The sequence below is a fragment of the Podarcis vaucheri genome, assembly GCF_965113315.1.
Source record: "Podarcis vaucheri genome assembly, chromosome: 14".
NCBI lineage: Eukaryota > Metazoa > Chordata > Lepidosauria > Squamata > Lacertidae > Podarcis > Podarcis vaucheri.
Window position 1 is genome coordinate 49,668,314 of NC_138752.1, and position 66,952 is coordinate 49,735,265.

The 66,952-nt window shown below is 48.3% G+C and overlaps 2 protein-coding genes across 3 annotated transcripts; one reads left to right on the forward strand and one right to left on the reverse strand.

Annotated features, from left to right (window-relative positions):
- The first annotated feature begins 11,741 nt into the window (after positions 1–11,741).
- On the forward strand, positions 11,742–14,694 carry RASD1 (ras related dexamethasone induced 1). Of its 2 annotated transcripts, none has more exons than XM_082198985.1 (2): positions 11,742–12,152; positions 13,387–13,715. In XM_082198985.1, exons 1-2 carry the CDS (start codon positions 11,867–11,869, stop codon positions 13,569–13,571), a joined length of 471 nt encoding a protein of 156 aa, XP_082055111.1. In that variant the 5' UTR covers positions 11,742–11,866; the 3' UTR covers positions 13,572–13,715. The 2 variants fall into 2 exon arrangements, with proteins under 2 accessions (XP_082055111.1, XP_082055110.1); XM_082198984.1 differs by having other exon boundaries at positions 11,743–12,152; positions 13,313–14,694.
- Positions 14,695–21,527: 6,833 nt separating this feature from the next.
- MED9 (mediator complex subunit 9) lies at positions 21,528–25,808 on the reverse strand. Its single transcript, XM_082199955.1, has 2 exons — positions 25,096–25,808; positions 21,528–22,912 (listed from the first exon to the last, which is right to left on the reverse strand). The coding sequence occupies exons 1-2, from the start codon at positions 25,380–25,382 to the stop codon at positions 22,696–22,698; spliced, it is 504 nt and encodes a 167-aa protein (XP_082056081.1). The 5' UTR covers positions 25,383–25,808; the 3' UTR covers positions 21,528–22,695.
- Between the last annotated feature and the right edge of the window lie 41,144 nt (positions 25,809–66,952).

Here is a 66,952-nt window from a genome sequence, read left to right on the forward strand (position 1 = left end):
AAATTTAAGGAAGCGTAGAAAGAGGGGGAAAGAAGTCAAGTTTTGAAAAGTCAACATGATTGTGAAATTTGTGAAATGTATAAAATTAGTGAAATGTATAAACTTGAAAAGTATAAATAAAGTTTTTTATTTATTTATTTTTTAAAGATGGCTGTTGTACTCTCGCAATAAAAAACAGGAAGATGGCTTCCTGGATTTTAGCTTCAAAATGTTCAAGGGTTTGAGATTCAGCCCCTCGCATCTGCCCCCTGGAGACTTCAGGTGGGGCAGGGGGTTGTGGAAAGCAATAACACCAGCCTCCCAGGGGAAAAGATCAATAGAAAAGTCAGAGAGTACTACAAGCTCAAAAGACTGCCATTGCTCCACAAAGCCATGTCCTAAATAGGAAGCCTTTCGAGCCCTTCGAGGAGAGCTGGCAGTTTGCCTGAGTGTGTGGAGGAGCCATTTCAATCAGTGGCGTAGCGTGGGGGGTGCAGGGGGGGCCGGCCGCAACATCTGGGGGTTAGGGTTAGGGGGCGCAAATCCACGGGTTAGGGGGCGCAAATTACTTGCCTTGCCCCGGGTGCTGACAACCCACGCTACGCCACTGATTTCAATAACCGTAGACCACATCCCTCCCCTACTCTCAGGAGCACTAACTATGGACAGGTGTTTAATACTAATAATAATAATAATAATAATAATTTATTATTTATACCCCCGCCCATCTGGCTGGGTTTCCCCAGCCACTCTGGGCGGCTTCCAACAGAATATTAAAAACATGATAAAACATCAAACATTAAAAGCTTCCCTAAACAGGGCTGCCTTCAGATGTCTTCTGAATGTCAGGTAGTTGTTGATCGCTTTGACATCTGATGGGAGGACGTTCCACAGGGATGGTGCCACTACCGAGAAGGCCCTCTGCCTGGTTCCCTGTAGCTTTGCTTCTTGCAATGAGGGAACCGCCAGAAGGCCCTCGGCGCTGGACAGTGTACGGGCGGAATGATGGGGACGGAGACGCTCCTTCAGGTATACTGGGCTGAGGCCGTTTAGGGCTTTAAAGGTCAGCACCAACACTTTGAATTGTGCTCAGAAACGTACTGGGAGCCAGTGTAGATGTATCCCACACCCACTGTGTTATGCTAGGGGGCTGGCCTCGAAAATACCATAGAATCATAGAGTTGGAAGAGACCACACGGGCCATCGAGTCCAACCCCCCTGCCAAGCAGGAAACACCATCAGAGCACTCCTGACATATGGTTGTCAAGCCTCTGCTTAAAGACCTCCAAAGGAGGAGACTCCACCACACTCCTTGGCAGCAAATTCCACTGTCAAACAGCTCTTACTGTCAGGAAGTTCTTCCTAATGTTTAGGTGGAATCTTCTTTCTTGTAGTTTGGATCCATTGCTCCGTGTCCACTTCTCTGGAGCAGCAGAAAACAACCTTTCTCCCCCATCCGGCACAGCGCGTGTTCATTGGCCACTGTGAGCATTCTTCTTAGCGCGGTGCTCGCCAGCCCGCCTGCTGCGGCCACCGTGGGAGCCGGATCTGGCCTCCGCTGTGGCCGTGCAGGGCTTCGCTCGACTCGCAAGCACCATGAAGTACCTGCCGCATTTCTGCTGCGGCAAGGTGGTGCGCGGCTTTTGCCGGGGCTCCAAGGATCTGGGCATCCCCACAGGTGAGGGTGGCGGAGGCCGAGGCAGGAGGGAGGAAGGGAAGGAGGGAGCCGGGTTTCATTCTGCCCACCAAACGCCTCACCTCGGGCTGCTGCCACGGCAAAGGCAGCGGAGGGGTACGCGCTCTGCCCCTGGCGGCGCTTGGCGGGTGGCCAAACTCTATAATTTAACAGGAAAAGTTGGGGGTCGTCTTATACGCCCAGTCGTCTAATACGCCGGAATATACAGTATATGATGGGGCCTGGCCCTACCATAAGGCAGAGTGAAAGGGCTGCCTTAGGCGGCAGGTGAGTGGGAGCAGCTGCCGAGACCATATAACACCGGTCTTGAAAGACCTACATTGGCTCCCAGTACGTTTCCGAGCACAATTCAAAGTGTTGGTGCTGACCTTTATAGCCCTAAACGGCCTTGGTCCAGTATACCTGAAGGAGCGTCTCCACCTCCATCGTCCAGCCCGGACACTGAGGTCCAGCGCCAAGGGCCTTCTGGCGGTTCCCTCACTGCGAGAAGCAAAGCTACAGGGAACCAGGCAGAGGGCCTTCTCGGTGGTGGCACCCGCCCTGTGGAACGCCCTCCCACCAGATGTCAAAGCGATCAACCAACTACCTGACATTCAGAAGACATCTGAAGGCAGCCCTGTTCAGGGAAGTTTTTAATATGTGACATTTTAGTGTATTTTTCATCTTTGTCGGAAGCCGCCCTGAGTGGCTGGGGAAACCCAGCCAGATGGGCGGGGTACAAATAAGAAATTATTATTATTATTATTATTATTATGCCGAGGAAGCGGGGATCAAAGGCGAGGGCAGAGCTGCGAAAGGACAGAAGGATCTCAGAAGAGGCCCCCCCGAGGCTCATGGGAGGCCCACAGACACCACTCCTAGTCTGTAGTTCTCTTGCTCCATGGAGGACACAGGATGGCCCTGGTGGTTCCCGCGGTCTTGTGTTTTCCTCCCGGCTGATTTATGCTTATTCAGCCTCCTTACACAGTGTCCACCTGCCTTCGCTGCCAAGTCAACAGAGCGGGCCTCACCCAGGAGCACAAGCGAGGGTTTTGTTGCTCAGAGAAGCTGGCTATTTTTAACGCACACCCGCACACCCCCAGCTATTAATAGTCTGCGTCATTAGTGATAGACGCTAATCAATATCCAATTTGTCTGTTCCCAAAGGAACAGTCGTTCTCCAGATCTCTTGTTGCCAGTTAACCGCATGAACGAAGATTGCGGATCGGGCCGAGGGGGGTGGTGGGACGCATTGTCGGGATGCTTGTGCGAGATGTGTCTGGCTAATAAACCTCCTGTCAGAGTCACTCAGGCAGGAAAAACATTGCGGTCTAGGTAATTAGATTTCATTTCCTTGGCTTCAAGGGCCAACTGGAGAGGTGCTTTCCTCTCAGTCCCCACCCAACGCCAGGTTTCTGCTTTTGAACAGATGCTTTTGAGCAAGGCCCTGAGGAGCGAAGGGGCAGCTGTTTCTTGGGACTGGTAGGCTGGAAGGCGGGGAGGTCAACAGTAGGGGGCGCCAGAGCCAACGACAGGTGGAGGCAAGGAATTATGACTTGATTGTCGCTGCTGCTGCTGCTGTTGCTATTGCTGTTGCATGGGGTTGCATGGGGTGTTGGGGATGAGGTAAAACCTCTGGTGGGGGACACATCATGCTCCTTCTGCGGTAGTTTGTCCACTCTTGGTCCCCACAAGGGGCGTCTTGCCCATAGAAGCAAGTGGCACTCGGCGCCGGGGCCCCAAGTTACATATCCACATGACCACTGCTCCTTGTGCATTTTTCTAATCTGTGGGTTGTGCTGAAGAAGATTCCAGCGAAACAGTCAGATTATCTGGGATCACTGTCCTACATTGTTATTCACCTACTACTTCGGCACCATGAACGCCTAAAAAATGTTTTACCGCTTAGCTCACAGGATAAGATCTATTGCTTTGTTTCAGCCATAGACTTATTATACTTCTACGAACTTTCAAAGGTTGCCAGAGTGTGTTCAATTGATTTCAAATATATTAGCAAATTTACAAGTGCACACGTTTTGTTTTTGTTACCAAGTCATGTATATTATGCCATAAGAATTACAGTGCTATCTAGTATACTGGTCTGTGTGTTGCTCGTATTGTTTGTTGTGTTTTGTTAAGTTCTGGAGGGCGCCAGGGAAGAGGCGGAGGCTGGGCGCAGCGCCTCCCGGCGTCAGCTCACTGCCCTCGCCCACCTCGCTTACGCAACGCCACGCCCTCCAGCCGCTGCCCACCTCCTCCAGCCCTGCAAAGCTGCCAAAAAGGTCAGCAACTCTGGAAAACGGGGGGGGGGGGGGAGAGACCACTAGAGGGATCTTTGCACCATGGTGCCGGATGTACTTTTTATAGTGTGTGTATATATATATATTATTAGTTGAATATAAGAACAACATATAATCAAATACAAGCAATAAAATACAGTTTCCCCTAACACCCCCCTCCCCCCAAAAAACCAGCCCCAACTACATCCAGGTAATTACATTAGTAATATAATCAAATGAAAAATTATTTCTACAGTTGCTGGTTTAAAAAATATCATTCCACATGCTCCCATGTGTCTAAGGTGGTTTAAATGCATGTTCTTTCTTTGATGCATATGTAATAAAGGAGGACCACGTTATGTAAAAGTTATGTAGTTTCTCACGTTGGTTTCTTTCACGTACCCTTTCTGTTAACTTTTCCATCAAAATTAACTCCCAGACATAAACATACCAACCTTCACATAGGTTCACATTTAATGTCCTCCGGTGTCCAGCAACAGCAAGACATGCTGCAGTTATAAGATGCACAGTTAAGTCTTTGTCTCTAAGATTTTGTGCTTCATCTGCAAATATAGAAAGCAATGCTATTTTGGGATCTAAATTGATCGACTGAGATGGAATTTATTCCATTTGCCGGATGTACTTAAGACAGCCCTGGTCCCCATCCTGCACTCAGCTCTCACCTGCGGCTCATAGAAACTGTCGGCATGAGACAGAAGCCACATCCTGCAAACAGCTTTGACTGGTCAGCTAAACCAGGTAGCTGATGGACCTCAATCCCTTGGTGAGTTGGGGACTTTCCCTGCATATGAAGACAGGCTCTGGAAGATTGAGTGGACAAGACCAAGAGTGGGTCCAACAGTCAAGAAGGCGGTTTTCGCACGTTCTGTAGAAGGAAGGGCTGGACACATGGGGCTCGTCCACTTGGGAAGGTAGCCAGGGCCAGATTGAGGTTTGATGAGGCCCTAAGCTACTGAAGGCAATGGGGCCCTTTCTATGTCCAGCTGTCCTTTGTCAACAACAAATAGCCGCTGTTTTTTGTGTTGAATGTATGCTATACGGTAATTTACGGACCTAATAGGTATCTTAGGGACGCGGGTGGTGCTGTGGGTTAAACCACAGAGCCTAGGACCTTCCAATCAGAAGGTCGGCGGTTTGAATCCCCATGATGGGGTGAGCTCCCGTTGCTAAGTCACTGCTCCTGCCAACCTAGCAGTTCAAAAGCACATCAAAGTGCAAGTAAATAGGTACCGCTCTGGCGGGAAGGTAAACGGCGTTTCCGTGCGCTGCTCTAGTTCACCAGAAGCGGCTTAGTCATGCTGGCCACATGACCCGGAAGCTGTACGCCGGCTCCCTTGGCCAATAAAGCGAGATGAGCGCCGCAACCCCAGAGTCGGCCACGACTGGACCTAATGGTCAGGGGTCCCTTTACCTTCACCTTTAATAGGTATCTTAAGCCATTTGCACATAACAAAATATCAAAATAATAGTTCAACTGAATTGTTGAATTGGGGGGCAAGAGAGTGGGGCCCTAAGCTATAGCTCAGGGGTCCCCAAACTAAGGTCCGCAGCTGGATAAGGCCCAAGGGACTTGTTTATCTGGCCCGCAGCGATCCCCACTGCCGCCGTCCACTCTTACCGGTGCTGCGCTGCGCGGCTGCCCACTTCTGGGTCGGAGGAGCACCAGAAATAGCTTGTGCACATACACAAGCGTTATTTCCAGTGCACATCCAGGTCGGAGGAGGCACATGCACATGCGCAAAAGCTATTTCTGGTGCTCCTCCGACCCAGAGGTGTGCTGGAAATAGCATGTGCACACACGTATGAGCACATGCCCCCCCACCCTCTAGCCCACTGTGCGATCGGCACTAGAGACGCCAGCCCAAGGCACGGTCAGTTTGCTGACCCCTGCTATAGCTTGTTTAGCTTATACGTAAATCTGGCACTGATAGCCCATCTAGGGGAAGGAAAACTCTGAGCCTAAACCTCCATTGCCTTGTGGGTATCTTTGGGAGAAGAACAGGCTACGGAGTAAACCCAAGGTGGGGTCCATAAAACAGTTGGGTGGCGCCTTGCACGCCTTAAGGGGTGATATGATAGCCATGTTCAAATATATAAAAGGATGTCACATAGAGGAGGGAGAAAGGTTGTTTTCTGCTGCTCCAGAGAAGCGGACACGGAGCAATGGATCCAAACTACAAGAAAGAAGATTCCACCTAAACATTAGGAAGAACTTCCTGACAGTGAGAGCTGTTCGACAGTGGAATTTGCTGCCAAGGAGTGTGGTGGAGTCTCCTGCTTTGGAGGTCTTTAAGCAGAGGCTTGACAACCATATGTCAGGAGTGCTCTGATGGTGTTTCCTGCTTGGCAGGGGGTTGGACTCGATGGCCCTTGTGGTCTCTTCCAACTCTATGATTCTATGATTCTATGATTCTGGCAACTCCTGCTGCCCAGCTGGTGCCAAAGGTCTTTCTCTGCTTTTCTTTGAACCAGTGAGGCCAAGAGGCTGGGGGGTCTTGTTGTCTGGGTAGCCCAAGCCCCCCAGACACGCTGCCCAGGATTGTGCCCCGAGGAAGTCACCTGAGTGATGCTAATGCAGAGTTTTGACTTCACCCCTGGAGGCTGACTCCATTGTCTCTTAGGGCAAACGGATGCCAACAGCAGCACAATTATATGCTCCTGTTTGCTTGTCTGGCTATTTAAAAGGATAAGTTTTCCTTCTTGTGCCCTGGGGCTCAGCGTTGGCTCCAGGGACATCTGGGTCTTCCTGCTTAATTCTCTTTCCTTGTCTATTTTGGCAACTGTGCCACCCAAACCAACTGTTCCCCGGCTCCCACGTGCGCTTTACCATGTGCTTTAGTAAATCTGCACTCCCCACCCCCCAATTCTCCCCACTCCAATGAACAGAAACGTTTTTGTTTGGTTGGTTTTCCAAACATTTCAGGAGAGAAATAAAAGTTTCTCCGGCCTCAGAAAGCTGAGCAGCAACAGCGCAAGACTGTGCCCTTTATCTCCCTGCGGTGGACAAACTAGGTATTGCAGCGCATGGACCAAGCCAAGCTTTTGCCAACCTGGCAATGTTGTGAGTTGTAATCCAAGACGTCTGCAGGCTGCCAGGTTGGATAAAGCCTGTCCTGAATGACATCTCTTCTCAGGATATAGTCACGATCATCATCTTTCCTTAGCACGCACCAGACACTGTGGGGATAAATTTCTCAAACCGTACGGACATCATCCTCTCTGCCTTGCCATTTTCTTTCAGCAAGCTGTAAAAAATTATACCTGAAGAAAAGCAGCGCTTTACCTTGGGGCTAAAAATAATAATAAGTAACATTGCCATTAACGTAAGCATTCTTTTAAAATGTGCTGAAGTGCATTTTTAGTATTGTTATTATTAATTGCATTTTTATCTTTTCTTCCTCCAAAAGAAGTACAACAACCCTGTGAGGTAGGTCAGGCAGAGAGGCACTGTCTGGCCTGAGATTGGTGAAGCAGTGGGTGATTTGAACTCAGCTCTCTTTGCCGATCAGAAGGTCGGTGGTTCGAATCCCCGCGATGGGGTGAGCTCCTGTTGCTTGGTCCCTGCTCCTGCCAACCTAGCAGTTCAAAAGCACCTCAAAGTGCAAGTAGATAAACAGGTACCACTCTGGCGGGAAGGTAAACGGCGTATCCGTGCGCTGCTCTGGTTCACCAGAAGCGGCTTAGTCATTCTGGCCACGTGACCTGGAAGCTGTACGCCGGCTCCCTCGGCCAGTAAAGCGAGATGAGCGCTGCAACCCCAGAGTTGTCCACGACTGGACCTAATGGTCAGGGGTCCCTTTACCTTTACCTCCCCACTTCAGCACATTGCCTTGGTTTCTTCCTTACAAAGACATTTTCATGAAATGAGGGAGGGAGGAGGCAGGAAAACACCCTCCAACCTTTCTGTTCACACATACATTTTCAGGTGGCTGCTAAGGGGGTGACCTTGGTTTGCGAATGGCCCCATAACAAATAAAGTGGCATGCCCTGAAACTTTCAGCACCGCTTCCTGCAATGTCTCACCAGGGGTAGGCGCTGCTCCTAATTCTAGATTACAACTGTCAAGGAGAATATGGATGGAGAGGAGCCTTTCTGAAAGGTAGCCCTGTACAGAGAGGCTTTTAATATCTGATATTTTATTATGCTTTTCTATTTGTTGGAAGCCATCCAGAGTGATTGGCGTAATCCAATCAGATGGGTAGGGTACATTTGTTTGTTTGTTTGTTTGTTTGTTTGTTTATTCTCCCATGCTAGGACTTAGTGGGGCCCTGCAAGGGAACCAAAAAGTGGGAGGTTCAGAACAGATTTTCTGCACTTAGCTGACCCCTACTGGTGCAAAAGATGCAGAGATGGCCATTAACTTAGAAGGCTGATTTATTGTCCAAGGTTGTTCCAAAGGATCAACACTGCACCTATGTACAGAAACTGGGTTTGTACTAGTTACAGATAGGTAGCCGTGTTGGTCTGCCATAGTCAAAATAAAAAAAAAATCCTTCCAGTAGCACCTTAAAGACCAACTAAGTTAGTTCTTGGTATGAGCTTTCGTGTGCATGCACACTTCTTGGGTTTGTACTGAGATTGTACTGACACACTGCCCAGTGGTGTTCACAGAAAGGGGGAGGATATTAGTTTCTATGTGTTGCCACTGTGCAGTGCTCTGGAGTCACAAGACTCTGTTTTGCATTCCAGAGATTCCTGACTGTTGGAAATCTCACGGAAGACAGGAGAAGGATGTGACGTTACTAGTTTCCTGTTCCTTTGGTTATTTTCAGTTGCTCTCTGCTTTCACAGAGAGAGCATGCATTTTTTCTTTTCTGTCTGTGTAGCTAGAAAACAAAACCTTGTGATGTAGCTCATAAATCTCATCACTTCTGCTGCTTTGAAACTCTGCTGAATGGGAACGTGCTTGGAGCCTTATCAGAGGCTCAGGTCGTTAATTATCGTTGGAGGATTCACCGGAGGAGTCGCTCGGTCATAGCGGAGATTCTGGCAGCAGGGAGTGGAGGAGCTATCAATGGCTACTAGCCATGAGGGCCGTAGTGCCCATGGGGTCAGAAGTGGCATATCTCTGGGTGCCGGTTGCTGCGAGTCACGAGTGGGGATGGGGCTATTTGCACTCACATCCAGCCTTCCCAAAGGTCCCTGGTTGACTAGAGGATGTTGCCTTTGGCCTGATTCGGCCTCCAGGCTCTCCTGATGTTCTTAAGCAAAGTGGTGTACGCAGGAGCAGGAATGGTTTGCTCCCAGAGGGAGTTTGAAAGGAGTGTGTTTAAGCCAAGCGTAGGCAAACAAAGGCCCGGGGGCCGGATCTGGCCCAATCGCCTTCTCAATCCGGCCCGCAGACGGTTCAGGAACCAGCGTGTTTTTACATGAGTAGAATGTGTCCTTTTATTTAAAATGCATCTCTGGGTTATTTGTGGGGCATAGGAATTCATTCATATTTTTTTTCCAAAATATAGTCCAGCCCCCACAAGGTCTGAGGGACAGCGGACTGGCCCCCTGCTGAAAAGGTTTGCTGACCCCTGATTTAAGAGGTGGAACTGGAATTGATTCTAACCAGCAACAATGCTGATTATGACAGCGGTTTCTTCATCCCCGTCCGCCCCACTCATTCCAACACACACACTTATATCCTAATCCTGATCAAGACTTTTTTTTCTCTCCACTCCGTCAAGTGCTTTGGAACAGCACCTCTTATTTTGCAAATGAGAAGTAGAGAGTCTTATTTATTACTGCAGAGAGCAAGAGTCAGCCAGCTGGCAGCCAATGAGCGAGTTGATGACTTAGAAGATGCCCTTCTGGAATTTGCCAGCTTTATAACAGCCTCTTAGCTGCTTTTAGACCACCTGTTACCTGCAATTTTTAAAAAAAATCCACAGGGACTTGTAGGATGCAGTGCACCCCCTGAAAAAGACTTCTTTAAAGTTGTTATTCTTTTCTTTCACCAGGAATGTAACATCAGCAATAAAAAGTCAACTTCTACTCCCATTTTTCAGACAGGAAAACTGAGTTCAAGAGATAGTGTTTTGCCCATAGTCATCCAGGACTAGGGTGAGATTTAAACCCTGAACTCGCAAAGCCATCTAAACCTATCGTTGCAGATTTACAGCTGTGGTTATCCAGCGGCAACACACTCTGCACATGCTCAATGGATGCTTTTCACTTGTTCTGGGGCTGCTTCTAAAATTCATGGGTTTTTTTTAAAAAAAAACACACCCTTTGAGCAAACATCCACACTATACATTTAAAACACTACTGTGCCTCTTTAACCATCATAGAGAACTTCCTAGAGACTGTAGCTTTTATAGAGTGCTAGGAATTGTATCTCTGTGAGGTCAGCACCCTCAACAAACTATAGTCCCCAGGATTCTCCATGTGTGTTTGGCTGTGCACACATGACCGGCTTAAAACACACATAAGTCATTCTTTTTCTCAATCTAGATGGAAGCTGTGCTTTTTTTAAAGCCACCTAGCCCAGCGTCCAGCCCGTGGGAAGACTGCAGTTCCCAGCGGAGGCAAAGCATGGCACATATCGTGGTTAGTAGCCATTGACAGCTCTATCAATCATGTGTTTGTCCAATCCTGTTTTAAAGCCGTCCAAACTTGCGTCCATCCCTGCCTCCAGTGGAAGTGAGTTCCATAGTTTAACTCAACTCTGCATGAAGAAATACTTCGGAATCTGCCAGTGTTCGGATTCCTTGGATGTGTCTCCACAGCCTTCCAGAGCTTTAAATGTATGGTGTGGATGCGCCAGGGCTGTTTTATCCCTTGCAGAGAGGGGGGCGGGAAGCCCCCCCTGGAAGTACCCCCTGCTGGGGAGGTTTGCCAAGGCCTGCAGCTTTTGAGAAGTCAAGGAAGGAAAATGTAGATGCCAAGCTTGGAGAGTTTGCAGGCTTGCAAACAGTGCAGGAAAAAATGACGCTGTCTCTCTCCAACTGAAAAACAGCCGAAATTAGGCTGCCCCCCTGTGGATGCTTACTTGAGAGGAAACCTCGCTGTCCCCAGCAGGGCTTACATCTGAGTAAAGGCGCTCTGCGTTAGGCGTAAATGGCATTTGTTCGCTCTTGCGCCTAAGCGTGTTGTGGACCCTCGCCTCTCCCTTCCTCCTTAGGTGCGTGCCCCGGTTTGAGACTGGAAGCTCCTCAGGGCGAAGACTCTCCCCGACCCTCTTCTTCCTCCTCCTCCTCCTGCCTGTCTGGCTCTTTCAATTATGTAGCCAGCTCGCTGGCAAACCAACGACCTCGCTCCCCCATATATCAAACGCCCGAGCTCAGGGGGAGAGCCTCTGCCTGGCACGGCGTGCGCTCCAGGATCAACCCCCGGGACAGACCCCCGCCTGATACCCTACAGAGCTCCTGCCAGCCCGTGTCTGCCATAGATGGACCCACTGGTCCGACTCCGCAGAAGCTACCTTCCGATGCTTCCCCTGAGCAAACCTATCTGAATTCCTGGAGAGCCGTTGCCAGCCAGTGTCGACAATATTGAGCAGGATGGACCTAGCAGGTCACTTTCCTATGTTCCCCGGAGCAATCCTATCTGAAACCCCGGGGAGCCTCTGCCAGCCAGTGTCGACAACACTGGGTTCGACGAGCCCAGTGTTCTGACTCAGCAGAAGCCACCGTCCTCTGCCTCTGCCCAGAGCCGTCCAAAACCGGTCCCGACTTCTCCCTGCGGAGCCGCTTTGCGCACCCGGGCGAAGCCCAGCCCCTCTCTCGGCGCGCCCTCCCTTCTCTCCCCCGAAGGGGCGGGCCGGCCGCGCTCCGCGGCTATATAAGCAGGCGCGGCGCTTGAGTTTACTCCAACTGATCCCAGCATCTCCGTGCGCTTCTTGCTGGACCCGGGAAGCCGCTGCCAGCCTGCCGTCTCCGCAGCCTCTCGCCTCTCCGCCGCGGCTCCTGCTCCTCGCCTCCCGATGCGCCTGGCCGAGATGATCAAGAAAATGGGTCCCAGCGATTCGGAGCTCAATATCCCGGCCAAGAACTGCTACCGGATGGTCATTCTGGGCTCGTCCAAAGTGGGCAAGACGGCCATCGTCTCCCGCTTCCTCACCGGCCGCTTCGACGACCAATACACGCCCACCATCGAGGACTTCCACCGCAAGTTCTACAGCATCCGCGGGGAAGTTTACCAGCTCGACATCCTCGACACGTCGGGGAACCACCCGTTCCCGGCCATGAGACGCCTCTCCATTCTCACAGGTGAGAGGCAGGACGGGGAACACGCGCGCCGAAGGGTTTGGGGTTGGCTGCAATAGGCGAAGCGCATCAGCGCATCTCAGAAAAACCAATACCCCCCGTTGTTATTACTATTAATCTTAGAATTAGTAATAGTATTAATAGCTCCTCTCTCGGTTTGCCGGCTGTTTTCCAAATTCTGCAGATGTTTTAGCTGACGGCATTGCCTTGCGAGCCATCCATCCCCAAAATACGACGCTGCTCATGTTTTGGAAATGGTTTGAGAATTTGCCGCTCCTGATCTGTAAACTCATGTACCAGGCTCAGCGGATTTGCTGGTGTTTCAAACACCTGTTGATAGAGGCTGAAGTGCGGAGAGAAAGAGCGAGAGAGAGAAGAAACTAGCGTGGGAAGCAAAAGCGTCCCTCAGGCAGGGTTGTCTTACTGACTTTTGCAGTCAGAATGGCATTTCAGTGCTGCCGATGCCCTTTGGAATCAATGTGCATGCAGCCGAAAGGCTTCCTCGGAAGTAAAAGTCGCAGTGTGTTCAGTGGGGTTTACTCCTGGGTAAATGTGCATGAAGATTGCAGCCACCCAAGTGCTTTTAGTCCTGTCATCGCTGCTTATTTAATGAACGGGGCAGTTTGCAAAACCAAAATCCAAAACCTTTGCAATTTTGCAACAACAGTATCCAAAAACCTTTGCAACTCCCGAGTTCCTTAAAAATTGAGCAATGCAAGTTTGAGCTCTTAGCTTTTATTATCTGCACAGGTTACATTGCAACTTACTTCTGGCTTTTGCAATCAATGCCAGAGCAATCTTTTGAAAGAGAGCAAAGGGGAAACGGGAAGGGAATTTATCTGCCAAAAGGAAGGTTACTGGTGAGATTTTGCTCTCTCCTGTACCATTTGAAAATCCTTGCAGGTTTCCCGCAAGAATGTAGATTGGCTTGCCACCTTTCCAGCGAAAGGCACACTTTCAAAATAAACACACTTGCATAGGTAGATGGAAAAACATAAGGCTTAGAGGGCTTCCAGGCAGAAAGCAGATCTTCCCAAACACCCAGCTACTCCACCTGCTGGCTTGCTTTGGTTTCTCTGGGGCTAAATGGGTGCGCACAGGGAATGCTTTCAGAAACCTACCGAGATCCTAACCTTGTTTCCCATCTTCTTCCTTTTCTGCAGGAGACGTCTTTATTCTGGTGTTCAGCCTGGACAACCGAGACTCCTTCGAGGAGGTGCAACGCCTAAAGCACCAGATCCTGGAGACCAAGTCTTGCCTGAAGAACAAAACCAAGGAGAACATCGATGTTCCCCTGGTCATCTGCGGGAACAAAGGCGACCGCGACTTCTACCGCGAGGTTGGCCCCCGAGAGATCGATCAGCTGGTGGGGCAGGACCCCAAAAAATGTGCCTACTTCGAGATCTCTGCCAAGAAGAATAGCAGCTTGGACCAGATGTTCCAGGCGCTTTTCACCATGGCCAAACTGCCCAGCGAAATGAGCCCAGATCTCCACCGGAAAGTGTCCATTCAGTACTGTGACCTCTTGCACAAGAAAACTCTCAAAAGCAAAAAGTTCTTGAAGGAAGGGTCGGGAGACAGTGCCGGAGACGCCTATGGCATCGTGGCTCCCTTTGCCCGCCGGCCAAGCGTCCACAGCGACCTCATGTACATTCGCGAGAAGACCACCCGGGGAGGGCAGTCGAAGGACAAAGAGCGCTGTGTGATCAGCTAAGCCCCTCTTGCCTTAAAGACCTTCCCAGCGGAGATGGGAAGCCTCGTTTACTACCAAAAAACTCTTGCCAGCGCTTGTGGCAGAAGCATCAGCATGCGCCTTCTCTGCCAAGGGCGGCGACGCAGCTCCCATGCCAAAGGCCACAATTCCTCCAAGCTCATTTCAGGGGACTCTTTTTCCAACAGCTCCCCGCGATTTCGTTTTTTTTAGATTTTGGAGGTGAGCTGCCTTGGGATTCGCCAGCGGGAGTTCCCTGGCCAACAGATGGACTTAAGAACTTGAACGTGGAGAAGATAGAGACATTTGCAAGAAAGGGAAAGAAAGAAAAACTTTGTGGGAAGGAGAAATGTTTCCCTTCCTGTCTCTCTGCATTGTATTTTGTCTTTAAAGTACTTGGGGGGGGGGAGGGTTCGAGGGGGGGAGGGGAAAAACAGCCATTATTGAACTGTGAAGTTACACTCAAGGCTGTCTCTTTGTGATGTTTTCTGTGGAGCAACTCCAGAAGAATTTAACCATTGTTGCTGCTGAAAATAACCTGCCAAAACTCTCTATTGTGCCCCTCAGCCCCAATGTTTGGGACTATGAGGGGCTTGTTTTGGGGAGGGGGGAGTCGGCTGTTGAAAAGCCGCTCCTTGTTTACATTCGCCTTTCTCTGTCTTGATTTTTTCTCTCTCAGAACGAGAAAATTGCATTCAAGCAAACAGGCACTTTATATGTCGAGCTTTTTCTGGTCCATGGACTTGAACAAAGTCGCAGCTCAGTGTTTCTTGCGACGAGCTTTGTTAATAATTTTTTTTCTACAAAAATAAAACTTTTGAAAATAATGAGAAATCGCTTTGTCCGGCTTTTGGTGTTTCCGAAAAGGGAGGTTGCAGCAGGTGGACTAGTTAAACAAAGGGTGGGAGGGGGGAGCCAGGGTGGGGGGTCGGGGCATCCCCACAATCTCTCGTCTCCAATCCAGAAGTCTGGGTTTTTATGCATCCCCCAAGAGTGTAGCTTGGTGGATTTAACGGCATGGGGGGGGCGGTGAGAAGCTGATGAATCCAGCTATAACATGGGGAGGGGTGCGGGAGCTTTGATGAATTCAGACTTGGGAAATACAAAAGGACCACATAAACAGAAAAGATCAGAAACTGTCTCCTGAGCAACATGTCACCATGCTGTGAAAACAAAAGAAGTTTCCTACAAGCAAACGACTGCCGACTGCTGTTATGTCACAGTTTCCTCTCACCTTTGGCACAATCCCAAAGTTTCTTTTACGAGGTAGGGTGGGTTCTAAGACTGCAGGTGAATCTCCGCAACCCAAACAGCCTTCCCAACCCAATTGTCAAACAAGATCATTTCCCCTAAAGAGCGACATCTATTGACGACTTATGGCAAAAAAAAATCCCTGCTCTGTTAATATCAGTTTTTAGCAATCCTGTTAATAGGAAACTGGGAGTTTATACTTCTCTAGGAAATGTAAACCCACCCGCCACCCACCCCACATCCACCCTCCAATGCCCTGCTGGGTTTTGCGTCTTGCACAAAATGGTGGCTGGAAGGTACTACACGTTTTGAGCATTTTGACACTTAAGAGCTACACTTCTGAACATTGCGGATCCATTTAACTATCCTGGCTAATGACTAACCCACTGCCCTCCATAAATCCTTTCACAGATATCTCAAATAGTGATAGACACCGGGCAGCAATCCTAATCACACTAACTTAAGAGCGTGTAAGCTCCATTGAACACACAAGGATTTACTTCTGAGTAAACATAGATAAGCTCCATCAGCAAGATAGCTGACACTTTTTGTGGGGGGGATGGACCTTAGCTGGATTCGTACAACTGATCATTCAGGGATGCTTACACTAAAGTAGACACACTGCATTCCAGGTTTAAGCTATCTATAAAAAGGACGCCAAACATTACAGGGGATAGTTGCAGATTTCAGAAATAGACTGGAAAGAGAAGCTGCTGAATTGCAACTCATTACCAAACTTAAAACCATGGAGAGACCTGGTCTGAACAAAGACATTGGATTCTTATCTCATTATACATGACTAAGCCATTTCTCACCTTCTCACCCCTTGCCTTTTCCTGTAAGACCTATTACAGTCGTTAAGAGTCGTCAACAGGCTCATCTCAGCTATCTGCCAATCTCCCATTCCCACCACCCTTCTGAGTAATACCCCTCCCCACCTTCTCACTATATAGAAGGATCTGGCAACTTCTGTTTCAGTGTGTCTGAAGAAGTGTGCATGCACACGAAAGCTCATACCAAGAACTAACTTAGTTGGTCTTTAAGGTGCTACTGGAAGGAATTTTTTTTATTTTGATTACAGGGGATAGTTGGGGGTGGGGGGGAATTGGATGGTTTACAAACGGGAATGCAGGTGGAAAACTCAATGAACAGGAAGCCAAAAGGTTGCCTTATTAAAATACATATTCCCTTCTCCCCACACTGCCCCAATTTATGAAATATGATATCAAGATATAGGTACTGGCAAAAGCGACTGAAGTGGAATACCCACACTGGACCATCCACAGTCGTGTCAATGGTTAAGAATGTTGAACAAGGAATAGGGAGACCCCGGTGCAAATTCTCCCTTGGCCATGGAAAAGAATATCTTGGCCAATCGCTCTCTCTCAGCCAGCCTACTTCACAGAGTCGTTAGGAGGAGAAAGCAGCTGGTCCAGGGAGGGAGGTGAGGGAAGGAGAATAAGAAAATGCAAGGCTTAGGAAAAAAACACCACCACCACCCCTTCATTGATTGGGACGAGTCAAAGAGTTCATGTCACAGAAAATCTTCCATCTGACGAGATGTTAAACATTAAGAGATGTTTCTGAATGCAGATGCCTCTCGCACATTCTGTTCCCACTCCCTGTTTTATATACGGAAAAAGTCAAAGTGAGCGGGACGGTTTGGTTTGGTCCTCAGCCAGAACAAAAGCCAGCCAGATTTATGAGCCCAATTCTTCTTCACACCTGGTCCAACCCCTTTATACTTTAGTCTACTTTAACCCCAGAGGCCACCTTATGCTGAAGTACTTCAGTACTGTCTACACCGCACAGAGGTCCCACGCCACCTAAGTGCGTATAAACACAGAGCCCTTTCTTGTGTATTTTCTGCTAAGATTTCTAGGCCACCTTTTGGGGGCACAGCAGCCCTCACAGAGTCCAGAATCAGCATAACATAGGAAATTGGTGGCTGAAAAATCTTTAGCCCTTAAGAATAAACAGTACACCTTGTCTCCAAACACTGCCAGTTAACAAAATGCAGGTTACAATAGAGGCACACAATTGTCTGGAGGCTGTTGGGAGAACCTGGGTTTAGGGTTGCCAGACCTCCAGGTTTGCTCCCTCCAGGTGGAGAATTTGAATCTCCAGGTGGGGGAGAATGCCTTTAATTAAACAAAAATTAAGAAGGCTGTTGGTGCAGCTTGCAAGCTTCAGCAGGAGCTGGCTGCAAATTATAGCACAGACACTGGGGGTGGGGTCTGCCTTCCGCCATTCCCAATTAACCTCCGTCTCCAAGATCCACCTCTTGGTCTCAGGTTTGGGCCCTGAAATCTCACGTTCTGTGATGCTCCTGACCTGACAACTCTAGTGTGGCCAAATGCAGCCTCGAGGGCTTCTCTTTCTGACCCTTAGGACTTTCACTACAAAATGCCCCTCCCCAAGCCATGCCCCCCCCTCTCTGTGTCCTCTTTTGAGTGTTTCCACTTGGCTTGGAATGGGTCTTGTTTGCCTGGAGAGGTTAGCTGGAAAGAAAAGCATTGCACCTGCCAACTTTTGCCTCTGACCAGTGCCCTGCCTGCCACTGCCATGTGGCCTCTGGAAGGTTCTCCAGGAGGTAACGGTGGCCCTCAGACTGAAAATGGTTTCACACTACTGGGGGGGGGAGTTTCACTGGCGCACTGAATGCATGGACATGTCGGGGGACGACCATGGAGGGACTAGGCCAGGGAACCGTGCTGTCAGGAGCTGGAGTCAGGGACTGGCCACCAATCAAACATCTGGTGTCAGTGAAGTTATCTGTTCATAGAACCCAAAAGAGCTCATTCCTTCTTTTTCCAGGGAAGAAGGCTCAGAGATGGGGAGCGTTGGTGAGACAACGATCAATGGTCCAAGGGAGAAGAGGAAGGGTGGGAGGGTGCCGGAAACTGAAGAGGTAACAGGACTTAGTGAGCGGGGGGAGTCTGTGGAAGAGAAGTCAAGACTCAGAGGAAGAAGCTGATGCAGGAAAGGAGGGAGGCCAAGAGGCAGAGATGCGTCCAGCTGGTGAAGAATCACAGGTGCCCCCCCCCCGCCTTGCTGCCGCAACAAGCTCCCCTTCCCCCCGGTCTCCCAGAACCAGAAGAGGCATGAAAAGGGCGGAGCAAAGACATGCACAGGCACAGTCTCCAAGTGCTTGGAAGAAGCCTTGGAGAGGAGGAGACCTAGATGGCTGTGGGGAGGCAGAGATTTTCAGTCTCAATAAAAATGATTTATTAAAAAGAGAGAGAGGCTTTCAATCTCAGCACTTGATTTCATGGAGCAGAACCTACAGGGCACGAGCTGCTGTGCTCAATAGACAACACGTACCCGGCATCCATCCTGATTTAGCACCTCAACATCTAGAAATGTGCAAGAATTAGTACTATGATGTCCTGAAAAAAATAAAGCCGGGTGTATTGAATTAATGGAAGTGGAGAACTGTAGAAAACCATATTCATTACTAAACAGAAAACGTAAATCATCAATGTACCTGTAGTAGTAGAGACGCAGAGTATGGATTATTGTTCAAGATGTGAGCATTTATTTGATTCCATGCACATATCAAATGTCTTCTGTTTATGTATTTTAAAACTGTATAGGGTTATAAAAATAGTCAGTATATTATTAGCCAACCTGTTGCTTTTGTTGTTCTGAGTGTTCTGTTTTGCGGCACAGGATTTTCTTTGCTGTGCTCAATAGGCCTGACACTCAGGCAGGTCTGTGAAGAACTGTGTTTTTGCTAATAGTTAACTCCGGTTCAGAACTGTGTGATTTTCTGACCGGCTCACTGTGACACTAGTAGACTGGAAGCGGGTCTTTCAGGAAGAAGCTACTCCCATCCCTACCTGGAAATGTCAGGAATTGAATCTGGAACCTTCTGCGTGCACAGGCTATGGCAATTCTCCTAAGAACCCAAGAGGAATGGGGCTGGATTTTATTTTATTTCTGCACCAGGGGAAACATTCACATGCAAATATCCCTTGAAAACTATTTAACATGGGTGCGCTCCAACACCTCACCCCCTCTTGCATGTGCCAAATGTGTCTGCAGAGAGGAGACCCATAGCATCGCAGGAAGCAATTTAATAACAAGTCTACCGTTCACATCCGGATAATTACACACACACACACACCCCAAGGGAGCATTAATGCTCCCAGCCTGAAAAGGGAGAAAGAGGGAAATGGGAATTAAGACTGCATATTTCCATTTCCTTGTTGGCCTCCCTTCCTGGCATTTACAAGACGCGAGGGGCAAAGATTCTGAAAAGCTCTTTGTATCACTTTTTCTTCTGCAAAATTAGTTGGGTTTTTTTTTACTCTGTGTGTGTGTGTGTGTGTGTGTCTGTGTGTGTGTGTGTGTGTGTGTGAGAGAGAGAGAGAGAGAGAGAGAGAGAGAGAGAGAGAGAGAGAGAGAATATAATGGAATAATAGAATTGTAGAGTCATCTAGTTCAACCCCATGCATCGCAGGAGAGGAAGCACTGGAGCATTGAAGAACAGTCCTTCCATTGGAAATAAATAAGGTTCCAGACCTCATGACTCTGAGTAAAGGGCTGAATTAAACAGGGACGTCAGAAGCTGCCTTCCATCACACCAGTCCATTGGCACACCTAGTTCAGCCTTGGCTATAACGGCTGGCAGTGGCTCTCCAGCAAATCAGTTTTCCCCAGCCTTGCCTACAGAGGTCAAAAGCTGCTGTACGGAGATCAAATCTTCTACCCGAGCTATAGCCCCTTCCCCTGTCCGAGGATTCCCTCCTCTGAGGGTGGGTTAAAGGTAAAGGAACCCCTGACCAGCGGTGACTGACTCTGGGGTTGTGGCGCTCATCTCGCTTTACTGGCCGAGGGAGCCAGCATGCAGCTTCCGGGTCACGTGGCCAGCATGACTAAGCCGCTTTTGGCGAACCAGAGGGGCGCATGGAAACGCTGTTTACCTTCCTGCCAGAGCAGTACCTATTTATCGACATGCTTTCGAACGGCTAGGTTGGCAGGAGCAGGGACCGAGAAATGGGAGCTCACCTCGTCACGGGGATTCGAACCGCCGACCTTCTGATCAGCAAGCCCTAGGCTCTGTGGTTTAACCCACAGCGCCACCCGCGTCCCCTGAGGGTAGCTTACACATTTCGGTGAAAAGACGGTGCACCTGTCGAGTGCAGGGAGCGAGGTTCGAACCAGCTAGGTTGGAAGCAGTGAGATGGAAACCTATTTCTGATTGGAAACCTAAGAAGCTGGATCAGGCCAGCACTCCCATGGGTCCATCCAGCACCTTGTTTTCGGATGCCCACGGAAAGCCTGCAAGCAGCCCCTGACGTCAAGTTCTTTAATCTCTCTGCATTTTTCTCCCTGTGCATCAATACTCGGCTCTGAATAAGTCCTCAGCTATGTGCCTTACATCTTGCCCCCGCCTGAATCAGAAGGGAAGTTTGCAGGTCTCTCAAAAGTCAACAGTGGGCAGGGCAATTTTCCTTAAATGTACCAAGGGTGAGCTGCGGGAAGGCAGACCTCAATGACCCCATTAGCGGCCTCCTCGAACACACCCTCTGTAATGTACCCGCATTGTCCTCTGCAGCTTGAGTACAAAACAACAATGGGAACTCTCCCCGCGTGACTTTGGGTGGGGGCCAATGTACTGTACTCGCGCACCTGAAACGGCACAAACAGCAGCTCCGGCGACGCAACGCCCCCATCTCCCCCCGGCGAGCCGACAATGCCTTTTGCCTCTGTAAATGACAGGTCAGAGGATTCAGACATCTGCCATGGCCCCCTTCCTCTTCATTGCGGCAGCCTGCCTGTTTTTCAGGACTCTGATTGGACGCGAGAACCAGCGCCGGTAGGAGTAAATAATCCTGACCCACGCTTGCCGATGCTGAAATTGCAGAGTTCCCATGGATTCAGAGGCTGGGTAGTGTTATTTCGAGTTGGCAAGCAGGAAAGAGATCAGATAGCTCAGGTCGTATTGCCCCACGCACGTCCTGCGTTTCAGAAGCTTTGTCCTGACACTTTTAGCAAAGGCGCCTTGTCCCAATGCCCTACTGCAAATATTACAATTAAGACTAAGTGTGTGCATGGAAAAGGACTCCATATTCTCGCCGTCTGCCCCCACCTCCATTTTTGTTCTTCCGTAGTCGTCATAAACGGATTCATTTTTCTAGTGGTGTAGCGGTTAGGGAGCTAGACTAAGACCTGGAAGACCAGGGTTCAAATCATGATCCTCACAGCCACAAATCTCTCTGGGGCAGCAGAGGAAGACGTTTTCGTCCTCATTTATGAAACAGCCCTTTGGGTATTTGGAGCACTGTGCTCCCTTTCCTTCTCCTGGCAAAACACTGCAATGCAAAGTTGAGATTCCGGCATCACAGGGGGTTGGACTAGATGTCCCTCGGGGTCCCCTTCTACGATTCTGAGAAGACATACGCCAAACGTTCAGTTTGCACCTGTATTGGAATTATTTTTAAATGTCTGGTTGCTTGTGCATTTGCCATATAAATTTAGCAAGTAAGTAGACAGAAAACAGACAAGCAATACCTCTCTCGATTGGGGAAAAGGCTATAGACTCTCTGCTGGCACAGCAGGCCAGCAAGGTTTTAGAAGTCAGAATAGTTCTGCAATGGAATCTCCCATGACTATCGCTGGATTATTGCTGCACCAAATGTGACTATCAGTTTCTTAAACAAAAGAACAATTGCACGAGCAAACTGGGAAGAACCACACAAATAATATCATTATTCCATGCAAGGAATCTAGTTACAGGTTGGCTTAGCTAAGAGGCAGTATCTGCAGCACAGTCCCAGATTTATTTTTCAGGGTTTCCCCCCAAAACAGAGGTATAAGCAAATTATTAAAAGTATCATTTTTCTAAAGAAGGCTTAACCCACCAAAAAGAATCTATGAACAAATATACACAAATTTGTAAACGGAGGCTGCCCTGCCAACCTGTTTCCTTCCCCAAGAAACAGGAGCAGACTTCACCCGCTCTTAAGTCTCCAGGAATACTAAAGGAGTCATGCTTTTGTCATTTTGTCCATCTCTCCTGCTGCTTCCTGATGTCCTCTGCGAAAGAAAGCAGGTAATTGCCTTCTTAGGTGCTGGGTGATGAAGGGAAATAGCAACAGCCTGCCCTAGCATCCTCTTGGACCCAGTTTATACATTTCAATCAACGGGTGGAGGAGGCTACTGGTGGAAAGGTGTTGCTTGCATTGCATGTACATCCACTGAAGAGGAAAAGCAAACAAAGCACCAGCTCCTTGCTTCTAGAAAAGCAGCATGTCAGGGAATCTTTCTCCCTGTCATCCTAGTTTTCCATGTGCAGGGTTGTTGTTTTTTTTAGTTTTAGTTATTTTTAAGACTGAGGAGCATACAAAATGTGCAACTCCCACCCGCCTGCAAAATGCAGTAGGCGCATTCCGCCGTCCTGCTGCAACCGGGCCTCTAAACCGAAACACCAATGTGCACACCAGAACGGTGCGTTACAGCTTATGAGCTGCTGCAAGAAAATTGTGTTTCCCTTTGGTGTCAAAAGCCGCTGCACTTCCCTCGGACCGCTTCCAGAACCAGCGGAGTCTCTTTGCAGAGCCTCGGGTCTCTTCCTGCCTAATCCTTGGGGATCTCAAACATGCAGAGGGTTTTGTACTTCTGAAGCAATTCACTCTTGGTCTTGACTTGCTCCCGGAGGCTTTGAAGCTGCAGCTGCTGCTGCTCAGGACTGACGGAGATCCCCTGCATAGTCTGGACCACCTTCCGCACCTCCACAAATTTGGTCCTCAGCTCGTTCAAAACCTGGTGGACATCTTGGCTGTCTTTATCCATGCTGAAGGGAGAGAGAAAGAAAGTAAGAGAGCAGCTAAGATGACATTCACATGCCATTTATGGTAGGAGGGCACCACGGGTTCAGGAATGGGAATTCGACAGGGAATTGGGAGGAAGCAGGCACCCACAGAAGCATCGCGAGCCACAATGTTCCCGGGACAGCATGCAGAACACAGAGGCCTTTAATTCTCGGAAACGTTCATGACCTTCTTTGTAGCAACTTTAAAAAATGTTTAAAGAACTTTAAAGCCCTAAACGGCCTCGGTCCTGTATACCTGAAGGAGCGTCCCCACCCCCATCGTCCAGCCCGGACACTGAGGTCCAGCTCCAAGGGCCTTCTGGCGGTTCCCTCACTGCGAGAAGTGAAGGTACAGGGAACCAAGCAGAGGGCCTTCTTGATGGTGGCACCTGCCCTGTGGAACACTCTCCCACCAGATGTCAAGGAGATAAAACTATCTGACTTTAAGAAGACAACTGAAGGTTTTTAATGTCTGATGCTGTATTGCTTTTAATATTCGGTTGGAAGCCACGCAGAGTGGCTGGGGAAACCCAGCCAGATGGGTGGGGTATAAATAATAACTTACTATTATTATTTAAGAACATAAGAGTGCAGTACGAGGACTGCCTGCACGACCAATGGCCCATTTAGTCCAGCATCCAGTTCTCACCTGTAGGGAGTGAGCAAGCAGGAGCTGAGTGCGAATGTACTTTTGCTTCCTGTGTTTTCCAGCTCCCATCTTCCCTAGCTAACAGGACCAGTGGTCAGGGATGATGGGAGTTGTAGTCCCAAAACATCTGGAGGGCCTAGTTTGCCTATGCCTGGAGTAAACGATCCTTGGGTTCTCTTCCAACTCTACAATTTTATTATTCTAATATTCTCTCTGTGGTGCAAGACTGGGCAGGGTGTATGGGCTGCCCAGGTGAAAAGACCCCGTTCTTGGCCTCGCTGATGCGGTCCAAAGGAAAGCAGAGCAAAACGTTTGGCACCAGCTTGGCCGAAGGAGTTGCTGGAAGAAGGCGTTCAAGGCGCCATCTTAGGGACTCCAATCCGGATTTGTGGATGGTTTATTCCTTAGGCTTTTCTTCCCCCGAAGATACCCCACAAGGCAGCGGAAATTTTGGATCACAGCTTCTGCCTTTCGATGTGGACAAGCTCCATCCATCCCTCTCTTTCCTCTACAGCAGCGGTTCTCAACCTATGGGTCCCCAGATGTTGCTGGACTACAACTCCCATGATCCTTAAGCTCTGGCCTTGCTAGCTAGGGGTGATGGGAGTTGTAGTTCAACAACATCTGGGGACCCACAGGTTGAGATGGGCTGCTCTACAGCATGTGCAGAAACCACCTCCTTGACCACTGGTCCCACTCTTGGTTTCACCCAGAGCTCATTCGGCAGAGCATGAGACTCTCAATCTCAGGGCTGTGGGTCTGAGCCCCACATTGGGCAATGATTCCTGCGTTGCAGGGGGTTGGAATAGAGGACCTTTCGTGGTCCCTTCCAACTGCACAAGTCTCTGATTCTATGAGTCTTTGCATGCTGGAGGAGTCCTTAATCCCCTCACCAGGTTTAGCCAGCCAGTCGAAGCCATTCTCGGGTTGTGGCCACTGTTATAATATAATAATGACTGAAAGCTTCTAGGAGCCACAGGTGAGAGCTGAGTGCAAGGTAGGGAACCAAAGGTTTGCAAGCTACCCCAGAAGGAGAATGGTGTGTCCGCCACCAGAGGAACGACCTCTCCCCCTAACGCCCCATACACCCCTATTACAATACAATTACAATACAAACAGCACCGCTCCAGAAGTCTGTTCCCAAAGGCCTGTTGGAATAAGACAATCTTCACCTGCCCATGGGAAGGAGCCAGCCTACCTTCTTGAGGCAGGGAGTTCCAAAGTTGCCTGAAGGAAGGCCACCACTGAGGAGGCCCTGTCCCTAAACCCTACCAAGAGTGCCCATGAGGCTGGCAGGAGAAACGGCCTCTCCAGAAAGGGACTCAAGAGCCCGGGGCAGGTTGGTGCAGTCTATTTCGGGTAGCCTGGACCTAAGAGCTTTCTAAGGCCATAACCAGCCCAGATGAGTTGTTTCCCGAAAATTGTTTCCCACTAGCCCCCCATTCAGCGGTAGACTGCCCCTGTCCCCGGAGGCTCTCCGCCCTCGACCCACCCGCCTCCCTCGGGGGCCATTTACCATTTGATGATGTCGTGCACCAGGGGGAGGAAAGAGTAGTCCTCCTGGCCCGGGTGGGCGCCGGGCGCCTGCGGGGGTCCCGGCTGCTGCTGCCCCGGGGGCGGAGGCGCCTGCCCGGCGGGAGACTGGAACTTCTGCTCGGCCGGCGAGGGCTGCTGCTGGGGCGGAGGCGGCGGCGCCTGCTGCTCCCCCGCCGGGGCCGCGGCCTGGGGGGCTCCGGGGGGCGCCGAGGGCTGCTCGTCGGGGCGAGAACCCCCGACGGCCGAGGCTCCTCCAGGCGTCGCCATGGCCTCGGGATGCCTCCTCTGCGCTTGCTTGCTCCTGTTTCCTTATTTATTTGATTGCATGCGTATATTTTAATTTTTCCCCTTCCTCTCCTCTTTGCTCGCTCGCTCCTGTTTCCTTTTTTATTTAATTAATTGCATGCATATATTTTTTAAAAAATTCCTTCCTCTCCTCTTTGCTTGCTTGCTCCTGTTTCCTTATTTACTGAAATGCATGCATATATTTTTTAAAAAGAATTCTTCCTCTCCTGCTAGCTTGCTCCTGCTTCCTTATTCATTTAATTGCATGCATTATTTTAAAAAGAAATATTCCTCTCCTTTTATTTAGTGCTTTCCCTTATTTATTTTGCACGCTGCTATTTTTAAGCTTTGCACTCGTGCACTCTCTCTCTTTCCTCTTCCTCCTCCCCCACTTTTCCGGGCGTCGCGACAAAAGTACGAAAAGCCTCTCGCCCTTGCAAAACTGGTCTCAGAGTTTGCGCGTCAGCTTGGCTGCTCCTCCTCCTTTGCGCTTGAGATGCTGCCGCCGCCGCCGCCGCGTTAGCTGCCCGGGAGGCATCTTAGCTTACAGCCCGGTGCAAACTTACCTAGGTGAAAATTGCCATTGCAATCCCCTACATAAACTCCTATTGGGAATGAGGTTCTGCTGGGATGCAAGGTTCTTACGCGCGAGTAAGCCTGCAGACACACATGCTTGGACCGCAGAAAGCACTGGACGTTATTTTTTTAATACCATTATTACTGCAAGTTAATTTAACACTGTTTTATTTTTTTATTATCACCACTAGTGCTGCTGTTCTCCAGCTTTCTACCAAATAAAACAAGCAAGCTAATAATCCCTTAATCATAAAAGACAATACTCGTGCATCACAGAAAACAATCAAAGTCAAATTGATTTGCAGCTATGTTTACTCAAAAATAAACCTAAATTGTTGCTATTAATTAAATTTGTATACTGCCCTATACCCATAGATCTCAGCGTGGTTCACAACAAAAAATTGCAACAAAAAATGACAAAATACTTAATAAAATCAAAAAGGCCCATTTATTCATTTTTACATTTATAACCTCCAAGGACCTTAAGGCAGTACATACAGTTCTCCCCATTTTATCCTCACAACAGCCCTGAGAGGTAGACTAGACTGAGAGAGGGGGGCTGGCTTCCAATACTTTGCAATGAGTATTCTTGCTGCTGTTGTGGCATACATAAAAATAGTTCTGTCCTTCTTTAGCACCAATTGGCCGACCATGCCCAGGAGAAAGGCCTCTGGTTTCTTCAGGAAGGTATATTTAAATACCTTTTTCATTTCGTTATAAATCATCTCCCAGAATGTCTTAATCCTTGGGCATGGGGATTTGAACCCTGTGCAAACCTGTTAACAAGTCCTGAAATATTGCTCTAATTGACTGCTCACCAGTCTTGATGTGATCGGCTTTTGCAACCCGCCGCGGCTTTCCCTGGCTCCTGGGGTCACAACATCCCTGGCTGGCCATTGTGTCCCCCATAATTCCTGTCTTCCCTGCTCTGCCTCAGTCCTCAATCGGGGGCTGAGAGGAATATATGCACAATGCCTAAGCCATCTGAAATTTAATAAAGTTGTGGCCTAATTTTAATACCATAACTATGCTGTGTTGTGTCTAATTCAAGTGGGCCTGAGTTCCTGGGGCACGGGATCTGCGACTGGGCTTGCAAATGCATTTTGGAATTTTGCTTTGACTTTTTATAGAAGTAACAATTACCATGCGAGTTAACAGACTACGAGTCTCAGGTTGCTTCCAGACAAGTTTTTAATTCAGCAGTCATCAGGCATGGAGTTTTACAGGGAGGTTGTACAACGTTTGCTGTTTTACCAAGGATTAATAGTCATTCAGGGAAGGTTATACACCATCATTGTTTATTCCACACTTTCCACTGTTTTTTCCTGGTATCTGCCCTGCAATTCCCCCATGAAGACAGATGCAAAAAAATAATTTTGCATCTCTTCAATCTCTGTACCCTCCTTTAGTCGACCTTAGACTCGCTTGTCCTCCAGGGTCCAGCCTCTTTTATCAGGTCTCCTGCTACTAAAGCAAGCATTTTTTTATTGTTAGTATTTCTGGTTTTTATCAATGGGGTCTTCCAATTCCTTCGTAGCGTCCCTTGCAGTCTCCTCACGTTTCCTTTGAATTCCACCTGCAAAACTGTGAAAAGTCTGGAAGGAGACAATGTCATTGCAAGGATAAAAACTGGCGGATGTGAATAATGTAATGACTACAGATGCTTTCGTCATTTTTAAAGATAGAAAGCACATTGCTTTGGGAAGGGGAAACGAATAGGTCAACCACACAATTCCATTGCCCTCCCTTCTTGTCCACTTTGTGATTTAATCCCAGTCAGACCCTTGTGATGGCCAATTAATGGCAATTGACCAGCAGCGTCAGGAAATCTGCTCCTCGTTTTGTATAAATAAATATTAACAAGTGCTATTTATACCCTGAAAGGCTACGATGAGTGTTGTGAGTTTGGTGTATTGGGCAGTGAAATGCTAGAAATAGCCAATGTAATCAGCGACAGATTTCCCTCGGGTGGAAAAAGAAGCTAGCAGAAGCCGTGGATGAACACATTGTTGATAAATGGGGCCTTGGATATTAAAGTAAGCGCAGCAATTCCACAGGAGAAGAACATTTGTTGAAGAAGAAAAAACACTGTTAATTCTTTTGAATTAATAGCTAATGCTGTTCTAGGCTGCATCAACAGAAGTATAATATCCAGATCAAGGGACTGTCTAACATCAAGTTCTAAAATATCTACCCTGTATGTTTCTGGGCACAATTCAAAGTGTTGGTGCTGACCTTTAAAGCCCTAAACGGCCTTAGTCCAGAATACCTGAAGGAGCGTCTCCACCCCCATTGTTCTGCCTGGACACTGAGGTCCAGCGCCGAGGGCCTTCTGGTGGTTCCCTCCCTGCGAGAAGCCAAGTTACAGGGAACCAGGCAGAGGGCCTTCTTGGTAGTGGCACTCGCCCTGTGGAACGCCCTCCCACCAGATGTCAAGGAAATAAACAACTATCTGACTTTTAGAAATCATCTGAAGGCAGCCCTCTTTAGGGAGGTTGTTAATGTTTGATGCCTTACTGTGGTTTTATATTGCTTGGAATCATAAGAGCAAACTTCATGGGGCCGAGGGGGCTTTGCCTCCCCAATAAAATATTTGAGGAGCCTGGGCCCCAAAGTTGATAGGCATTGCAATGTAAATAGTGTCCATGGACCGTGTCATGTGATCGATTATTCAGGGCAGGGCTTACTTGCCCCCTCCACAATATTTTATTTAAGTTGGCACCCCTGTTTGGAAACTGCTCAGAATAGCTGGGGCATCCCATTGAGAGGCGCAACGTATAAATAATAAATTGTTGTTGTTGTTCCTCTTAGATTGCATTTCATTGTATTACAACTTGAGTTCCATGGAGTTCAAGACATAGCATGATGGAATACAAGCTTGAAGAGGCAGAAAGCCTCTGAGTTATTATCGGCTGGGGAGCAACGAGGGAAAAGGGACATTGCTTTTCCTGTCCTCTTCGTGGGATTCCCAGTGCTGATCTCTGTGAGAAACAGGATGTTAGACATGATGGACCTTTGGCCTGAGGCAGCACCCAGGCTCTCCTTAAATCTTCACAGGACAAAGTGGGCTCTTCATGCCCATTCATGAACTTGCCAAAACATATCTCGGCAGTGCCACCAATTTCTTAGCCCCCCCCCCCCAACATGTGCCTCCCTCTCTTCTCTGAAATTTAGCGTGGCTTTGTTCTGCCTTAGCCGCGAAGCAATCCTGAGTGTGCTCACATCCACACCTTGCATTTAAAAGCAGTATTTTGCCACTTCAGCAGGAACGGAGGGTCCTGGGAAACTCTCATTGTTAAGATTTACGATCCCTGGCGCTCTTAACAAATGACAGCTCCCAGAATTCTTAGCGGGAAGCCATGACAGTTCGAAGCAGCGGTTTAAAGGAGCAGTTTTCAGCCTCTTTGGGTCCACGGCTTCCTTCACCCTTCTTTCTGCAGCACCCCTGTGGGGCTCAGGAGACCAGTTGTGTCACCCCTTGTCTGCAGAGCTGGCAGCCCCCCACCCCTTTTTGAACCCCCTCCCTTGTGGAGTGTTCCCTCAGCCTCCTCTCCTCTCCCCTCTCCTTGGGAGTCCTCTGGGCAGCCGCAGCTGCTGCCCCTGGTCTCTGAGCTGCCCTTCTGCCGCAAAGAGAGAGTCCTCCTCACACTGCCCCACAGGGGCCTGGGAAGCACCCTCTGGCCAGCGCCAGTGGCACCATTCGCCAGCGGAGCTTGTAGCCAGGGCTGCTGCGACAAACAGCTGTGCAAGCCCTTGGGAGGCAAAGACGTGAGAAGGCAAAGAGAGGGAGAGAAGGAAAGAGGGACAGAGGCCAGTGTTGCCTGTGGCACCCCTGACCATCCTTCAAGGCACCCCAGAGTGTCACAGTACACTGGTTTAACACCACTGCTTTAAAGGAATGGTGTGAATGTAGCCTAAGTCTCTCCCCCTCCTCTGGAGGTTTGCTGGGTTAAAAATTCTCTTGGAAAGCTAGTTTGCTTTCAGGTGTGCTACCTGCAGACTGTCTCGCTCTTTGCATCTCTCAGTCCCAAGAGGCATGGAAGATCACTTCAGTCCAAGCCCCAAGATGGAAAAAAAAAATTCACGAGGATCATCAGGAGCTTAGTATGGGGGCGGGCAGGGGGGGGGAGGAAGCATTGAATCAGGCAGACAGAAAATACCTCTGTCAGGCCAATTGGTGCTCTAAATTGTATTCCTATTTATTGTAAAAGAAGGTATAGAGACGCCTGACCATTAGGTCCTGTCGTGGCCGACTCTGGGGTTGCAGCGCTCATCTCGCTTTACTGGCCAAGGGAGCCGACGTACAGCTTCCGGGTAATGTGGCCAGCGGGACTAAGCCGCTTCTGGCGAACCAGAGCAGCACATGGAAACGCCATTTACCTTCCCGCCAGAGCGGTACCTATTTATCGACTTGCACTTTGAGGTGCTTTCGAACTGCTAGGTTGGCAGGAGCAAGGACTGAACAACAGGAGCTCACCCTGTCACGGGGATTTGAACCGCCGACCTTCTGATCGGCAAGTCCTAGGCTCAGTAGTTTAGACCACTGCCCCACCCACGTCCCATCCTATTTATTTATGGAAGCAATTATTAGGTTATGGTGGCTACATGGAAACTGGCAATGCTTCTGTCATGTGCTGGAAGCATGTAGATTCTTCTAGTTATGGGAGAGTCTTGTTTAGCTGCTACCCTGAATACCTTTCAAATTAGGGTGACCTGTGTGGTGAATGACTGTGCAACAGCTTCAGTGTGGCAGCCGTAACCTAAGAGCTGATCTTAGGTCTGCTACGAGGGGGAGAGAGAATGGCATTGGCTATAAGGAGAGGTTCCAGCTGTGGAGAGGTAGCAGCTGCAGGGCCGGTCAAAACATTGGATTGGAAAAAAGGTATGAGCTAAGAGTGCATAAAAACATCCCTTCTGTGAATGAAAAACTGAAAGTGATTAAACATCTAAGCATAAAACCATTAAAGCTACCCCATGGAATTCCATCTGAAGAAGAAATGTCTGACACCTTTATTAACTGTGCAGGTGAACTAATAATTCGCCGTCGTTTAAAAGAACCGGAACAGAAAAAGATTGATGCTTTGTAATGTGTAGTGCCATTCTGTACAATAAATGTAATTTTAAACTGGGGGGGGGGGATTCCTTGTACATAGAGGGGATCATGAGGGAAGCTGCTGAAAGTCCTGTAGCCTATTTTTCTGATCCCAAACATATATGTGTAAATGCTCAGATGAAGGACAAACTATACAGCTTTATACCGGAAGTTTTTTTCTCAAAATTCTGCACGATGGTTGAGTGTTTGGGCAGCAGTCCTATTATGCATTTGAAACTGGGATATTTTCCATGTTTTCATAAAGAAGATGTGGGTTTGTTAAATAAATAACTACTATTTTTTTTTTTAAAAAAAGCTCATTTTCAGCTCATAATTGCCATCTCTGGCTTGCTGTAGCCTCTGTGCGGGTGCTGGTCATGGTCAGGTGAGGAGAGAAGAGAAGGACTGAAGACTGGGACACAGTCCTTCCTGTTATTTGCAGCTCACTGGTTCCCAAAAGCAAACAGTCTTGTTGTGAAGTCTCTGCCTGAATGTATATCATTCAGCAGCATGTTACCAACGTCCAAAGTTTTGACACTTCTGCTTTATTTAGTACATTGGTCCCTCTGAGGATAAGGAATGTCATGCAGAACTTTCTGGGTGTAACCTGGACACAGGGGCCAATTGGGCCTTAAGGGACAGACAATAAGTGCACATTGTTCAGAAAATGTTCGATTTGTTCAGTGTTTTGTTGGGAAGTTTTAGGCATGATGTCCAGGCAGTAGCTGCCCGTCTGGTGAGTGCTGGGAGGCTTGGGGCTAGCTACATTTCCCGCCATTAATGGTCTTTTAAAAAGTTTGAGGAAAAAGCAGTTGTGGGAGCACTGTCCGCAATATCCTGCCACTTTCCTCTTGAAAATCTCCTGTTCCCTGGCTACTATTTGCCCCGAAGGCAGGAGGAGGGAGAGAGGGAAGGGAGGAGAGAGAAAGACTTTTTTTCTCTTTCTCTCTCTCTACCCCTGCCACACACACACACTGTACAGTGGTACCTTGGTTCCCAAACGGCTTATTTGTCGAACGGCGCAAACCTGGAAGTAAGTGTTCTGGTTTGTGAACGTTTTTTGGAAGCCGAACGTCTGACGCGGCTTCCGCTTGAAGCTCCTAAGCCGCACCTTGGTTTTTGAATGGTTTCGGGAGTTGAACAGACTCCCGGATGGATTAAGTTCAAGAACCAAGGTAGAAGAAGAAAAGTTTGGATTTGATATCCCGCTTTATCGCTACCCGAAGGAGTCTCAAAGCGGCTAACATTCTCCTTTCCCTTCCTCCCCCACAACAAACACTCTGTGAGGTGAGTGGGGCTGAGAGACTTCAGAGAAGTGTGACTGGCCCAAGGTCACCCAGCAGCTGCATGTGGAGGAGCAGGGAAGCAAACCCAGTTCCCCAGATTACGAGTCCACTGCTCTTAACCACTACACCACACTGGCTCTACCACTGTAGACAGAGAAAGGGGGGGGGAGAGATGGCAGGAAGGGATAGGAAAGCAAATGGCCCCACCCATTTGACTTTGGCCCTGCCCATACGGACTTTGGCCCCGCCCACAGCTGACAAGTGGCCCTTAAGTCAGTGTAGGGGATTCTGAGCTAGGTGGATCCAAGGACTGACTCTGTGCTAAAAGGCAGCTCCCCACATTCCTAATCTGGGAGCTGGCAATGGGCCTTTCCCCACACCTGAGGGGAGCAGGGCAGGCTGTATGGGATGTTTATTCACACTTCACCGCCATACTCCACAAGGGATGTGAGGATCTGCCAATGTTCGATTTTCTCGGTTTCTCATCTTGAAATTCCATTCTCCGCATTTCGCTGTGGGTGCTTTACTTTTAATCCTCATGAAAATCCACCAGCATATTGGTAAAACCTATTTGGTGTTTCGCAGCCTTCCGATTAGTTGCAGGACCTTAGCCAGACCTAGCAGAGTACACGCAGAATCCACGGAAGCAATTGGTGACTTGGCTGCAGACAGGATAGATGAAGCAGGAACCAGGAACTTGTAGCTAGGTGTTTATTATATACAGTGGACTATTTACAGGAACAGAACACGGATCTTGTGCTAGCTCTCTCTGACACGACTCACAACTCCAACACTTACACACTGAACCACTCAACTCAGAACACGAACACCGAACTAACAGTTAGTAGGCCATTAATTATCACTCCCTTGAGAGAGCTTGACCAATCAGGGAGCAGCCTCCATGCCTCTGTTATCACCAGACAGACTTACTCCTTCAGATTGCCTTCTGGCTGGCTGCCAGAGCTTAACTGCACGTACACAATCTCCCAACATTTTGGTGCAAATAAACAAATTCTAAATGCACGTTTTCGCAAAGCAATCTCCCCTCACGCATTGCGTTCTGCCCACTAATATTTCCACACTTGGCTCTAGCGCGCACATTTTTGCACGCGTTGCTCAGCAAAGAAACGCATTGCGAAATTCAGAGAAGAGCAAATTTCAAAGGGTAGCTGCGCTTTGCTTCAGAAAGTGCAAATTTGAAAGATGGGGCTTTCAGAGTGAATGGGCTCAAATTTCTCCTTCATCCCTACCCTCTCCAAAGCACATCCATCTCTGCTGCCTGAGCCAGCTGCTTCTCTCTGCCTAATGGTAGGGCCAGGCCAGCAAAGGACAAGGTGATGCTACTAAGCATGATGTTCTGCCTGACATGAAAAAGGCCCACTATGGGTCTGGTTATCTGGTTATATGGTTCTGTAGGAGTTCGAAGGGATGTGGGTGGCGCTGTGGGTTAAACCACAGAGCCTAGGACTTGCCGATCAGAAGGTCGGCGGTTCGAATCCCCATGACGGGGTGAGATCCTGTTGCTCGGTCCCTGCTCCGGCCAACTTAGCAGTTGGAAAGCACATCAAAGTGCAAGTAGATAAATAGGTACCGCTCCGGCGGGAAGGTAAACGGCATTTCCATGTGCTGCTCTGGTTCGCCAGAAGCGGCTTAGTCATGCTGGCCACATGACCCGGAAGCTGCACGCCGGCTCCCTCGGCCAGTAAAGCAAGATGAGCGTCGCAACCCCAGAGTCAGCCACAACTGGACCTAATGGTCAGGGGTCCCTTTACCTTTTACTAGGAGTTCGAAATGTGGTGATGAGGGCTGGACTTTGACCGGACTCCGGCCACTGTAGCATACTTAACCATACTGCTAAACCTGACATCATCATCATCAACACCATTAATTCAATTGATATACCACTCTTTATCAAAAGCTCCCAGTGACACTCTCCTTGACCAGGCATCTATTTCTTATGATTCAGAAAGAGACGTAACAGGAGACATATTGTCCCCATAAGCTTCCCTAGGCAGGCAACCTTGAAGGGAAGAGGGTGGGCCTGCTAATTACGGCAGTTAAGCAAACTTGAGTTTTTGTTTTGTGTTTTTTCAATGGGGAAATATACCACAAAGCAGCTGTTCTCCCCCAGCAGCTGGGAGCAGCACAATAGAGGAAGAGGCTGTTGTGGAGACATGTTGGAACTCTTTTTATTTTGAAAAGTGGGTCAGAAAGATAGGGTGTGTGTTTGTGCGCTCGTGTGGCGGAGAGAGAGAGAAAGAGAGTTTTCTTTTCAAGTGCCTAGGACAAAGCAATCTCAAAAACACACTGCATTTGATGAGAAACCTTTTCAAACGCAGAGAGAAGGAGGGCAGAGAACATTCTTTGCTTGGTGTTATTCACCATCCCTGAGAGCTTTCAACCGTTGCTCATCTCTAATTGACCCAATTGCTGAAAAATGTCAGCATCGATCCACAAGCCAAAGATACATCAGGCAACTTGCAGACAGTGCACGTCAGACACCTCCTTGTGCTATACAAGAAGGTGGCTTATTAATGTTTGGGCAGATGGATAGATAGATAAAATTAAACCCCGTTAAAAAGTTCTGGAGACACCTCATTTCCACAAAGAAGACCTAGTAGGAGCTGTCTCCCTTTTAGAGCAGCTTACTGGGAGAGATTTTGCCCTTGGGTACAGGTGTAGCTAAATAGAACCTCCATGTTCAGCAACAGTATACCACAGAATACCAGTTGCTGTGGAGCAACAGCAGGAAAAGGACTGTTGATGCCTTGCCCTGGATAACCACTGCGGCACTCAAGATATTGGACTTGACAGACCCTTGGTCTGTTCCATCAGGGCTCTTCTTACAACAGGGCCTTCTTGGCTGTGGCACCCTGGACTTTGGAATAACCTCCCAGGCACATGGAATAGCCTTCCCTTGGGCCTATACAGCTCAGAAGCAGGTTACTGGAGAGACCGCCTCATCTCTCCACAGCATAGCTCAATCAGTAGAACATGAAACCCTTAATCTCAGGGTCTTGGGTTCGAGCCCCACAGTGGGCAAAAAGATTCCTGTGTTGCTGGGGGGTTGGACTAGATGACCCTTATGATCCAAGTCTACAATTCTATGATTCTTCTATATCTAGTGGCTCACTGCACCCTGCCCAGAATATTCTTCTTAGAGTCTCCCACAGTAGCTCAGAGCAGGTCTTTTTGTGGAAGCATAGGTCACAATGGATGCATAATTCAAACAAGGCCCTTCAAAGGTTAAATGAGTCATTCACGGCTAAATGGAACCTCTATTGTCAGAGGCAGTCTACCTCCGAATAACATACACAGGAGTTAAACAACCAGCCCTTCCCTTACTGGAGCTTCTTTGCGTCCTTGTGTGAAATGAGTTGCTAGGCTAGACAGGCCATTCATCTTGCCCAGCAGGAAACTTCTGGTTCCTTTATGTCTTTAATCCACAGGGCCAACTAGCAATTTCTCGATGGTGCAGAGTGGTGTAAATGTGTTTGAGCTACTTAAAAAGCTGAGATGCTCCATTGCCCATGTTACAAAGTTCTTTTTTTTCTTTCTCCCCTCCAGCGGGGGATTAATAATTAGCTGCTAATAAAAGAAAACATGTTTTGGAACAGGGAAGTCCAAGCATGCCTAGAAAGAGCTCCCCTAGCCTTGCCCTGTATCCTCGAACAACAGTTTCTTGGAATATGACCCTTGGCTTTCAAAGGACCTTGTTCAGATGTCTTTGGCCTCTTGGAGGGAAGCCATTGCCTTCAGCTTCAGAAAGAATCGCTAGCCGGTCACTGCTGGAGATGGCGAGCTGCCAACCTGGGTTTGATCTTCGAGCAAAGCGCCATCTCAGTTTGTGTGACTGTAGTGTCGGATTTACATATAAGCTAAACAAGCTATAGCTTAGGGCCCCACTCTCTTGGGGGGTCCCAAAAAATTAAGGGGGAAAAACCCCTGGATGCAGTGGCATAGCGTGGGGGTGCAGGGGGGGGCGGCCGCACCGGGCACAACATCTGGGGGTTAGGGTTAGGGGGCGCAAATCCACGGGTTAGGGGGCGCAAATTACTTGCCTTGCCCCGGGTGCTGACAACCCATGCTACACCACTGCCTGGATGTACATTTCCAAAATATAAGATAAAAAACAAATAAAATAAAACCTACATACAGCAACTGTGCTTTGTGTTGTGTAGGCTCCTGTGATGTAAGTCATGGGCCCCGCCTGCTACCCTGCTCCCTCAAATATCACTGGTTTGCTCATTTCTATATATAGGGTGCCTACATTCTGCATGGACTGGTTGCAACAATTACTTTGATAAAATACATATTTTGTTATTTGCAAATGGCTTTAGATACCTATCAGCTCCATAAATTACCATATAGTATATATTCAGCACAAAAAACAGCAACCATTTGTTGTTGTCAAAGGACAGCTGGACATATAAAGGGCCCCATTACCTTCAGTAGCTTGGGGCCTCATCAAACCTCAATCCGGCCCTGTGTGAATGATTGGTTGATGCTCCTTTAATGATAGGGTTGCCATGCGTATGGGAAATCCTGGATGTGCCCTCTTTTTTGGAGGGTGGGGGCTACATGCCTGCACGCCTCTTTTCCCAACTCAGGCTGGCAGCAGCTCAGACTGTTGTCTTTTATGCTCTTCAAGATATGGCAATCCTACTTAATGATCAGTAAGTGCCTATTTATAGGAGGGGGTTGTTAGAAGATTCACCACCTAACCCCAGTCCCGTTTCCCCCTTCTCTCTCTTCTTCCTCCCCCACCTTATTCTGTATAATGTCTCACATCAAACATGAAAAAGGACCTTAAAGGTAAAGGGACCCCTGACCATTAGGTCCAGTTGTGACCAACTCTGGGGTTGCGGCGCTCATCTCGCTTTACTGGCCGAGGGAGCTGGCGTACAGCTTCTGGGTCATGTGGCCAGAATGACTCAGCCGCTTCTGGCAAACCAGAGCAGCGCACGGAAATGCCATTTACCTTCCCGCCAGAGTGGTACCTACTTATCTACTTGCACTTTGATGTGCTTTCGAACTGCTTGGTGGCAGGAGCAGGGACCCAGCAACGGGAGCTCACTTCGTTGTGGGGATTCGAACTGCCGACCTTCTGATTTGCAAATCCTAGGCTCTGTGGTTTAACCCACAGCGTCCCTAAAAGGACCTTACCAACTTGAAAAAAAGACGGTGCATATTTTTGGTGATCCATGAAAATCATTAAAAAATATATTTTAAAAAAAACAAAACAGATTCACCGCCTAGCTCCACAACTCTCACGCTGTTCCAGAACTCTGCCACCCTGAAATCCATAATTTGACCTGGAATCTATTGTCATGAAGGGTGCCAACATATTAATATTATAAAGGAATAATATCCAGCTCAGCAAAAAAGGGGGAAAGAAGAGAGAGGGAGGGAGGAAATCAGAAAGTTCACCCCCTTCCCCCCCCCCAATCCTGCAGCTCTGGGAGAAAAGATTGCGGTGGTCAAACGGTACCTTTTTAATGATAAACACAGATCATACCAAAGCCAGGAACATTTGCTGTTCCATGCTCAGCCGGATTATACAAGGGCACTGGCTGGCCCGTACCAGAGTCTCTCAGGAGCTGCCAAGGTAATTGGCGATGCTTAATTGTTCCTTCTGGATAATGAGCCTTTGGCTTGCTCATAAGCAGCTGGCGGAAGAACCACTTAAAGTTACTATTTTGGGGGCGCAGGCTCCAGGTTAGGAAAAAGGTGACCAAAACCAGCCCTCATTAAAGGAAACGAAAACATGAAAACAGCCAACTGCTTCTTCTGAAGCACAGAAGAAGTCTTTTTCCCAGCCGACCGCCCCACGTCAGGAAAATCTCCTCTCCTCCCTTCCCATTTTCTTCTTCTTCCAAATGTTGTATGTGAGCCAATTTAAAACAAAGGCAAAATTCTCACATGGGCTGAGCTCCCACCAGCTGTTTAGGATGTAAGGTTGCCAGGTCAGGAGCATCCCAAACTCTGAGATTTCAGGGCTCAAACCTGAGACCTAGGGGTGGTCCTTGATGATGGCATGTTGGGGAGGGCCCACTGATGTCACAGGGTGGTCCCTGGTCATGTCTAGGGGCAGGCCCTGGAAATGGAGGTTAATTGGGAGCAGAGGAAGGAAAAACCCCACTCAAGAGTGTCTCTGCTATAATTTGCAGCCAGCTCCTGCCAGGCTGAAGCTTGCAAGCTGCATGCATAGTCGTGGTCTTCTTCTTCTTCTTCTTCTTCTTCTTCTTCTTCTTCTTCTTCTTCTTCTTCTTCACCACCTGCAGATTCAAGCCCTCTCCCTGCCACCAGGAAGTGGAAACCTGTATTATTTATTGTATTAAACTAGATTATTAACTCCAGTTATAAACTGGAACTCTGTATTATTTACTGGAGAAGCAACTTTTGTATAACAGTAAGCTCTTGTGAAACGGTTTTATTAATGGAGAAGCACGTTTTGAAACACACAAAGCTCCTGAAAACATAACAAGATAAAACTTCTTTGGAACGAATCTCATTGCAGTCATTTATAAACTATTGCCTAAGTGAGACCTCGGCTTACTGTAAGTAAAGCATTTAAACTTACTTGAGGTTGTAGTCTATTCACTCCAACAGGGGTAGAGTACAACTGAAAGCGCTTAATACCAGGACATTTAAAGGTCTAACGATGCATATTTCCCATAATTTGCTGGGGGGTATTTTGTCCAAGAGTGAGTCAAGCCCAGCATTTTTTAATTCAGGCCATCAGCCGTTTTTCTTTCGTAGTTTCCCCCACATGTGGGACTTCAGGATTAACTGGTATTCCCCAGTTATTTCCCAACGTATGCACGTAAACTTCAGACTGTCCCCTTGCCCAGGGTACCAGCTACCTCCCTGCTGGCTTAGCAACCCATCTTGTTCCAGAACATTTGTATCTGAATGCATGGTATGCTGGGTATTTATTCAGCTGTTTTTGTTGTTGACCGAAGGAAAGCCGGTGAGAAGTGGCCTTTATAGCAGCTCTGGGAGAAGAGTTAGCTAAGGTTCCTGCTCAGAAGGGAGTATGTTCCTTTTTTCTTGAGTCTTGCATGGCCCCAGGAATGTGAAAAACTTGGTACGTCAAGTCAATCCAGCATCGCAGGCCAGAGGCTCAGATGACGTTGTTCTTGGCTTGGCTTTTCAAACTCAGAGACAGGGATCTATGTGAGTCTGGGACACAGTTTCCCACTGTCCACTAACCAGGGGCACAAACAAAGGGGATAAAAACAGACCGAGAGGAGGTGTCCTATTTAGATGCTGCCAATTTTAGAAACGAAGGAAGGCAGGGAATGGGAACATTTAATGAAAGAAAGGCAGGCGCTGCCCTCAGAATTTCTCCAGTGGTGCCGTAGCCACAGCACACATCTAAAGCCCTTGGTACCCCCTGAAGAATCCAGGGAACCGTAGCTCACCCCTCACAAAGCTTCAGTTCTCAGCACCCTTAACAAGCTACAGTTTAGGCCCTGGGAACTGGGAGGTCAGGGTTCGAATCCCCTTGGGCTAGTTGCTCACTCCCAGCCAAACCTATCTCACAGGGCTGTGGTGAGGATAAAATGGGGGGGCAGTATGTACACTTAATAATAATAATAATAATAATAATAATAATAATAATAATAATAATAATAAAATTATTTATACTCCACCCATCTGGTTGGGTGGCTCCCAACAGAATTAATGATGATGATAAACAGATGGCTGGATCTGTCGATTCCAATTTGTCTATCGCCTAAGGAAAAAATAAATAAACCAAGACTGCTTTCCCCCTTGGGAATATTTTTAAAATTCATTTGCAAATTGGATCCATCGGTGAATTAAGATTTCTGCGACCAAGCCTGCCTTTATGCTTCTGCTGAGATAGGGCAGAGATGGCGATATTTCTTCCCGTTGCATAGCAATTCTCAAGGAAGTGAGAGTAGGTGTTCCTCTTCCTCACCTCTTGAACTCATGCGCACCCACTTCAAAAGCCTCTCATGCGCCCAGATATTGATCCCCTTCCCACGCTGTTCCGGGAGATCTTGTTCTGTTCTCCCCCTCTAGGATCTGTAGGCTGTGTTTAACCCATCTTCTTCCTTCTTCCTTCCGCTCAACATGATTCCCAAGTTGTCCTCGCTTCAGATTTAGCTGCATCATCTTTCATCACTCGCCACAGAGCGCTTTCGTCTTTAGTCCCTCATAGGTTGCCCGTGGGTCCTACTTGCCAGAGGGCTGTCAGAGTCCTTCATTTGATGGGCTGCCCAGTCCCACGTCGGGTTAAAAGTTTCAGAACCATCACGAGGGAGGGACGGGGTTCTGCCAGATTGAGCGGGTGCCTATTCAGACAATGAAAGCACTACGATACCACTTTCAACAGTCACTGCTTCCCCCAAAGAATTCTGGGAGCTGTCATCTGTGAAGGATGCTGGGAGTTCTTAGGAGAGAGACCCCTATTCCTTTCACAGAGCTCATGGGGTCCCAGGCACACAGGCAGTGTCTGAGCCCCTTTGGAGAAGAGAAGACACGGCAGAGACTGTCATGCTTTAAGAAATACGGTTTATTCGCCTATTTACACCTTCAGTCTGCATGGAGAAGAAGAAGAAGAAGGGTTTGGATTTGATATCCTGCTTTATCACTACTGGAAGGAGTCTCAAAGCAGCTAACCATCTCCTTTCCCTTCCTCCCCCACAACAAACACTCTGTGAGGTGAGTGGGGCTGAGAGACTTCAGAGAAGTGTGACTAGCCCAAGGTCACCCAGCAGCTGCATGTGGAGGAGCAGAGATGCGAACCCGGTTCACCAGATTACGAGTCTACCACTCTTAACCACTACACCACACTGTAAGGTCTGGAGGGAGTCCAGACCTTACAGCATGGCCCACAGCAGTACAGGAAGACTTTGCCTTCTCCAAGATGGATCTCAGCCCTTCTTCCTCCTTCTCTCTCCCAGAAAACCCTGCTTCAAAACTCCCTTTTCCTTTCCCCTCAATCACAGACCCCATCATCTTCGTAACATCTCAACCCGTAGGCTAACGGATTCCTCTCCTCAGTGGCCCATCCTTGTTCCCTTAATGACCCAACTAGGCCAGGCTGGTTTGCATAAGCCAGCCCAGGAATTTCCTGAATCCCCTGCCTGGCACAGAAGAAGAAGAAGAAGAGGAGGAGGAGTTTGGATTTAATATCCCGCTTTACCCTAAGGAGTCTCAAAAGGGACGCAGGTGGCGCTGTGGGTTAAACCACAGAGCCTAGGACTTGCCGATCAGAAGGTCGGCGGTTCAAATCCCCGCAACGGGGTGAGCTCCCATTGCTCGGTCCCAGCTCCTGCCAACCTAGCAGTTCAAAAGCACGTCAAAGTGCAAGTAGATAAATAGGTACCGCTCCAGCGGGAAGGTAAATGGCATTTCTGTGTGCTGCTCTGGTTTCGCCAGAAGCGGCTTAGTCATGGTGGCCACATGACCTGGAAGCTGTACGCTGGCTCCCTTGGCCAATAAAGTGAGATGAGCACTGCGACCCCAGAGTCGGTCATGACTGGACCTAATGGTCAGGGGTCCCTTTACCTTTAAGGAGTCTCAAAGCAGCTAACATTCTCCTTTCCCTTCCTCCCCCACAACAAATACTCTGTGAGGTGAGTGGGGCTGAGAGGCTTCAGAGAAGTGTGACTGGCCCAAGGTCACCCAGCAGCTGCATGTGGAGGAGCGGGGAAGCGAACCCGGTTCACCAGATTACGAGTCTCCCGTTCTTAACCACTACACCACACTGACTCTGCATTTCAGTGCACATCCCCATTAACCGAAACCCCCAACGCTTATAACTTTTACCCACATCTATAACACCACGCTCCCGAAGTCGCAGCCATCGCAGGCCACTTTTGGCACATGGCTCATCATACCGTTGGCCTTGCCCACAGGGCTGTGCTGGCGTTACAAACCTCTCTGGGCTCACGTGCAGAGCGCCACTCTGCCAGGGGATGCGGTGCCACGTGTTGTGATGGTGCAAATGTGCGCGCTGGTAGGGGATTGGCCTTAATCGCTGGGAAGCGATCCTGAGCATGCATCCTATGCTGGAGACAAGGAGGGGGGGGCGTCAGCGAGGAGCCAGACGGAGAACATTTCCATCCCACCGAGGACTTCCAGTTCCTTTCCGCAACACTGGCAGATGTGTCTGTGCGTGTCCCCCCTTGTGAAAATGGAGGGGAGGCTGCTGGTACGATCCCATTAAGCAGCCATTAGCCAATGTTCTCTTGGCGACGCTGATTAAAGCCCATTGGGGAATTTGTATTTCCGCTGCGAATATCAGCTCCTTTGGCACATGCATGGCTGCTGGATAGGGGAGGGGGGGCAGCGGCTCAGGAATTCTGTTTAAGGAAGATAGCAGCAGAAGGGCCCAATCCTCCTTGCAGCTGCTTGACATTTTTATCCCTGTACAGTGGTACCTCGGGTTAAGAACTCAATTCGTTTCAGAGGTCCGTTCTTAATCTGAAACTGTTCTTAACCTGAGGTACCACTTTAGCTAATGGGGCCTCCCGCCGCCGCCGTGCAATTTCTGTTCTCATCTGTAATAAACAGATTACGCTAGTAGGATGGCAAGATGTTCTGTAAGGAGGACTTTGTGAAATATTGCAAGGAAGAGGATGAAGGGAATTATTAGTTAATGATAACTGAAAGTAATAGAGAAATTAAGAAATGCAGAATAAGTGATAAAGAACGGAAAATCTTCAGAGGTTGTTGACGGAAGTCTAAGATATTGTATAAGATAAGAAGTTATGTTAAGAAGTTATGTTGGAAATGATATGTTAGAAAAACTAATAAAAAAGTGTGTGTTTTTACACACACACACACACACACACACACACACACACACACACCTGCCACACAAATGCAGCCAGGGTAAGCACACTCTCTCTCACCCTTTTTGCAAGAACTACGCATTCTCTACGTGCAGTGTGTCGCACACACCCCAGGATATCAGTGCAGAGCTGCATCACAGAATGTCCCTCTAATGCCATTAGCTTGATTTGGTGGGAATAGAAGAGCTTTCTCCGTAAGCACTCGGGGTACTCGGGATTCCAGGCAAGTGATAAGGCAAGTGATAAGTGTATGTTCCATTCTGAGCCCGACCAAAGCCCACAGAGGCACTGAAGAGGTACATGAAGTACGGGGGGAACAGAGAAGGCCTGAATGCCAAACAGAATCCACCTCACTGAGATTGGGAGGTTGGGAGAGAGACGGGTCAGGTGGGTGTAAAAGGTCTTGGCAGTACAAGTGGGTGTGCAGGAAGGCATAATGGAAAACCAAGATACAGGCTCACAGATGCGTTGTTTCCAGAGTTTTGCAGTGGGTGCAGTTTGGCACCCTGAGAACACCAAGTTTCCAGGAAGGAGAGTCCACAACCTCCTAGGGAGACCATTCCACTGTTGAACAGCTCTTACTATCAGAAGTTCTTCCTGATGTTTAGTCGGAATCTCCTTTCTTGAAGCTTCAAGCCACTGGTTTGAGTCCTACCCTCCAGAGCAGGAGAAAACGAGTCTGCTCCATCTTCCATGGGACAGCCCTTAAGATATTGGGAGATGGCTATCATATAGCCTCTTTTCCAGGCTAAACATACCCAACTCTTTCAACTGTTCCTCATTTGGCTTGGTTTCCAGACCTTGATCATCTTAGTTGCCCTCCTCTACCCACCTTCTAGCTTCTCAACATCCTTCTAAAATTGTGGTGCCCAGAACTGGACACAGTGCTCCAGGTGTGGTCTGACCAAGGCAGAATAGAGCGGTACTATGATTTCCCTTGATTTGGATGCTATGCTGCTGTTGATGCAGCCTAAAATAGCCGCCAATCATCTAGAAAAGTTATTTAGCTGTTGCTTGGCACATTATCAAAATTTATCTATCTACCATACTTTTCCATCTATAAGACGCCCCCATGTATAAGACGCCCCCTATTTTTGGGGACTCAGATTTAATAAAATAGGGGGAGATGGCACAGAGTCGTTGAGCCTTTTTTACAGAGGATTGCCCAGAGTTGTTGAGCTTCTTTTGGGGGGTGGTTATGTAGGGTTGCCAAGCTTTTTTTACAGGGGTTGCCGGAAATCGCTCACCCACACACATCCAAAATTCCGCCTCTCATCCATCCCCTCGTGGCAAAAGCTGCCAATCACCTGCCCAATTGCTGCAGCCTCAGCCAATCAACACCAGCCATTGATGCAGCAACCAATAACATGCCCAATAGCTGCTGACAGCCGCGGCAGCAACCAATCAAACGTCCACCCTATGCACTATCCATGTACAGTGGTACCTCGTTCAGGTTACAGACTCCGCTAACCCAGAAATACTACCTCAGGTGAAGAACTTTGCTTCAAGATGAGAACAGAAATAGTGCTCTGGCGGCACGGCAGCAGCAGGAGGCCCCATTAGCTAAAGTGGTGCTTCAGGTTAAGGACAGTTTCAGGTTAAGAACGGACCTCTGGAACGAATTAAGTCCTTAACCCGAGGTACCACTGTATAAGACGACCCCCACTTTTTGGCATAATTTGTGAAGAAAAAAACCTAGTATTATACACTGAAAAGTACAGTATCTATCTATCTATCATCTATCTATCTATCTATCTATCTATCTATCTATCTATCTATCTATCTATCCACAACAGTGAGCTCCTGTCTCTCCCAGTGAGGCAGCCTGATGGAAAAAATTATGCTTTAGATTGACATACCTAAAGACAGGGATGAATCAGAGATGACATCATGCGTACAGCACCATCCCCCAAAGGCACCTCCATCGAGCACTCGAGGGTACATTGTCACCATGCAAGGTGTACACTCCCAACTCGTTCCCCAGATGTTGGAGGTGTTCCCTGCTTCCACCGTAGTCCTCATTTGCCCCAGCAGACAGGCTGTTGCTCTGGCGCAGGTGCCAAAAATGTAAATGCGACTTTCCCCAAAGGAGGTTCTCTTCATCAGATCGCCATCTGGCCTGCAGAAGAGACCTGGAGCTGGGCTCGACAGTCTTGCAGCGTCCCCACATGCACTCTGGGCCATTGGTAGAGGATACAACTGGGGTGGGAACCTTGCTCAGCCCAAAGTCTGCATTCCCGGGGAGGGCAGCCTTCAGGGGTGGGGAGAGCATGCCAGTCGTGGACAGGGCCAGACAAATGCTAAGCTTGTTTTTGTTCAGCAGGGTAGTTTCTGCACATGATCGCTGCTGCTGTCCTTCATTCCAGGCAAGCAAGAAGAAGCATGATCAGAATTCAGGGGCATATTCCAGTTGGGCAAAGACACTTCCAGACAGGGCAAGGCAAGGTTTATGAGAGGTGTGGGCAGGGAGGGTGAGGTGGGTTGGGTTCTGAGGGCCAGAGAGAGCCTTGGAGGGCCACATTCAGGGCCAGGAACTCAGGTTCCCCACCTCTTATTGGGACAGCACAGGAAGTCACTTCCAGAATATCCGCTCGCTCTGTTTTAGCAAAGTACATGCATGCATCCCTGTGGCACAATGCATCAGTGGTAGGGCTGGGCGATATATCAATATATCGTCCTAAATCGGTTTCAAGTCCATCTCGTGATATTGATTTCATCGTTGTTGACCTGGAGATATATTGTGAATCATGTGTGTGTGTGTGTGTGAGCGTGCTATGCAAAAATCACAATGCAGGAAAAACCATGAAGCCCGGCAGTGCCTCTACATCGCTCCATCCTTATTTCAGACATCGTGATTTATCGGTATATCGTAATGTTTAGCTGGGAATATATCGCAATGTTGAACGCCAGATATCGCCCAGCCCTAATCAGTGGGTTGAAGACTGATTGCTACATCCCACTGCCTTTAATGCAAGAATGTTGATCCCCTTTGATCTGCACTGCCAGCCGCCTGTAACTGAAACCAATATTGTTTTAACAGGCGTGTTTTCATCTCATATATATATAAAAAAATCAAAGCGCTTAGTGCAGGGTGCTGTGATGAAGACATGCTCTCTGCTTCTCATTCCTTAGATTTATTCCACCACAGTGCTAGGGGGCAACAGGCTTCTTCAACCCGGTGCCTTCCAGATGTTTCAGACTAAAAAAGAGAAAAATTTCAGACTAGCAGCTCCCAGATGGGGGAAGCCCAGTGCCAGATTTACGTAGAAGCTGAACAAGCTATAGCTTAGGGCCTTACTCTTTATATGTCCAGCTGTCCTTTATCAACAACAAATTGTCGCTGTTTTTTTGTGTTGAATATATGCTATATGGTAATTTATGGACCTCATAGGTATCTAAAGCCATTTGCACATGTTGCCCTGCAACCCATCCATGCAGAATGTAGGCACCCTATATATAGAAAGGAGCAAACCAGTGATATTTGAGGGAGCAGGCTAGCAGGCAGGGCCCATGAACTACATCATAGGAGCCCACACATCACAAAACACTGTTGCTGTATGTAGGTTTTATTTGATTTGTTTTTTATCTTATATTTTGGAAATGTACATCCAGGGTTTTTCCCCTTTCAACTTTTTTGGGGCCCCCAAGAGATTGGGGCTGTAATGGGAATTGGGGTTGCTTGTGCGTAAACTGCAGACTGCTCCAAGCTAGCCGTGTAGCTAAAACTTTCCCCGGTTGACAGCCCTTGAAACGCGACTGTCTTAGTGACTGGCAGAATCCGTCAGTGGGCGGGACCTAAATTTCTTCCAACATAAAAGTTGCTTGACACCAAGTCTCCTCCTAGATTCTCTGCGTGGAAGCCAAGCGGAGGTCCTGTGCTCTCTCCGCTGATTTCACTGGAAGAGTCTCTGAGCCTTCCCTCCGCCTTGCTCTCGGCTTCCCCTTTCTCCCTGGTGTCCCCTGGATTTCTTTCCCCCGTGGAAGCCCTCTCTCTCTCCTTGCTAGTTCCCTCCCCTGCATCGCTGGAGCGACTTTCCTCTCCTCTTCCCTCTGATGGCAGTTCCCTGACAGGGGCCCTAAGCTATAGCTTGTTTAGCTTATATGTAAATCCGGCACTGGGTGGTATACATGGTTCTCTCCCTCCCCACTTCTCACAACAACCCTGAGAGGCAGGTTAGACTAAGAGGTGGTGATTGGCCCCAGGTCTTCCAGGGAGCTTCATGACTGAGTGGAGATTTGAACCCCGTTCTCCTGGGGCAATCATTGTTGCATGCCACCCCAATCTCCAAGCGGTGCAAGATCCCACAGGTTTCAGGTGCATGCCCAGGGTTTGTGTTTCCTTTGCAACAAGGTACAGCGTTGACTGGTGTCTTTATGATATAATAAAAATAAAAAAATTCCTTCCAGTAGCACCTTAAAGACCAACTAAGTTAGTTCTTGGTATGAGCTTTCGTGTGCATGCACACTTCTTCAGATACACACAGATTTATCGGTGATTTATCGGTATATCGTAATGTTTAGCTGGGAATATATTGATATATCGATATACAGATATATCGCCCAGCCCTACCACTGATGCATTGTGCCACAGGGATGCATGCATGTACTTTGCTAAAACAGAGCGAGCGGATATTCTGGAAGTGACTTCCTGTGCTGTCCCAATAAGAGGTGGGGAACCTGAGTTCCTGGCCCTGAATGTGGCCCTCCAAGGCTCTCTCTGGCCCTCAGAACCCAACCCACCTCACCCTCCCTGCATGCACACGAAAGCTCATACCAAGAACTAACTTAGTTGGTCTTTAAGGTGCTACTGGAAGGAATTTTTTTATTTTGACTATGGCAGACCAACACGGCTACCTATCTGTAACTGTTTATGATATAATGTTCATTTACACATATATGCAACCTGAGCCTACGATGGAGGGGTTCACAGCCTTGGATTCAAACAGAAATCAAGCATTGCTCTGTCTCTCTGGCTTCCCAGCCTGCTCCTTCCAGCTTCTACCGTCTAGAAGCTCACATAGCTCAAAACTCTCAACTCTGCCTTTGTTTTTCCAACAACTGGAGAGTTGAGTGAGGGGGCCCAGCCACTTGGTATCTGGCACAGAGCCACTTCCTTTGTTATCTTAATGGCTCATAACACTATTTTTTGCACATACGTTTGCGGTGAATTTTTTTTTTCCACCCTCCCACTTCTTTCCCCTTGGCAGCAGCTTTTAATTGAAGCGTGGCTGCTGTGAAAATAGCAGAGGGAAGAAACAGGGATGCTAATTGCTTCGGTTGGAGTGGAAGGGGAGAGGAAATGGGCTTTGCTTTTCCGTAAGTACGAAGGCACCTTGATGGAGAGAGAGAGGAGGCAGGCAGGCAGCAGCGGCCTTTTCTTGAGGGAGATGCTTTTGTGCACCAACGTTTCCCCAACAAGACGGGTATTATCAAAATTGCTAAAAGCTTCTTCTAGCTCCATTGACGGAATTGCAGATTTATTTTTTGTTATGGCCCTCTGCAATTGTTGCTGGGTGATGAAACAGAATGCAAAATGGTTCATTTCGATGTGGCCTGGTGGTTTTCAAGGGAGGCATAGAGACGAGGAGTGGAGGTGGGGGTGCCTTTTTGAACCTGGGGCCGAGAGGGGAGAAAGAACCACATTTGCATGTTTAAAAGCAACCAGGTTTCCAAAAGGTGAGACCCGTTTACAGTGATGCCAACTGTCAGGTACGGCTGCCGTATCAAGAGCATCCCAGACCATAGCTGTCAACCGTCCCTTATTTGGTGGGAAAGTCCCTTATCCCAGCGCCGTGTCCTGCTGCTGTCCCTTATTGATGATGGCCCTTAAATTTCCCGGGTTTCAAAGGAAGCAGCTCCTCTCCCTCCCTCCCTGCCAGCCAGGGAGGAGGGAGGCTCCAACTGTGTTGCTTGGCTGCGTTGCTCACCCAATAAGGAATCTAAGAACAACTGGTGGGTGGAGCTTGCATGCCTTGTGCTGATCAAATCGGCCGCGTTGCCTGGGGACTCGCCTTTGCTCAGCGCTTCCCAGCGGAGAGGTGACGGTGGTTTTCCTTGCTGCATCCCCTTTCCCGGGTTGCTGCACTGTGGGAACCACCACTTGAGGCTTCGTTTGGCTGCTGGCTGGGCTTTCTGCCTTTGGCTCGGAGGGGCTCAGAAGTTGAACATACCTGTGCTTGGAAAATCCCTTATTTTGGCTGCTGATCCCTTATTTTTGAGGCTGCTGGTCCCTTATTTTCAAATCTGTAAGTTGACAGCTATGTCCCAGACCCTTGAGCTCTCGGCTCTAAAGCTCACTGGGTGTGACCTCAAAAGCCGGTTGCTGCCTCTCGGTCTAACCTTCCTCACAGGGCTGTTGTGGGAAAGAGAAGGAGAGGGAGAACCATGAGACCACCTCGAGCTCATTGGAGAAAAAGGTGGGGTGCAAATAAAAGGAATAAAATACAGTGGTTCCTCGGGTTAAGTACTTAATTCCTTCCATAGGTCCGTACTTAACCTGAAACTGTTCTTAACCTGAAGCACCACTTTAGCTAATGGGGCCTCCTGCTGCTGCCGCGGTGCCAGAGCACGATTTCTGTTCTCATCCTGAAGCAAAGTTCTTAACCTGAAGCACTATTTCTGGGTTAGCGGAGTCTGTAACCTGAAGCGTCTGTAACCTGAAGCGTATGTAACCCGAGGTACCACTGTAAAGGATAAGAATAACCTAGCCAACCAGCCTTGGTTGGTCCACATAGCAGTGGTCAGCAAACTTTTTCAGCAGGGGGCCGGTCCACTGTCCCTCAGACCTTGTGGGGAACCAAACTATATTTTTTTGGGGGGGGGGGATGAACGAATTCCTATGCCCCACAAATCACCCAGAGATGCATTTTAAATAAAAGGACACATTCTACTCATGTAAAAACACACTGAATCCTGGACCGTCCGCGGGCCGGATTGAGAAGGTGAATGGGCCACATCCGGCCCCCAAGCCTTAGTTTGCCTACCCATGACATAGGCTCTGCCTCCTTAGCAAGAGATCCCATAATCTACTGAACTGCCTTCACCCACCTTCTTTCCACATTTTCTTGGCTCCAATAAGAAAATAAATTAATCCCGGCTTTACGGTCCATCTCGTATCGTTACCCTTATCATTAAAACTCTCTCTTCTGTCCAGAAAATCTATTCAGCTGCCTGGAAACTCATCCCTGGGCTGCCTCCCTCCCTCTGGATTTGACTCAGTTTGCCTTTAAAGGTGAACCTACCTAATTCACATTGCTCATAGACAAGATAAGAACTGAAACACAACCATCCTTTGAAATTTGCATGTCTCGGAATTTTGCAATTCCCTTCTCCAGTCAAGGAAATGTGCTCAAAATTACATATACCATAGGAAAATGTGCTAAAATGCATAGATACACACACACACACACACACACACACACACACACACACACAGTGGTACCTCAGGTTAAGAACTTAATTCGTTCCGGAGGTCCGTTCTTAACCTGAAACTGTTCTTAACCTGAAGCACCACTTTAGCTAAGGGGGCCTCCCGCTGCCGCTGCACCGCTGCTGCGTGATTTCTGTTCTCATCCTGAAGCAAAGTTCTTAACCCGAGGTACTATTTCTGGGTTAGTGGAGTCTGTAACCTGAAGTGTATGTACCACTGTATATATATGCATAGATGTGCATAGAAATTCATAGAAAATGTGCATTGCACACATACATATGAAAATAACATACAAAAGTACTTTATATTAGGGGAAATGGCATTGCAAAAATATGCATGGATCAGGCAAAACAGCATCTAAAAATGTGTTTATTTGGCTTGGTGTCCTGAGTTCCTACCGACCCTCACCATACATTGAAATCACTACAATACCAGTTGAAGCCATCATGGTTTTCCCCCAAAGAATCATGGGAAGTGTAGTTTTGTCCAGGGTGCTGATAATGTCCCCCATCCCCCTCACAGAGCTACAATTCCCAGAGTGGCTTCACAGTCAATCCCTCTTCCCAGGGAATTCTGGGAACTAGAGCTCTGTGAGGAGAAGGGGGGCTCCTAACAACTCCCTTAAACTACATCTCCCAGAATTCTGTGGGGGAAGCCACGCCTGTTTAAAGTGATATAGCCGTGCTTTAAGTGTACAGTGGTACCTCTGGTTGTGAACGGGATCCGTTCCAGAGGCCCGTTCGCAGCCTGAAAGGAACGCAACCCGTGTCTGTGCGTGCGCAGGTCGCCATTTGCCGCATCTGCGCATGATGTCATTTTGTGGCCCTAGACTCTGCTCATGTGAAGGGCACTCAAGAGTAAAAATCTTTGCCAGAACTTCCCGTTAAGCATGGAGGGTGGCACAGCCTGCGTTCGCCTCCTTCCCGGCATTCTTAGCACTTAACACGTACATCATTTTCCAATCTGCCGGCCAAACGGGTACCACGAGCTGGGCAGCTGGCATTCTCCAAAAGGTGGATTTGCTGGGAGGAAAACTTCACCCCAGCCATTAGCAAAGTGTTTCCGACAGGCGAGTCAGTTGGACACTGGGGCACACTTCTTAATGAGTTCGTTTCTGGCGTCAGCTTTTAAGGGAAAAGGTTATGTAAGACGGTAAGAAGAAAGGGGCTTATCTCTCCTCCCCACACCTTGTTGCTCAAAATAGCAGCAGGTCATCCCCAGGGATGCTTCCAATTTTGGATTTGGCAGTCCCGTGATACGAAAGGTTTCCATGCCTGCCAAGGCGGGATTTAACCCGTTGAGCCAAGAACTGCTTTTTGAGCGTGGAATTCCCCCAGTGCTTCATGGACTTATTAGTAAAGAGTGCCTCTGAGAATGTGCAGCGGGCCTTTTCCTGTGGGCTACGGGGCTGCTGCCAGGTTCATCATATGCAGGCTGTTTTCAAAGGCAGAGAGTATAGCCCATGGGTAGGCAAACTAAGGCCCGGGGGCCGGATCCGGTCCAATCGCCTTTTAAATCTGGCCCACGGACGGTCTGGGAATCAGCGTGTTTTTACATGAGTAGAATGTGTCCTTTTATTTAAAATGCATCTCTGGGTTATTTGTGGGGCATAGGAATTCGTTCATTCCCCCCCCAAAAAAAAATATAGTCCAGCCCCCCACAAGGTCTGAGGGACAGTGGACCAGCCCCCTGCTGGAAAAGTTTGCTGGCCCCTGGTATAGCTTCTTAAAAGAAACACAAGTTCCTGCTGTGGAGAACAAGCTGCTTCTTTTAAAACCTCAGATATGGATCAGGCTTCCCACATGTAAAGTCACTCGAATAAGTATGTGTCAGGGGTTCAGGAGCAGAGGCGAGGGCAAGGGAGGAAACAGAGAGCGAGGGGGAGGAGGCAGAAGAAAAGATGAGTGATGACGACGACCCGAGATCTCCGAGTCTTTCCAGTGAATCAGAAGATTCACAGAAAGGAGCGCCAGTGGCCAGGGCAAGGGGGGAGCTTAGGGGGACACCCCAGGAAGAAGGGTCCAGAGGGGGCTCAGAGGAGAGCAGTGGGAAATCGGGACCAGCATCACCAACAGAACGCAGTGGAGAGGAAGGGCGCCAGGTACCGAGCTCTGGCAGCTCGCAGCAGGAGGGAGGGCACGAGTCAGGAGTGGCCACACCTCCATCGGGGAGCGAGGAAACGGTTAGGAGGAAAGTGGAAGGTTGGGCGCGCGCGCCAAGTTCAAATGCACAGGGAGGTGGTGCAGTAAGCAGCCCGGAAAGGGAGCCAGGTCCTAAAGCCCGACGCAGGGAGACAGAAGGGTCCGGGGGGTCAGCGTCAGAAGAGTCCCGGAAGGAAGAGACCACGGGGGGCAGAGGGACCCAGAGAAGAACGGTCAGGCGGAAAAGGTGGAGTAAGGCTAGGGTATTAAGCTGGTGTACAAGGGGCGGAGACTCAGACGGAGCTTCACCGGTCTAACCCATAAGACGTAGAGTTGCACGCAGCAGCTTGAGAATGGAAACTGTAACTCAATAAAGACTTTTACAAAGTGACCGCTGGCTAGCGTGATCCTCTGTGAGCTAGGATCTGGGAGCAGCTCTGACAGTATGAGACAAATCTCCAGTCTTCTTTGTTGACGAATTGACCCTGTCTGCCAAGCTCCCTGCTTGCCTCTTAACCTGGTGTACAAGACTGCCACATCCCTTTATGAAACTGACCCTCTCAAGATATCCCAGGACTTCCCATAGTTTGTGGAGCACAGGAAATATAAGAACCTAAGAAGAAGAGCCTTGCTGGATGATGATGATGATGAAGATGATAGTTTCATTATTTATATGCCTCCCATCTGACTGGGTTTCCCCAGCCTCTCTGGGCGGCACCCAACAAAAGATTAAAACACAAAAACCCTCAAACATATTTTTTTTTTTAAATTCCCTGTTCAGGGCTGCCTTCAGATGTCTTCTAAAAGTCAGATAGTTGTTTATTTCCTTGACATCTGAAGGGAGGGTGCCACTACCGAGAAGGCCCTCTGCCTGGTTCTCAGTAGCTTTACTTCTCGCAGTGAGGAAAGCACCAGAAGGTCATTGGACATGGACCTCAGTGTCAGGGCTTGATGATGGGGGTGGAGACGCTCCTTCAGGTACACAGGGATGAAGCAGTTTAGGGCTTTAAAGGTCAGTACCAATACTGATCAGACCAAAGGTCCACCTAGCATATTTAAAGTAAATATAATGTGTTTTTGAGAAGGAAGGAAGGGAAAGAAAGATGCTGAATAAGCTAGAATTAGTCTAATAATAATAATAATAATAATAATAATAATAATAATAATAATAATAATAATAATAATAATAATAATAGGAACTGTCTGGGAAACAGAGGGTGCTTTTGCATTAAAGATTTTGAGTCTTAGGAAGTTTAGGGGGTCTGCCAGGGGAAAAAATCAGTCTGCTTTGATCTTGGACTATGAAAAGGCAGCTGGCATCTAGTCTTGCTTTCCCCAGCAATTTGTGTGCAGGTCGGACCTAGGAGTGCTGGGTGCACTGGCTCAGAACATTTTAAACTGCCCTTGTTTGTTAAGGCCTGCAGGAAGCTTTCAGATGTTCAAGCAAAATCCAGGGTGCCCCGCAAAGACAGAGCTGGAACTGTTCTTCTTTTCTGTGCTTCGAAGGCTTCCTAACAGCCAACGAGAGCAGCCCCCAGGTACTCCATGCTACCCGGATGAAGTCATCGCAGGCAGACCAGGTTGGCCAGAACCCACGAAACTCGCCACCCTCACCTGTTGTGTGTTTGGATAGCAGAACGGGGACAAGGTGCTTTGGAGGAGCTTCCAGTTCCCTGGCCAAAACAGAACAAAATGTGACTTTTTGACACTGAGAGTTTGGCCAGTAAACATATTGTTACATGCTACCCTAATCTCTGAGAGGCGGGAGTCTCCAGGGGTTCCTGGCGTTGGCATGAAGCTCAATGGAGGCTGGTGTCTTTAGAATCATAGAATTGTAGAGTCGTGAGGGACCGCAAGGGTCATCTTGTCCAACCCCTACAATGCAGGAATCTTTGGCCCGATGTTGCATTCTGTGTCCAACTGACCCTATAGACTGTTGAGAATTCCGTTCCACCTTAAGGAACAGGCATGGGATTGTTACGTGTCACATGTCTGTTTACATTCCAGCACAGTATGCTGGGAACTTCTGTTGTGGGTATACCTTTTGCTTTTAGCTGTTCCCTCTGAGACCCCAAGAGACGACATGTTTCTTTGTCCTGGTTTATGATTAATAAATCTATAGTTGTCGTATGCTTCCACAAGCCTCACGCCTATTCTGTGTGCACAGTTCGATCTGCTGATACTGTGCCCTGGCTGAATAAGCCCAGGTCACTGATTTCCGTCGGAGCAGAGGTGATGGTCTTTGCACTGGGCCGCTGGAAGGAGACGGCTCAGCCAGGGCTACCCAGCTGGCCTCCCGGCCCTCTGCATGTCAACAGAAACTTCTACATGCAGGGCAGCTGCTCTAGCACTGGGCTATGGCCCTTCCCCAAGCAAATGGAGCTGCCTTTTTCCAAGGCTCAGTACTGCCTACCAGGCATGGCCAAACTTGGCCCTCCAGCTGTTTTGGGACTACAACTCCCATCATCCCTAGCTATCAGGACCAGTGGTCAGGGATGATGGGAATTGTAGTCCCAAAACAGCTGGAGGGCCAACTTTGGCCATGCCTGGGCTGGTACACTGACTGGCAGCCAGGAGACTTCCCCACACCTACCTGGAGATGTTGGAGGTAGAAACTAGGACGTTCTGCATGCAAGGCATCTGCACTGCCACTCAGCTACAGCCCTTTCACTGTTGATATGATGTCATCAGCATGCTCAGCATTGCTCAATCCCCAGCAGCCTGCTTGATTGGCAGCCGCTAGCGGGAAAGGCAGTGAAACTCTGAGTGCGGTGATGTCACTGGGCAGCTGCCAGAAAGGTTAAACAGAGAGAGAGGGAAAGAGACTGTCAGGTGTTTGTCTGCTGTGGGGATGGCCGCACTTGCGCCATCACACGTTGCCTGAGCTTAATAATTCAAGGTTTATTTATTGCCATAATGGTTGATTACTGTTTACTGTAGATGGGGTGAATGAGGTTGTGGGATGAACATGAGACCAGAGTCGTCTCAGGACTGGGCTTTCCGCCCTGAGACACAAGGCAGTGGACCGCGAGAGACCGTGCAAAGGTCGAGAGCGAGGCAGGCCTTGGTAGCACAAGTCAGGAGCGCCCTTAAAATGGTCCCTGACGCTTATCCCTGCTTCACCCCAATGAACTCTGGGACCCAGGACACTTTTTGCAAGGACATCCAACTCTTGCCAAATGTAACCACAGGTTTTCAAGGAGGTGCAGAGTGCTTTTGTGTTGTTTTTTTCTTAACATTGAATTAAGAAATTTATTTATTTACCAGCTGCATCTGGTACGCAGGCTGAGACCCTATCTGCCCACAGGCTGTCTCACCAGAGTGGTGCATGCTCTGGTTATCTCCCGCTTGGACTACTGCAATGCGCTCTACGTGGGGCTACCTTTGAAGGTGATCCGGAAACTACAACTAATCCAGAATGCAGCAGCTGGACTGGTGACTGGGAGTGGCTGCCAAGACCATATAACACCGGTCCTGAAAGACCTACATTGGCTCCCAGGATGTTTCCAAGCACAATTCAAGGTGTTGGTGCTGACCTTTAAAGCCCTAAACAGCCTCAGTCCAGTATACCTGAAGGAGCGTCTCCACCCCCATCGTTCAGCCTGGACACTGAGGTCCAGTGCCGAGGGCCTTCTGGCGGTTCCCTCCCTGCGAGAAGTGAGGTTACAGGGAACCAGCCAGAGGGCCTTCTCAATGGTGGCGCCCTCCCTGTGGAACGCACTCCCATCAGATGTCAAAGAGAACAACAACTACCAGTCTTTTAGAAGAGATCTAAAGGCGGCCCTGTTTAGGGAAGTTTTTAATGTTTGACGGACTATTTTGTTGGAAGCCACCCAGAGTGGCTGGGAAAACCCAACCAAATGGGTGGGGTATAAAAAATAAGTTGTTGTTGTTATCCGTACTTGCTATATATTTTAGAAAAATCATTTGTCTGTATACATCCAGACACCGATTAAGATACCTTCACTAGATTTGGCACAAATTGGGCAGGCTTTTGTCTACGTTTGAGGGGCAAAATCGCAGACTCAGCTGATTTGGACGCCTCTTCAGTTTCCTCCATCAAATTTGGCGCAACGGCTCCTGAGATCAAGACGCATGCTTTGTCTGTGTTTAAATACCTGCCGTGACCTCCGGAATGTACAGTGGTGCCCCGCAAGACGAATGCCTCGCAAGACGGAAAACTCGCTAGACGAAAGAGTTTTCCGTTTTGGAGGTGCTTCGCAAAACGAATTTCCTATGGGCTTGCTTCGCAAGACGACAATGTCTTGCGAGTTCCTGCCGGGTTTTTTTCCTCCCCCCCCCTTTTTCTAAGCCGCTAAGCCGCTTATCAGCTGATCCAATCAGCAGATAAGCCGCTAATCCGTCAATGGGCTTGCTTCGCAAGACGAAAAAACCGCTAGACGAAGAGAATCACAGAACGGATTATTTTCGTCTTGCGAGGCACCACTGTAGCAGTTTCTCAGCCTGTAAGAATCCCACAAGTGGAACATGAGTCCAACATAAGAAAAGCGCGCTGGATCAGGCCAAGCGCCCACCTAGTCCAGCACCCTGTTCTTGCAGTGGCCAACCAGATGCCTGCGAGAAACCCGCAAGCAGAATTCGAACACAGGAGCACTCTGCTGGAAGAAAAGAACTGTGTGCAACACACGGTCCACCCTGCCCCTGCCAAACTAGACTGGGGGGCTGGAGGACACTATTCTATTGCCAATGCCAAAGTCATCTTCTGTATGGGGAATGGGAGGCAGGGGGGTTCGGGTACCATCTTGCAGGCCGCAAGTTGCCTTGGGCCGGCCCTACCGTTGGACAGTGTTAGAGGGGGCACTGTGGCCGTGTTTCCATGCCCCACCCTTCACTTCCATGTGTTGATTGGCCGTAGGTGTGTGCGCGTTTCAATCCTACCCATGTGGGAGCCTTACACATGCAGGCATTCTCTCCACGCGACCCGACACCCCGCGATTGATTTTCGCCCGGGGCATCAAAATAGCTGGAGCTGACCTAATCCTGCGGCTGTGACCTGGAGCTAGGAAACCTCTCTCTTTCTCTCTCTACACACACAATGTGTCGAAGTTTATCCTTTCCAATTTGGGCCCAATTGTTCCCACGTCTCCCATCCTCGCACACCTTTAAGTGGATTTTCCCAAAGAGACCATCACAGCGAGGGACCCGAGCGCCAGGAAGCCAAATAACAATACAAGCCAATGTGATTTCCCGTGCCTTTTGGACAAACACTCCTCTATAAAAAGGGTTTTCAAGCGGTCTCGTTCCCTCCTCCAGCAACACCCCACCTTGCGGAGCCCGTTCACGTGGCTCTCGTTTCAGCCCGGCCAATTCTTCATTATCAATCTTGGTCGGCTTTGTAAATACACAGAGAATATCTCGATTGTTCCCGTATTAGAGACTGCGGAGCCCTGGCGGTGATGAGAAATTACAGGAGCAAGGGCGAAGCTATGCTGAAAGAAAATCGCTGTCTAAATAAAGGCCACGGATGCGCTCTTGTTTTCAAACATTTGTGGGTAAACCTTCCGCCCGCTAGCTGATAAACTGGAACGTCTGTGCTGGCCTTTTTGAACAGGAGTGTGTGTGTTATTTTCAGGCATGTGATTGGCGGGGAACATTTAATCTTGTTCTCCAACAAATCCTTTTCACACCTGCAATAGGAGAACTGGAAATGACATCTATATGCAGCGCTTTTTTTCTGGGGGGCACGCATACCCCTAAACATTTTGTGAATCTAACGGGAGAAGAAATTAAAATTTAAAAAAATGTTAGTTTCTTCTCTTATGGTCTGAAGCTCAACATCAAAAAAACGAAGATCATGGCCACTGGGCCCATCACCTCCTGGCAAATAGAAGGGGAAGAAATGGAGACAGTGAGAGATTTTACTTTCTTGGGCTCCATGATCACTGCAGATGGTGACAGCAGCTACGAAATTAAAAAACGCCGGAAGTTTCTGGACTACAGATCCCATCATCCCTGACTTTGGGTTGTGCTGGCTGGGGCTTGTGATAGGAATTTTGAGGTCTTCGATATATGGTAATGTTCATAACCGCACGTACATAGATCAGCACAGGAAGACTGACCTGGAGCCATTTTGATTCCTAAACTGAGCAAATGTTCTCTCTGCAAGGTCAAAGTGGAAAAGCCTCCCCATTGTCTTTTCCTTCACAAATCCTGTCTTAAGGGTACCGTATTTTTCGCTCTATAACACGCACCTGACCATAACACGCACATCGTTTTTAGAGGAGGAAAACAAGGGAAAAAATATTCTGAATGAAACAGTGGACGTATCATTTTTGTGCTTCATGCTGTGGCCACAGACATGTGATCTGATGGTGAATTTGGGGTGACCCAATGCAAAAATCCTGAGAATCCCTGTGGATCCATGCTTTGTAACCACATTTTTGCACCATTGCAGCCCCAGGCAACAGTGGGTGCGTGATTTGGGGGGGGCAGGCTGTAGCCATGGACATGCTATGTTCTCTGGTGGTGAATTTGGGGGTGACCCAATGCAAAGATCCTGAGGATCCATGTGGATCCATGCTTTGTAACCACGTTTTTGCACCATTGCAGCCCCAGGCAACAATGGGTGTGTGATTTTGGGGGGGCAGGCTGTAGCCATGGACATGCTGTGTGCTCTGATGGTGAATTTGGGGTGACCCAATGCAAAGATCCTGAGGATCCATGTGGATCCATGCTTTGTAACCACGTTTTTGCACCATTGCAGCCCCAGGCAACAATGGGTGTGTGATTTTGGGGGGGCAGGCTGTAGCCATGGACATGCTGTGTGCTCTGATGGTGAATTTGGGGTGACCCAATGCAAAGATCCTGAGGATCCATGTGGATCCATGCTTTGTAACCACATTTTAAGTGGGGAGGGAAGGAAAAACACAGAAGGCTAAGAATGCAGGAGAGGGCTATAACGTGAGGAAAGGAAGGCAAAAGTTTCCACCCACCCACACAAGCCAGCCACTGTTTAAGGATTTCATCCTTTTAAATGGAAGAAAGCATATTTGAATGCTGTGTGTCTCCAAAAACAAAAAGCAGGAAGTCAAATCAGAATTTTAAGCCGAACCTGTAATCTCTCTTCCCTTCACAAACATTGTTCCCTCCGGAGCAGGGACAGGATAGAGCGACGCTCTGCTTTCCTCTCTGCTTGCCTGGAGGGGAGGGGCTTTCCCTGCTCTTTGTTCCGTTTGAGCAAACACAGTAACGAAACAGAAAGGGCGGGCAGTAAGACCCTGAGGCAGAATGCAGGAAAGCTGCCACTTCCTCTCTTCAGGCTTCCCTTCTCCCTGAAGCGCGGTTTGATTTTTGCCTCATTTTTCGGCTCCAGCGACCACACATTCGCTCCATAACACGCACAGACATTTCCCCTTCCTTTTTAGGAGAAAAAATCTGCGTGTTATAGAGCGAAAAATACGGTATGTCTGTGTTTTAATAGGGTGTGAGCCTGTGACCTGGCCCAGGAACGAAGTATTTATCATTACAAAAGACTGGCCAGGCTCCCCAGGCAATCCAATCAAGTAACCTGCCAGACAGGAGAAAAACAACATTCAAATTTCTGGTTACATTCATTACCAAACTTAAAACCATGGAGAGACCTGGTCTGAACAAAGACATTGGATTCTTATCTCATTATACATGACTAAGCCATTTCTCACCTTCTCACCCCTTGCCTTTTCCTGTAAGACCTATTGCAGTCGTTAAGAGTCGTCAACAGGCTCATCTCAGCTATCTGCCAATCTCCCATTCCCACCACCCTTCTGAGTAATACCCCTCCCCACCTTCTCACTATATAGAAGGATCTGGCAACTTCTGTTTCAGTGTGTCTGAAGAAGTGTGCATGCACACGAAAGCTCATACCAAGAACTAACTTAGTTGGTCTTTAAGGTGCTACTGGAAGGAATTTTTTTATTCAAATTTCTGTTTTAGCCCGCCTTTTCTGTGATGTATGTTTGATGTTTCTGGGGGTGGTCTTGATCTACAGGGTGGCAATTTCAAAAGTCTTTATAAGGCCTTGCACAGCATTTTTCTGGGTCCCTCCTCCTCTCCTGCGGGTGAGGGGAGCACCCTGTTGCAACAGTTCAATAAAGATCAAGCTTACTAGCTGCTTTGCTTCTCAATATTTTCTGGTTGGCCTCTGTTCTTTTCTCTTGGATACCCCATAAGGGAAAAGGGCAGATTTTTGTTTACAACAGGCTGATGAGAGTTGGCGTTCAACAACAACTGGGGACCACCAGTATTCTCATCAGCCGTTGAAATCTGTGGGACGAGTAAATACCTTTGATTTCGGTAGGTCTACTCTAAGCAATTCAAACCAGTGGCTCGTCGCACCAACAGGTGTCACCAGCCAAGAGAAGGGGAAGGCAAGACGGAGCTTTTCATAGTAATTTTGGACAAGAGTGTAAGAAATTTACCAGACATTTTACGCTATCTCTCCCTCGCTCCTACCCTTGTGGCTTTTGGAAGCCAGCGACAAAAGTTTCCCAGGAAGTCCTAGCAGGGGGTTCACAACAATGAATGGTGAGTTAAGCATTAATTACATGCTGAAGAAATTACAGTCATCCACCAGCTGATAAGGGTTTGCAAATATTTGGGCAAATGAAAGGCTGAGGAGGAGATATTACATAACCAAATAAAAGGAAGGAAGCGGTTCTCAGTTTATTTGTGTTCGAACAATTAAGAGATATCGGAACTCAACGTGAGAAAAGCCTTGCCGGATCAGAGCAAGGTCAAAAGCCTTTGTTTCCCCACAGAGCCAGTCAGGTGCTTTTCGAGAGAAACAGAGAAGAATAGAAAGGTGGCTTGTATATTTAGATTTCCTTTGTTTGTTACCTGTATGCACCACCGTTCCATTGAAAAAATGCCCAAGGCAGTTTGCAACCATAAAATCCGCACCAGAAAATAACTAATCCACATAACACAGTGTTATAAGAATTTTAAGGTCTCAAATATAGAATAAATATTCATAAACGCACACATATCTAAATATATGAACCAAGAGTCTGAAACAGTATGGGAGAGCAATCCTGAAGCCATTTTGACTCTCCCATTGACCTCAAATATTCCTCTGCACTAAGGGAGGAAAATGAAGAAAACCTTCCTTCCCATTGTCTTTTTGCTTGCAAATCCCATTTTAAGGGTGCATTTGTGTATGAATAGGGTGAGCCTGTGACCTGGACTCAGGAACTAAAGTATTAACCATCACAAAAGAATAGTTAGGCTGCCCAGGTAATGCAATCAGTGACCATTATCAGGTATCCTGGCAGATAGGATTTCTGCTGTAGACCGCCTCCTTCTGTAATGTATGCATGATGTGTCGTTTTTTTTGGGGGGGGGTGTCTTGGGCTACATTGTGGGCAATTTCAAAAGTCTATATCACGGCTTGCGCACCATTGTTCGGGGTTCTCCTCTCTCCTGCGTGGTGGTGAGTGGGGACCCTGTTGCAACAGTTTACTAAAGATCAGGCTTACTAGCCGCTTTGCTTTTCAATATACTCTGGCTGGCCTGTTTTCTTCTACTAATAGGGAACCCACTTAAGGACTCTATTCAGGCTCCAGAATACCCCATAAGGGAAAGGGAGCCGTTTTTCTTATAACGGTCACCAATAACACAAATAACAGCAGGCGCGAAATCAGGAAAAGTGAGTTAGAATCCTAATTTACTTAAGAACACAGAGAGCAGAAGAAAAGAGAAAGTCTTCTGTGGAGAAGGGGGATGTTCAGGAGAACTTCTTTCACACCCTTCTTCCTTGCTCAACTGCTGCACAACACTAGACAGGGCTGTGAACATGCTGGGAAGTTGGACTTGGGGGAGCACATCTTTGTTTGAGACTCTATTCTGCCATGCGATGCCCAAAATCGAAACACCCTGCTTGTCCTGGACTGGTTGGACACAGAGGAGTGGTGGGAAAAACCAGCTGGGGAATCCATAAGGGAAAAAGGCTCAGAGCCAAGGTGATACAACCTTTAGAACACACCTGAAGGCAGCCCTGCCTAGGGAAGTTTTTACATGTTTCATATTTTATTATGTTTTTAGGGCTGGGCACAAAAGTGCCAAAATAAGCTTAGGGCTTATAATCTTCAAACGGAGAACTACTTAGCCCTTAGCCCACGTGACCTTAGAAACTGGATTTTTGATCAGGCTGCCAACCAAGACAGAGCACTCATCATTGCTGCCCATTACTCTACTTGGTACCCCCAAATTAAGACCACTCATTCAAGGCCCAATTACCTTGAGACGCTGACCTTCCCACAACAGGGCCTTTGCAGAACTAAGATTCCAACAGATGCCCTCGGCATATTTAGAATGGAGATATCGGGGAATTCCCCCATATGGCTCGCAAATGCATATATGGATGCAATCAGGTAGAGGACATCACATATTATCTGCTGATAAAAAACGAAGATCATGGCCACTGGTCCCAACACCTCCTGGCAAATAGAAGGGGAAGAAATGGAGGCAAATAGAAGGGGAAGAAATGGAGATTTTACTTTCTTGGGTTCCATGATCACTGCAGATGGTGACAGCAGTCTTGAAATTAAAAGACACCTGCTTCTTGGGAGAAAAGCAATGACAAACCTAGACAGCATCTCAAAAAGCAGAGACATTACCTTGCCAACAAAGGTCTGTATAGTTAAAGCTATGGTTTTTCCAGTACAGTGGTACATCTAGATGCGAACAGGATCAGTTCCGAAGCCCTGTTCGCATCTAGAAGCAAACGTAACCAGCGACGGCACACCTGCGCACATGCGTATCGCTTTTTGCCGCATCTGCGCACGCGCGTGATGTCATTTTGAGCGTCTGCGCGAGCAGCAAAAACCAGAAGTAATGCACTCTGTTACTTCTGGGTTGCTGCAGAGCGCAACTCAAACACGCTCATCCCAAAGCACATTCAACCCGAGGTATGACTGTAGTGATGTATGGAAGTGAGAGCTGGACCATCAAGAAGGCTGATCACCGAAGAATGAATGCTTTTGAATTATGGTGCTGGAGGAGACTCTGGAGAGTCCCATGGACTGCAAGAAGATCAAACCTATCCATTCTGAAGGAAATCAGCCCTGAGTGCTCACTGGAAGGACAGATCCTGAAGCTGAGGCTCCAATACTTTGGCCACCTCATGAGAAGAGAAGACTCCCTGGAAAAGACCCTGATGTTGGGAAAGATGGAGGGCACAAGGAGAAGGGGGACGACAGAGGATGAGATGGTTGGACAGTGTTCTCGAAGCTACCAGCATGAGTTTGACCAAACTGCGGGAGGCAGTGGAAGACAGGAGCGCCTGGCGTGCTCTGGTCCAGGGGGTCACGAAGAGTCGGACACGACTAAACGACAATACAATGCCCAGAGGAAAATTTATATTTCCAATTCTTAATTGGCTTCCAGGTCGATCCGCACAGAAGCGATAGTTGAACTAGCAGATAAACATCTACATATTACCCACCAGGGAGCCAAATTTGCACTGGCAACCAAGAAGCTCCGTTTCAGGTTTGTGAATGCATTCCAATTTAAAAATTTAATGTTGCACATTTCCTTTTATGTCATAAACAGGCTATGTTGTATGATCTTAGAGGAAAGTTTCCCTTTTATTCTCTGTTGTCCATTGTAAAGGCCTTTGGCTATATATAATAAAATTGACCAGACAGAGGTTTGCTCCATTAAAAAAAAACGTTTTTATATAAATTTGAAGCTGCCCAGAGTGGCTGGGGCAACCCAGCCAGATAAGTGGAGTATAAATAATAAAATTATTATTGATTATGATTATTATGGAATAGGACGTCCCTATTTCCATTGGAGAAATATTGGATTTGTTACATGGCCCCACCTGTGCGAGCCACGAGACTCGAGACGATGAACGTCCTTGAGTAGGGCTCATTTCTTCTAGCCAAGGCTGGAGTTTGTATGGAAGAGTTTTGCTTTACGGGGGTCAGAATCGTCTGGTGGGAGGATTTGGCTGAGGGAGTGATCTGTTTTCCTGGAGCTTATCTGGCCTGTGTTTTCTTGGCTGACCAGCCCAGCTGCTGCTCTCATCCGAAGGCGCTGATAGAGACAAGTTGTGACCATTATGTGCCGGTCGAAGTGACTTTGGGGAGATTGCAGCCCATTGCAAAATCAGCTCAGGGCCGGCCAGATGTTGTTCTTTAAGCGCCAACAAGGGAAGGGGCAGTTAAAGGGAAAGATCCAGGACTAGGCTACAGGAGCAAGGATCAGTGCCGGATTTACATATAAATAAATAAACTATAGCTTAGAGCCCCTATCCTCTTGGGGGGTCCCAAAAAAATTTAAAGGAAAAAAACCTGGATGTACATTTCCGAAATATAAGATAAAAAAATTACTTTGATAAAATACATATTTTGTTAGTTGCAAATGGCTTTAGATACCTATTGGGTCCATAAATGACCATATAGCATATATTAAACACAAAAAAACAGCGACAATTTGTTGTTGACAAAGGACAGCTGGACATAGAAAGGGCCCCATTGCCTTCAGTAGTTTAGGGCCTCATCAAACCTCAATCTGGACTTGGCAAGGATAAATACCTTTAAGGACAGTGTCAATAGCAAGTTTAGGGGGCTAGGGCCAAGCAGGAGGCAGAGCTTGACGCAGAATGAGAAAGTAGCTAGAGGAGAGGAAATGTGGTGTCGTGGTTAGAGTGTCGGACTAGGTTCTGGGAGACCCAGGTTTGAATCCCCGCACAGCCAGTGCACTGGCTTTCCTTGGAAGCTAATCACTGCCCCTCACCTGCCTCACAAGGTTGTTGTAGGGATTAAATGAGGAGGGAAAGAACCACGTACAGAATTCCAGCCAGGCAACTGAGGAAGATTCGGAGCAGAAGTGGCAAAGGGTGTGGTTCGCGGAGAGTTTTGAGGGCCAGACTGAGAAGTCTGGAGGGCCGCATTCAAGCTTGTGGAACCTGGTTTTAGAGCCACCAGACAAGTTTTTTTTAAAAAAAAAATATCAAGGTTATAAAGATAGAGGGGAGAGGGGGAGCAATTTGTTTTGGTTTGCCTTTAGAGGCATAGCTATGCAATTTTCACTTTCCAAATCAGCATGCGGACCGAAACTCAGCCATCCTTTGAAATTCATACTTCTCTGAATTCTGCAGTGCAGTTCTCCAGCCAAGGAAGTCTGCAAAAGTGCATGATGTGTGTAAAATCAGCACACAAATGCATATATTGGTGAAAAGGGCATGCAAAACGCATTATGTCAGGGGAAATTGCTGGATCCTGTTCGCATGCAGAGGTACCACTATATTATTACTATTATTATTATTAGGATTGAAGTTGCTGAGCATTTTCCAGGATTTTACCCCAGGACATATACTCTGCAGGGGCCAGATTAAATCTACCGGTGGGCCGGATTAGGCCCCCAAAATGGACTTTGGACATGCCTGGCTTATACAAACCCAGACTGCAGTCCCTAAAACAGTTGGATGGTGACTTGTACTCCTCCTTCTGGCAACTCCTGCAGCCCAGCTGGTGCCAAAGGTCTTTGCTCTGCTTTCCTTTGGACCCCATCCGCGAGGCAGAGAGGAGGGTCTTGTCAGTGGCGTAGCGTGGGGGGTGCAGGGGGGGGCGGCCGCACCGGCCGCAACATTTGGGGGTTAGAGTTAGGGGGCGCAAATCCACGGGTTAAGGGGCGCAAATCCACGGGTTAGGGGGCGCGAATTACTTGCCTTGCCCCGGGTGCTGACAACCCACGCTACGCCACTGGGTCTTGTCTCTGGGCAGCCCAGGACCTCCATACCCCCTGCCCAGACTTGTGCACTAGGAAGGTCACTTCGGTGCTGCAAACCCAGCAGTTTGACTTTACCCCCAGAGGTGCACTCCATTGTCTGTCAAAACAGACAGATGCCAGCAACAACAATGCCACTCAAAGCAACATGCATTCTTCTTTCCTTCCTCAATTAAGCCCCCCAAACGTGTAGGTTAGGTAGGTTAGGCTACCAGGCAGAAACTGCACCCTAGGTCATGCAGCAAGCTTTGTGGCGAAGTGGGACTCTGAACCCTGATCTCCCCAGCACTATAACCACCACACCACACTGCCTTCTCTCCCCACTGGCTACTTTCTGCCTCTTCTTCCAGCAGCCTCTTCCTCGTGTCTTCCCATCTGCTTCTCAGGGGCAATATGACTCCATCCTCTCCTTATCGGCCGCTGTGTTTTGCAACCCTGAAAAGAGACCGAACATTGATTGCCCAT

What these genes read in the sequence shown, in the direction of transcription:
- MED9 (XM_082199955.1), bottom strand. Translation starts at nt 25,382, where the DNA reads ATGGCGACGCCTGGAGGAGCCTCGGCCGTCGGGGGTTCTCGCCCCGAC. An exon ending in GTGCACGACATCATCAAATG is followed by an intron (nt 22,913 to 25,095) that starts GTAAATGGCCCC and finishes CTCTCCCTTCAG; the next exon opens with CATGGATAAAGACAGCCAAG.
- RASD1 (XM_082198984.1), top strand. Translation starts at nt 11,867, where the DNA reads ATGCGCCTGGCCGAGATGATCAAGAAAATGGGTCCCAGCGATTCGGAG. An exon ending in ACGCCTCTCCATTCTCACAG is followed by an intron (nt 12,153 to 13,312) that starts GTGAGAGGCAGG and finishes CCTTTTCTGCAG; the next exon opens with GAGACGTCTTTATTCTGGTG.